Source organism: Euphorbia lathyris, chromosome 7, assembly GCF_963576675.1.
Source record: "Euphorbia lathyris chromosome 7, ddEupLath1.1, whole genome shotgun sequence".
Taxonomy (NCBI): Eukaryota; Viridiplantae; Streptophyta; class Magnoliopsida; order Malpighiales; family Euphorbiaceae; genus Euphorbia; species Euphorbia lathyris.
This window is the reverse complement of record NC_088916.1, coordinates 65723416-65795504: the sequence shown is the minus strand read 5'-3', so window position 1 is coordinate 65795504 and position 72089 is coordinate 65723416. Positions and strand designations below refer to the sequence as shown.

General features: G+C 35.3%; 1 protein-coding gene and 1 long non-coding RNA gene across 2 annotated transcripts; one reads left to right on the top strand and one right to left on the bottom strand.

The window, feature by feature from the left end:
• The first annotated feature begins 35317 nt into the window (after positions 1-35317).
• On the top strand, positions 35318-42720 carry LOC136200894 (uncharacterized). Its single transcript, XR_010673599.1, has 3 exons — positions 35318-35497; positions 40257-40629; positions 40735-42720. It is a non-coding gene; the product is annotated as an uncharacterized lncRNA (long non-coding RNA).
• A 929-nt stretch (positions 42721-43649) lies between these two features.
• LOC136201480 (alcohol dehydrogenase-like 7) lies at positions 43650-54854 on the bottom strand. Its single transcript, XM_065992157.1, has 10 exons — positions 54499-54854; positions 54226-54362; positions 54070-54116; positions 46160-46485; positions 45420-45502; positions 45257-45332; positions 45099-45163; positions 44589-44684; positions 44313-44477; positions 43650-43943 (listed from the first exon to the last, which is right to left on the bottom strand). The coding sequence occupies exons 1-10, from the start codon at positions 54545-54547 to the stop codon at positions 43827-43829; spliced, it is 1161 nt and encodes a 386-aa protein (XP_065848229.1). The 5' UTR covers positions 54548-54854; the 3' UTR covers positions 43650-43826.
• Between the last annotated feature and the right edge of the window lie 17235 nt (positions 54855-72089).

Genomic DNA, 72089 nt, shown 5'->3' with positions numbered 1-72089 from the left:
GTCACTACACCATAGAATGCCAATGGCAACGATACTTATTTGTTGCGTTGGCACCGAAAACTGTTGCATTATGGCTAAAAGGGGATAAGGCAACGATTTTGGTCAATTTATTTTCGTTGGTTAATTCACGGTTGCTTTTGCACTCAAAGGCAACGAAAATTCTCTCTAGTGCAACAATGAAGATATCGTTGCTTTTTTCAGCAATTGCAACGGTCGAAGGGTATAATATAATGGCACCGAAACATGAACCCTACAACAACGATTTTACATTTATTAACCTTTGCCTCAAATAAGAAAAGGCAACATTATTTCCAACTAAAGGCAACGTTTTATTTTAGAAGGCAACACTATTTCCGGTCCAAAAGCAACGATATTTTATAATAGAGGCAACAACTTTTTAATCTTTAGCAACACCTATTGTTATTTTAAGGCAACGACTTTATTTGACAAAGGCAACATTTATTTTTCTAAATCAACAATTTTTAGTTAGCTAAAGCAACACAGATTCATAGAAAAGGCAACGAATATAATTTTTAGCAACAATCTTTCTTTTACTAATGCAACACTTCATAAAACATTGCAACAATGTTTAAAACAAAGGCAACGATATTTGTAACATAAAGGTAACGATGATATTTATAATCCAAAGGGCAACACCAATTTAAATAAACATCCACCAGCAACAAAATCCAAAAGTACCTAAATAATAAAATCTCAAATCCTAAAGTATCATCGCAAGCATAAATCAGTCATCACGTTCATTTCAACGAACTGTAGAAAGAACACTATCCAAATCCAAATTTAGATTCAGTGATGGGTTTATAAGACAACTTTTTTGTACAAGAAATTCAAGATGAGCGGATAGTTCATTCTTCACTTCCTCTCTAAAATCTCATTCTTCACTTCATCTCTGATTTCCATTTTGAATTGCTCTTTTGCATCTTCAAACATGGGACTCTTACTCGTAGTAGTTGAAGGTTCATGTTTTTTTCATGGGACCTATCCTACCGATATTCACGATCATGAGATGAAGAGCCTCCGAGTATTTTATCAATTTGCTCAATGTTTTCCCCGGTAGATGACAACTCTTCAATCCACTGTAGAATTAAAACATGAAAACAAACAGAAGACAATCTACAAATATTATAGGCAGAAGAAAACAACAAAAAAAATTCTGATTTAGGTAAAGTGTAGACAGTAAGAGAAGCATCTAAGTTCTTATATGGATTCAACTTCTACCAATCAAAACGCATCTAACCAATTAAAATCCAACACATATCTTTATTTATGATTAACATTATTCTCTAAACAATATTGTACTATAGAATGCATACCCAAAGAAAGAAAGAGAAACCCTTTAAATTTCCATTAAACTTAAGACTATTTTGGCAATATAATAATTTCTATTATAGAAACATACACATTTGGTATGGATATTCATAATAAAACTAATATCATAAATGATTACATTAGTCCACTAGATAAACAATTTATATATATATGCCCTTGCGCCAAATAAAATTACACTACAAAAAAAACAGTCTATCCCAACACTTTAATAGCAGCACTTAATTTAAATGTAGCTACAAAATACTCTATTTTAATTGTTTTGGGCTAAATACTCTATTTTAATTGTTTTGGGCTAAATGTTATCAAGCCCAACCCACTTAGAAACTAACCCCAAACCTAATTCGCTGTCATCCCTCCCTCACCCCGCTTCTTCCTCTTTCTGCCGACTTGTCTTCTTCCCTCTTCGAATCCTTTTGCGATTCCGACTGGTAAGCTCCCTTTCGAGTTCTAATTTTCAGTATCTCCGAATTTCCTTAGATCTAAATTTGGTAATTTTGATTTATTCTCCACTGCCTTATCAGTTCTGCGTTTTTTGTTCTTTGCGTGGATCATTGGCGTCGGTCTCGAGCCCTAGAAATTTGGTATGTAAGAAATCTAGGGTTCCATTAGCAATGAGTTGTGATTCGATTTTTCCATTTTGTATTATCATCCGTGACCTTTTTCTCTTGCGATCTCTCCTCTTTTTCTTAGAGTTGGGCTTTAATGCCAAATGTTTCGAAGTTGATCTTAGATTCTTGTTTTTGCAATGTAGGTATTGCCCAAATATTTCAGCTCGGAGTGGTCGGTTGCTCAGTTCAGATTACCGGAAGGAGTGCAGCATTTTGTGGCATTTGGCCACCAAAAGAACACAGTTATATGATCTGAGGCATCCGATACTAGATGTTATCATTAGCTAAAGTTATATGTTGGAATCACATCAGGTATTCGTGGATTCTGTATTTGTGGCGCCTGCTTGTTTTATTTTTCTACACTTGGTTTAGGTCGGAGGTTAATCTTTTGTTCCTGAATTGATTTTCTGTGCTAATTTTAGATGAAATCTGCTTCAATGTTATGGGTTTTTATGTTGATTTTATTCTTTAGGTGCATGCCTGTTTTTCATGATTCAGTGAATCATTGATGCCGAATATGGTGGAAAGCTGATTTGGAGGATGCAGGGATTTGACTCCTCTGTTTTTAGGTATATCCACGTTTGATCATTATGCACTGTCAAGTTCTTATTTCCTAGGACAATGCGCCCGTTACACGTGTCACACTTCGATTAGCATCGAACGGAGTGCGCATTAATGCAGGTGCTCCTGACGGCGCGAAGAAGCTCAAAAGCCCTAAAGGACTTTAAGGGACTTTTGGAGGGGCTTCTGATAACATTGAGATATTATCCCAAGGACCAAAAGGGATATTCACCTTGAGAACGCCGCAAGGAGAACCGGATGGCGGATCTCCACGGTCCAATTCAGTGAGATCCGCTGGCGAACCTACGAGGCGAATCTCCTCCTTCACCTGATTCACCATAGTAACGGCTAACCGCCGACTCAGCCATAAAGACCATTAATGAGCTATCAATTAGCTAACCGCCAGGTTAAAGGTAACCTGTAACCGCCATTAATGGAGCGTTAATGGAGACCTTCTAGTTGCTGAAGGTTACGACTTCCTAGCTATATATAGCCTACATCCCTATGCTATCGAGGGACACATTCTTACATCCTTTGTCAATTCGGTTTGTTCCCTTGATTCATCTTACTGACTTTGGCATCGGAGCTTCCCCCGTCGAACCCAACGACGCCCCCACATGGACGGAAGTTGATCAGAATTACTCTGCTTGTTATCACATATCATCCACATAAAGACATACAATCACATAATTTGATCCAAATGATTTAGAATAAACGCATGTATCTGATCCATGAACTACGTACCCATCAGAGAGTAAAGTGGAGTTAAACTTTTCATACCATTGTTTGGGTGCCTGTTTCAGGCCGTACAATGACTTCCTCAGTTTGCATACCTTATCTTCCTGACCGGGTACAACATTTCCCTCAGGCTGTTGCACATAGATTTCTTCTTCTAAATCACCATTTAGAAAAGCTGTTTTTACATCCATCTGATGTACCACCAAATTATGTATTGCTGCAATTGCAATTAAGATTCTAATAGTAGAAATTTTAGTAACAGGAGAGTAAGTATCAAAATAGTCAATTCATTTCTTTTGACTATAGCCTACGGCAACTAATCTAGCTTTGAACTTTTCAATGGATCCATCAGGTCTTCTTTTCCTTTTGAAGATCCATTTAAGTTTTATAGTTTTGGACCCTTTAGGCAAGGAGACTAGATCCCAAGTGTGATTGACCATAATAGAGTCTAATTCATTTTTTATTGCCTCTTTCCAAAAATTAGCATCTACAGAGGTCATGGCCTCCTTATATGTCTTAGGATCTTCTTCTATTAGATAGGCAGACATAAAAACATCATCTATTCTATCTGATTTTTCTAGCAGAAAAGAGGAAACAAAGTCGGGTCCAAAACTATTAGCTATTTTCCTTCTTTTACTTCTTCTAGGTTCATGTTCACATTCATCATGTTTTTCCAAAGAACTAGAAGCAAGAGAATCACTAGCAGATACAGTATTAGAGGGACCAACATCATCACTCACAATATTTTTCTTTAAAGGAAAATCATTTTCGAAGAATTCTGCATCTCTAGATTCACATATGCTATAGTCATTTAGTGCCATGAATCTAAAGGCAGCACTATTAGAAGCATATCCAATAAAAACACAATCAAAGGTTTTTGGCCCTATGTTGGGTTTTCTAAAAGATGGAAAAGCAACTTTGGCAAGACAACCCCAAACCCTCAAGAAATTTAAATTAGGCGAATACCCCTTCCAAAGCTCATAGGGAGTTTTGTCTAATTTTTTTTATGAGGAACTCTATTTAAAATGTAGCATGCAGACAAAACAGCTTCCCCCCACATATTATCAGGCATACCAGAACTAATTAACATGGCATTCATCATTTCCTTAAACGTTCTATTTTTCCTTTCCGCTATACCGTTTTGTTGAGGTGTATATGGCGCACTAGTTTCATGTATAATGCCATTTTCCTCACAAAATGTTTTAAGGAAATTAGTTCCATATTCTCCACCTCTATCAGATCTAAGCCTTTTTGTTTTTCTATCTAGCTAATTTTCTACTTCCATTTTATATTTTAGAAACATACTTTCAGCCTCATCTTTTGATCTTAAAAGATATACTTTGGTGTATCTCGAAAAGTCATCAACAAAGGTCATATACCATCTTTTACCACCCCTACTTATGGAATTCTTAAAGTCAGTTAGATCATAATGAATTAATTCAAGCAATTCAGTACTTCTCTTAGTAACAGATGGAAAAGGCTTTTTGGCAAATTTAGCTTCTACACAAATAGAACATTTTCTTTCATGCTCAGAATTGACAATATCAATAACATGCATATTTTTCAACCTTTTAATAGAAGCATAATTCACATGTCCTAATCTACCATGCCAAACATCCAAAGACTCACATAAATAAGCAGAACCAGAAGAACTTGCATTAATTCCAACAGAGTTAACATCAACAGTGTTCATGATAAAAAGCCCATCACCTAGATACCCTTTCCTTACAAAGGTCCCATTTTTAGTAAGAATCACCTTATCAACCTCAAAAGTAATTTTTAAACCAGCCTTATTTAATAAACTACCAGAAATAAGATTCCTACGAAGTGAAGGCACATACAGAACATTATTCAATGATAAACTTTTTCCAGAAGTTAATTTGAGTAAGACTGTTCCTTTACCAACAACACCAGCAGTTGCGGCGTTACCCATGTAGACGCACTCTCCATCAGCAGCATCCTCAAAATGATGAAACAGCTCCCTGTTTGAACATAAGTGTCTGGTAGCTCCAGTATCCAGCACCCAGTCAGTTTTGTTTTCCACCAAGTTCGACTCTACCACCACAGCAGCAATGATTTCATCGTTCTCCACCAAATTGGATTGTCCGGTAGGCTTTGTGTGAGCATTTTGATTTGAATTCTGTTGGTTCTTCCTTTGGAAACATTGAAATGCTCTGTGCCCGGGTTTTCCACACACAAAGCATTCAAATTTCTGGTTAAGTCCAGGTTATCATCCACAGGATTTATTTCTGCAAGTATCGAGTTACTTGGTTTCAGGTGTTATCTAGGCTTAGGGGGTTTTGAGTTGGTTTTTCTAAGTTAATCTACTCCTAGGTTGAATTATACTATTCCTAACTAAGTTATCTGATTCTAACTAAGTTATTCTACGCCTAATTAAGTTACTCTACCCCTAATTAAGTTAAACTACTCCTAAGTGATCTTTTACCAATGCAATTATCCGAAGGAACATGAAGGGATACGATGATAATGAAAATAGATTGTTTAAGCAATTGAATTAAAACCTAAGTCACTTGTGTCCGAGGCGATTAACCCGACCTATCCTCCTAAAGTTCCTAGTTCGTGATTCCCTTGTAAGGCCGAAACTAGCTCTAAGGCTCAGCAATTTGGGCTTAATCTTCTATAGGGTCGTCAATCCTATAGGCACTGACTAGGTCAGATTCAGCTCGCAATATGTGCCAACTTGATTTTGGGATTATCGAATGAGTTAAACCAATCAGACAAAGCGTAAGACAAAGATTAAAGCATTAAAACAATTGACAAGAACTATAATATATATCAAAGATGAAAGTATTGTCACGAAGTTACAATGAGCCTAGGATTCATAACATGTATCAGAGGCTAGACAGAATATAAAAGAAGAAAAATCTCTTTCAGGGAACCTGTCTACCAATGCAGGCGTCTTCCTAGGACTTAAGGATGTAGCTTGAGCAATCCTCGGTGAACGGAGCTTCGGAGGTGTCTTCAATGGAGGTTTGAAGGATATGGAGGAGGTGGAGAGGATTTCTCAAGATGAAAAGCTAAGAAAATTACAAAGATAAAAGATGTCTAATTACATTGGAAAAATCCTATTTATAGGTGTGGCTCGGGCCCTTTTCTTGACCTATTTTCGTGTCATTATGCAGGTAGGAAGTCGTGGGGTCCATCGTGGCGTCGTGGGGGCGGAATTGGTCTTTTTGACCAATTCCCGCAGGTTTGCTCGCCGAGCAGGGCGAGCTGCTCGGCGAGCAGGCACTGCTCATCGCGAGCAGGCACAGTGCCTGGGCAGTGCCTGGGCGGTGCCTGGGCCGTGCATGGGCAGTGCCTGGGCGGTGCCTGGGCAGCGCCTGGGCTGCTCGCCGAGCAGCGCCCGGGCTGCGCGCCGAGCAGCGCCTGGGCTGCTCACCGATGCTCAATTCGCCGAGCGACTGCCGGGGGTCCCCGAGACACGATTTTTGCCTGAAATTGATCATGTTTTAACCTGCACACGCACATAAACTCTAAACAACATTAGTCCAAAGGCTAAATTGACCCGCCAATCGCTTATTTTGAGCAAACGCTTCGTTTGGTGCGACTTTTGACGGATCAATTAGCTTCAAAAGATAACGGAATTATAATATGCATGCCATTTTGGCCGTATTTGCCTAAATTGATCATAAAACGAGCCTGAACAACGAAAAGTAAATAAAACATTTCCAATTTCTAACTAACTCACACAAAAGCATTTAAATGCGAGAATTGCTCGCTTATTAACTAAATAACGCTAAAAACCGTTCTAAAACCGTACCCAAAGATAGGGGTTTTTGACCCCTATCAAACCTCCTCGCACTTAAAACTTTACTTATCCCCAAGTAAACTAAAAAACTAAACCCGCAATCACAAGCAAGCTAGAAAACCTCCCGGTTTGACTAGGTGCTTGACACAATTTCGAGCATCTGTAATTACATGCATTCGGAAATACAAAGTAGAGACACGATATCCAAAAGCCTCATTTCAATTATCATAGGTCATATGTTTTAAGAAAAAGGACACATGTTCAATTAAACGAGCTTGAGGGGATAGCTAAGTAAAACACCTCACCATAGGTAGTTCACTCATTTCACACAATTTTCGGTGGCTAAAGTGTTTACTCTCGGCTTATGTTCTTGCTTAGGATTACGTTGATTTTGCACGTTCATCCGAGTTCCTCTACTATGCTATATGACTCCGATGATATCAAAAACAGCCTCGAATTGGGGTTGTAATATGGTTAGAGGGTTAAAGGTACAACAAGGGTTAATAGTTCTAGCGCTAGAAAAACAAAGTTCAAATGGCTTTAGCAAATATGAAGTGACTGAGCTTTTTATTCATTCCTTATTCTCTTTTTAGGATGTTTTCTTGAGACGTTTTGGTTTTAAGAACTGGGGAATGAAGTTCTCCCCTTTTTGTTCGTCTCTTTTCTTTTCTTTTCTTTTTCTGTTTTTCTGTTTTTCTCTTTTCTTTTTCCCCCTCCTTTTTTTTCTTTTTGGGATAGCGATGCTCATTCACTTTTTAGCCTTTTGGCTTGCTACTATGATGCGATAAACAAAGATAAAGCGCTAGAAACGACAAAGGCTCGATATGAGCTTTGCAAAAACTTAGGGTTAAGTAGCAAAACCAAATGATGGTTTGCAAAAATTGGGTTAGAACGAAAGAAAAATCTATAAACTACAAAAATATGGGCTCAAAGGGGCTTCCTAGAGTGGATGAAAAAGAGAAAATAAGGTAAAGAAAAGGGTTAATTCTAATGAGGCTGATTCATCGTTTATCATCTCAAATCATTGCATGTAGGTTCAACAGAGTATTAGGTGCAAAATCTGTAATCTTTCCACAAGTCAAAGCATTCACACAAAAATGTCAAGAAAAAGAGCTTTTTGATGTTCGCTCTTGGGCTCAAATTCAACTCACAATTCTTTGGGTTTCAATTTTGTGTTTACTAGTTTTCCCCAAACTCAAGTTTAACATCACATGCCTTCAATTCTTAAGTTATCTACCTAAGTAATGATTTTAGCATTTCTTCAAAAGTAGGGTCTAAATGCAAACTTTAGCTCATGCTTTTACAGATACAAGGATTGTGTCCTACACCTAAACTAGTTGTCATGCAATCTTAGATTCGGTTCTCAGCCCTCAAGTACAAATAACGAAGTTTAGATTCGAAGGAGGTTCACGGTTTTAGGTCCTAAACATGCAAAACATAAATAAAACCCAAAAAACGAAAAACTAAACTAGACACGACGCAACAAAAATTTAAAAAAATTATACAATTTTTGTAAGTTTGTCTACCCCTCCTCCTCACACTAAAAATATGCAATAAGTTCCAACATTGCATCACAAACCATAAAGTACAAGTGCAAAAAGTTAGGGTGGAGAAGACAACTTACTGATTTTATCGCAATCGCCAAAAATTTGATGATTTGCGGTGCCTTTTTTTGTTTTATTTTATTATTTATTTATTTATTTATTTCAGCTCCGTTCGGGAAAAAATCCCGAACCGTTGCTTATCTCGGCAGAGCAGCGGGCTGGGCAGCAGTGCCCAACGACGGGCTGGGCGCAGTGCCTAGTCGCGGGCTGGGCGCCAGTTCCCAGCTCGCCCGAGCTGGAGTGCCCAGCTCGGCGAGCTGGCCTCTTGGGGCCAAATTTTTTTTTTTTTTTAAATTTTATTTTAAACCTGAACACTTAAAAAAAATAAAAATAAAAATAAAATAAAACTAAACAACTAAACTAAAATATCAATGTATAAAATAAAATAAACCTGAAAAGTTTTATTAAAACTTGGGTTGCCTCCCAAGAAGCGCTACGTTATAGTCGGTGAGCTCGACATAGAATTCCCTCCTAGGTGTATGCTTCTACTCGCGTTAGGAACTCGAACTCCTTAACAAATAACCCGTACCTACAAAACGGATTAAGAGCCTCAAATAAGTTTAATGAAAGTAGGAGGCCGAATTTAAACATATTATGAAAAAGTTTGGTTTGCTCCCTTTTGGATTCTCTTGGTAGGTCGAAGAGAATGAAAACTTCTGAACAAGGAGTAAATCCAAACTTTTCGAACTTTTGAGGAAAAGGTAGTTGATATACACAAGCTTCGATTTGATCATTTATTTCTATCACATGATTTAGAATTTCAGATTTTGAACCGGGGTTGCTTACCGCTTCCGGTTCTTCACTTACCTTGAGTGATGCATGTGACAGTGGACTTGGTTCTACCTTTTCGTCATTCCTCAAAGAGATGGCTTGAGCTGATTCCCTTTGTGGGATTTCTATGTTTTCCTTTATGCTTGGGAGGGCATCTCGGGAGTGCTCTTGCATCTCATGGTTTATTTGAGCCAATTGGTTGCTCAAGTCCTTGCAAACCTCCTCATTGATTGTAAGTCGGGCTGATATTCCTTTCAAAAGGGACAGCACCTCATCTCGTGAGCTAGAGGGTTGTGGAGGAACTTGGCTTGCTTGTTCGTAAGGGAACATTCCCAATTCATTTTCCCTGTGCTCATTAACAAACCTATTTGGAGGCCTCAACATGTTAGGGTTCCCGTAGGACAGATTTGAGTGTTGAGGTCTCCTCCAATCACTACCATAAAAGCTGTAAGAATTGGGGTTAGAATTATACCTTTGGTGATTACCCACAAAACTTACACTTTCATTGGTGTTGAGGCTCAGTTTCGCCATCAAGATATCCATTTTCTCATTTAAGTCGGCCATGGAGGGATTGGGAGCTTTATTCTCCAGGGCATGAATGTATTATCTTGATGGGATAGTAAACTTTTGAGCTTGCCACTCGACTTTTTCTTGCCAATTCATTGATCAGAGAATGCTGAGAAAAAGTGAAGTTCTAGCACAAAAGTTGCTAAGTAACAGTATACAAATATGAACAAGTATAGAAAAGTATAAAGAAATTATATATCAACAAGTATAGACGATATAAACAAAGATATTTACAATGAATGCTTAAACTAACAAATCGACCTTTGGTTCGATATTGCAGAAGAAATAAATCCCCGGCAATGGCGCCAAAAACTTGATGCGCCTCACGGCGTTCTTACCGCGAGACTCACTAAGGGATAAGTGTACCCCGTCGTTATCAAGTAATAAATTTCTGGTTAAGTCCAGGTTATCGTCCACAGGATTTATTTCTGCAAGTATCGAGTTACTTGGTTTCAGGTGTTATCTAGGCTTAGGGGGTTTTGAGTTGGTTTTTCTAAGTTAATCTACTCCTAGGTTGAATTATACTATTCCTAACTAAGTTATCTGATTCTAACTAAGTTATTCTACGCCTAATTAAGTTACTCTACCCCTAATTAAGTTAAACTACTCCTAAGTGATCTTTTACCAATGCAATTATCCGAAGGAACATGAAGGGATACGATGATAATGAAAATAGATTGTTTAAGCAATTGAATTAAAACCTAAGTCACTTGTGTCCGAGGCGATTAACCCGACCTATCCTCCTAAAGTCCCTAGTTCGTGATTCCCTTGTAAGGCCGAAACTAGCTCTAAGGCTCAGCAATTTGGGCTTAATCTTCTATAGGATCGTCAATCCTATTGGCACTGACTAGGTCAGATTCAGCTCGCAATATGTGCCAACTTGATTTTGGGATTATCGAATGAGTTAAACCAATCAGACAAAGCGTAAGACAAAGATTAAAGCATTAAAACAATTGAATGAACAAGAACTATAATATATATCAAAGATGAAAGTATTGTCACGAAGTTACAATGAGCCTAGGATTCATAACATGTATCAGAGGCTAGACAGAATATAAAAGAAGAAAAATCTCTTTCAGGGAACCTGTCTACCAATGCAGGCGTCTTCCTAGGACTTAAGGATGGAGCTTGAGCAATCCTCGGTGAACGGAGCTTCGGAGGTGTCTTCAATGGAGGTTTGAAGGATATGGAGGAGGTGGAGAGGATTTCTCAAGATGAAAAGCTAAGAAAATTACAAAGATAAAAGATGTCTAATTACATTGGAAAAATCCTATTTATAGGTGTGGCTCGGGCCCTTTTCTTGACCTATTTTCGTGTCCTTACGCAGGTAGGAAGTCATGGGGTCCATCGTGGCGTCGTGGGGGCGGAATTGGTCTTTTTGACCAATTCCCGCAGGTCTGCTCGCCGAGCAGGGCGAGCTGCTCGGCGAGCAGGCACTGCTCGTCGCGAGCAGGCACTGCCTGCTCGGCGAGCAGGCACAGTGCTTGGGCAGTGCCTGGGCGGTGCCTGGGCGGTGCCTGGGCAGCTCGCCGAGCAGCGCCTGGGCTGCTCGCCGAGCAGCGCCCGGGCTGCGCGCCGAGCAGCGCCTGGGCTGCTCACCGATGCTCAATTCGCCGAGCGACTGCTGGGGGTCCCCGAGACACGATTTTTGCCTGAAATTGATCATGTTTTAACCTGCACACGCACATAAACTCCAAACAACATTAGTCCAAAGGCTAAATTGACCCGCCAATCGCTTATTTTGAGCAAACGCTTCGTTTGGTGCGACTTTTGACGGATCAATTAGCTTCAAAAGATAACGGAATTATAATATGCATGCCATTTTGGCCGTATTTGCCTAAATTGATCATAAAACGAGCCTGAACAACGAAAAGTAAATAAAACATTTCCAATTTCTAACTAACTCACACAAAAGCATTTAAATGCGAGAATTGCTCGCTTATTAACTAAATAACGCTAAAAACCGTTCTAAAACCGTACCCAAAGATATGGGTTTTTGACCCCTATCAGGCACCAAGGTAGTGGTACAAAAAGTTCGAGTCAGTTATGGGGGAGCAAGGCTACAAGAAGACTACTTCAGATCACTGCGTCTTCGTTCAAAAATTCTCTGATGATGATTTTATTATTTTATTGCTCTATGTGGATGATATGTTGATTGTTGGTAGGAACATCTCCAGAATTAACAATCTGAAGAAACAGTTGAGCAAGTCTTTTGCCATGAAAGACTTGGGGCCAACAAAACAAATTCTTGGCATGAGAATCATTCGAGATAGAAGTGCCAAGAAGATATGGTTGTCGCGGGAGAAGTACATTGAGAAAGTACTTCAAAGGTTTAAGATGGATAAAGCTAAAATGGTTAGTTGTCCTCTTGCTAATCATTTTAAACTCAGTTCCAACAGAGCCCTTCTACTGAGAAAGAGAAGGAAGAAATGAGCAGAGTTCCATATGCTTCAGCAGTCGGAAGTCTAATGTATGCCATGGTATGCACACTGTTGGTCCTTAGTAATTAGTTCCAAGGGGGGGATAGGAACTAATGTAACTTTTTTTCGCTTTTAATTATGCTGACTTAATGTTATTTTAAGAGTTTATTAACTTAGCGTGTTGGTCAGCACAGCCGATTGATTAGTCAGACAGTTTTAGTTCTATGCTGACTAAGACTGCTTGACTTGTGAGTTGGGAATTGACACTTGAGAGGTCATCTTCCAACTCAGCACTCAGATTTACTCAGTTTCAGTTTTAACAATTTATAAGCTGAGTAAACACAACTAGCAACATATGCACATATATATATATATATATATATATATTGAGAGAAAGAGTTTAGAAGTTACTCAGCACGGCTTATCCTGGTTCGGCCTCTCTGCCTACGTCCAGTCCCCAGTTCCTCCTGGGATTTTCAATCCAATACTGAGCTCTTTCAAGGTAGAGCACAAACCCTTTACAAGGCAGTGAGTATGCAAGAGTACGTCCTCTATCCGTCTACTCAGCTCCTACTAAGTACTACAACCCAGCACTTAGATTTTTCTACCACTGAATACTTACAACCAAGTACTCAGCTCAACACTCTCAATATTGCTATTGATCACAAACTTGTTCTTTTTCAACTAAAGAACACCTTAGATGATTACAAAACAATCAATCTAGCATTTACACAGAGAATAGAAACGTTGGTGTAAGATCTTTTTGTATTTGAGTGCTTTCAAGATTTTCTCTCTTATATTTTTCTTTTGATACTTCGGCAATGATCCAAGGCTTTTGATTGTCCTTTTATAGATGGAAATCTGCAGATGGATCATTTGAATTGTTTTAGCCGTTAACACCAAAACGGCTCTTTTAGGGAACATCTTCTGGTCAGCTTCAGACTGTTCCGCCATTCCCTTCCTCTGTTTTCTTCAAGCGTCAGGTTTTGTCTTCTTGCATCAGACTTGTCTTTTTGTGCCAGTTGTCTTTTACCAATAATCCATTGACCCATGATTCTTGGAATTAGTCTTCTGTGTATTTTTGAGGCTTCAATTATTGGTGCAGAAGATTGGTAGACTTTGTCCTTTAGCGAACGGATCCTTCATGCTGTCCTGACTGTCACTCAGCTTCATTCGTTAACTTCGAATGTTCAACATTCATGCTGAGTTCCTTCTTAGTCAGCTCCGTTCTGTTTATTCAATTCTGAAAGAGTCTTCTAATTTAGTCAGCTTCGTTCTGGCAACTTTGAAGAAGACTTCTGAGACTGAGTTCCACTCCACTCATCTTCTATTCTTTCATGCTGAGTTCCATTCCACTCAGCTTGGCTTATGCTGACTTTTGTCCTGTCTAACTTTATATATATTTTTGCACTCAATATTGAACAAACACATTAGTACAATTAAATCAAAGCATTTAAATTTAATTGCCTCTTAATCATGGATGATTTTGTCAAATCAAAATCTTGTGGAAAGGTGTTTCAACAAACTCCCCCATTTTGATGTTGGCAAAATACATAATTATGGAACTCAGTTATAAGTTACCCCATGATTGATTTATTTTTGAAATGACTCCCCCGTAAGGGTTGCACATATTGTCTTTATCTTAATTCTAAACCTTTTAAGATTTAATTGAATTAACCTTAAGACATTTGTGTATACTGACTTAGTTTAACGTTTAGATTTTTCAAGATCTGAGCTAATTGTATTTTAAGTCAGCTTTCAAAAATATTAGAAGTATGTTGTTACTCAGTTTATTACCTAAGTATTTTAGTGTTAATGTATACTGAGTATGTTTTACTTCTTAATTTGTTTGTTCAATTTTATCGACCAGATTGAGGGAATAGTACTTGACATAGATTAAGCAAAAAAACAAAAACATATGAGCATATGAGGAAGGAAGAATTCTATGCTAAGTTCTAAACATAGACTAGACTATATCTAGTTCTAAACATCTCGAGCTACTCCTTTGCCCTTATCTTTACTTCCTGAGGCATCACCTACAAGCTGAGTTCCTTCTTAGCATCGGGTTTATAAAGGAAGGTATCGTTGCGAGCATGAGTGGAGAGGTGATTTGAGTAACGCTGGAGCCTCTTAGTACTTTTTCGCAAGCCATCAATTATGGGAACACTGTCATCTTGGACATGGGGATGAACCCGGAGAGAGCTGCTAATCATGCTGAGTAGGCATTCATGGGATTTGCTAAGCCAGGTGAGCGAGCTGGTGAGCTTACCAAAAGATTGATGGTACATCTTTAGCAAGACAGAGTCATAAAACATGCGCTGAGCATTGTTGATGCGCATTGCCTTCATAATTGCTTGGGAAAAGCTCAGGAGTTGACTGTTTGTGACTGGATCAACATCCATTTGTGCTTTGTTGATGTTGATCCAGATCAAAGCATATTGATGTCAGATATCATTGGATCAGGGATGTCTTAGAGATGAAATTATTACAGCTTGAAAAGATCCATACAGATGAAAATGGATCAGATATGTTAACGAAGATCTTACCAAGGGAGAAGTTCGAATACTATCGAATGGCTGCAGGGGTAACAAAAGCCCTCATATAATCGGGAGGGGGAGAATTGTTGTGAAGTCCCGATTAATGAGGAGCTATTTTCGTAATTTGTATTAATTAGGGAGTGATTTTATGTAATTTGTAAATAATAAAAAAAAATTAAAAGTTGGACCACCGAAATTGGTGGTCCAAGTAAGAGAAGTTGACCACCGAAATTTCGGTGGTCAACTAATGGGTAGGCAACAATTGTTGTTGGCCTAATTAATTGCCAGCAACAATTGCTGACTTTTCTTCCTCCTTGGTTTTTCCAAGGAGATGATGCTCCATATATATATATATTGAATGTGAGCATTTGTGGTGAGTGAGGGAATACAAAAGAAATCCAGAGAGTTGAGAGGTGAGCAAATTGAGAGTTCTCAATTTGAGTGAGGTACGGGTCTTTAATTTGAGAGTTAGTGATTTGAGGGTAGTCTAATTATTTTCGGAGAGAGATAAAATAGTAAGATAATTATTTTGGGTATTTTCGGGAAACACCTGAATGCTACTATTTTAGTTTTATCTCATTGTAACTCAAGAAAGTTTCTAGAGAACGCCCTCTTTGTACGCCTACTATTTTATAGTGGAAGAATTTACTCTCAAACTTGTTCGTGGACGTAGTCTGTTAAATTATCGGTGTCATTTTTATTGATTATTTTGCTCGTCAATATTTTTACGGAATAAATTTTCCGCGTTTATTCCCAACAAATTGTTGTCCACATCCTCTGAAGGATATTCCAGTTCATGATGCAAATAAACTTCTAGTTCCTTAAATAAGGTTGGACTAAGTGGTTGATCCAAGGAGTGCCAAGTCTCAAGGTACCCTTGTTGCATCAAGCCTGATACTTCAAGAACATCTTTCACGTAATTGAAGTCTTCATCATCTGCTTCTTCTATTTTAGAGTGGAGGAAATCATTCTGAATCATTGTATGTGTATTTTCATCATTTTCAAAGTCTGCACTGTTGCAATAATCTCTGCTGGACTTGTTTTGTTGACAAATTAGCAGAGTCCATTTTGCCTGTACATCACTTCTCTAGTGAAGAAGCTGTTTGACTCCGTTTTGTTACTTAAAGTGTGGTTAGGAGAATATTCCATTGCCAAATTTAGTTTGCCCTCTATAGTCACAATCTTGCATCTGTAAATTAACACTAAATTCACTGTGTGGGGGTATGCTTGAACTAGGAATCGAGTATAGTTTAGTCATGGAGTATTAGAGATTCGGACATGGTTCAGCTGGGCTGAACTTGTGCTTTGTTTTGCAAGTTACAATAATAAGCTGAAAACCTGCTCTCTATTTTTCAGTATATGGATTGTTTAACCATAGCATACTTATTCATGTAGTGAAAGTCTAATTCCATGTCTGTATGATATGGATATGCAAAATGTGATGCTAAATTTCCTAAAATTAGTTTTAATATTCAACTTTATCAGGATAGTGTGCATTGTTAAATGTAACCTATTGATTTGCTAAAGCATGATGGTTCATTTTCATTTATGATGAAATTATACAATAAAATTTACGATGAAATTATAAAATAGAATATATGTTCAGAGTTTTAATCCTTTTCCAAAGTAACAGCATCCAAGCAAATAAAAAGTAATCCTCGGGCTTATCAAATTTATGAAACTTTTCAAATCAGAAGAATGAGAGATTACCTTATTGATTCTGTTTGACTAGAATCTAGTGAGCCCCCATTAACCTGTCGATGACAATAATGTAACAAATTGGATTCTTTCGTAATTGTTATTGATAACAAAGTGTCTATTTATACATGAATACAGTTTGAGTTGTGTTCAATGACTTGTCTAAGATACAGGAATAGATATGAGGAACTAACTATAAGATGCAAGGTTATCTGTTTAATATATTCTCTAATACACCCCCTTAGTCGAGGGGTTCGGAGGCCGAACATTGAGACTAGTCCTGAAGTCTTCAAACAACGTTGACGGCAGACCTTTGGTGAAGATGTCTGCAATCTGATATCGAGATGGGACGTGTAGAACCCGGACGTCACCTTTTGCCACTTTTTCCCTAACAAAGTGAATGTCCATCTAGACATGTTTGGTGCGATGGTGCTGAACAGGATTGCCACTGAGGTATACTGCACTGACGTTGTCACCGTAAACTAAGGTGGATTTTGCAATTGGACAGCCAAGTTCCAGAAGGAGGTTACGGATCCAGCATGTTTCAGAGCTAAACTGATTCCTTTTTCTCCAACCCTAATTCTATCTTCTTCAAACTTACCCAGCCACCACCTCCGCCGCGGCTGCCATTGCCGCCGCCACCCATCAACCCTAAAACACCGATTTCCGATTACCCTAAAACACCGTCCTCCTCCCTCTCTTCATCGTGAAATTAAAATCCGATCCTTCCCCTACATACTTTACACCGATCGACTCTAACAACAGCCACCATGACAAACACATCCAACAATTCCTCCACCGGTCCAACCAACACAAACACTGTCAATTTCCACACCAACAATTCCGAAACCACAGTAACAACCCACCCCTCCCTTACCGTATCCAACATCTCTACATTCATCAAAATAACCCTTGACATCGAAAAAGGTCACTATCCCGCCTGGTCCGCCCTATTCAAACTCCACGCCAAAGCTTTCCAAGTCCTTGATCACATTATCCCTCCTCCCACTCCTACTGCCTTCCACCAATCCAATCCTGATCTCTGGTCCCGTATTGATGCTGTGGTCCTACAATGGATCTATAGCACCATTTCAATTGACCTCTTACACACAATCATTGAATCTGACTCCACTGCGGCTCAAGCCTGGACCCATCTACAAGAAATTTTCTCTGACAACAAGCATTCTCGGGCTCTATTCCTTCAACACGAGTTCTCCAAAATCAAACTCGACAACTTCTCCGACATCTCCTCATACTGCCAAAACCTCAAGTCCCTATCTGATCAACTGTGAAGTGTAGACTGTCCTGTAACAAATGATCAAATGGTCCTCCAACTTATTTCTGGACTGTCTGATGCTTATGATACTGTGGGTACCCAAATCAGACACGGCGATCCTCTTCCCTCATTTCAGAAAGCCCGCTCCATGCTTATCCTACAGGAAACGGCTCGTGCCCGGAAGACCGCCCCACCACAGGACACCGTCGCTCTCACTACTGCCACCGCCGACCATACCCCGACACAGTCCCCACCTGGCCGTTCGACCATTAATCGCCCTAACCAGTACAACCGCGACGGTAGGCATGACGGTCGCCATCATTACCGCGGCAGAAATAATTACCGTGGGAATCAGCGGTATCCCGGCTCCTCCTCTCGCGGCGGGTACTCTCAGCCGTGGGGTTACTCCATGCCATGGGGGCCGCAACAGCCATGGGCAGCACCTCCTTGTCTGTTCCCATCCAATAACTGGGTGAATCAGGGCCGCCCACAGCAGCAATCCGGCATTTTGGGTCCCCATCCACAAACGCAGCAGGCTCACTTGAATATGATCAGCCCATCTTATGCTCCAACCGACATTGCAGAGGCTATGCATACTATGTCTATTGCACCGCCATCGGATCAATGGCACATGGACACCAGAGCCACCTCACATATGACAGCTCACCAAGGTACACTCACCTCTTATTTTAATTCAAGCCTCAATGAACGTATTATTGTTGGTAATGGTCACTGTATTCCTGTTTGTGGATCTGGCACTGCATTGTTGAACACTGAAACCCAGCCCTTGAGACTAAATAATGTGTTGCATGCTCCTAATCTTATCAAAAATCTAATCTCTGTTCGTCAATTTACTAAAGATAATTGAGTCTCTGTTGAATTTGATCCTTTGGGTTTTTCTGTGAAGGATTTACAGACGGGTACCAATATCATGAGATGTAACAGTAGCGGGGATCTTTATCCAGTCGCGTCTAGCTCCCTTCTATCACCATCGTCAGCTTCCGTTTTTACTGCTTTGTCGTCTGATGTCTGGCATAATCGTCTAGGACATCTAGGGCTTCCTATTTTGAATGCCCTTTTCAATAAAAATTTGCTTTCATGTAATAAAGTTCCGAATGTTTCGGTTTGTCCGTCTTGCATCAATGGAAAACAAGTTAAATTGCCTTTTCAATCCTCATATAATTCTGCATGTATGCCATTTGATTTAATTCATAGTGACATTTGGACATCCCCAATTTTAAGCTCGAGTGGTCACCGTTACTATGTCTTATTTCTTGATTACTACACAAATTTTCTTTGGACATTTCCACTAGCTCATAAATCACAAGTTTTTAACGTGTTTCTTGCTTTCCGTTCACTCATTCGCGCACAATTTGAACGCGACATTAAAGTTTTTCAATGTGATAATGGGGGTGAATTCAATAATAATTCATTTCGTCAATTTTCTTCCACTCACGGATTGCAATTCCGATTCTCATGTCCCTATACTTCCTCCCAAAATGGTAAATCTGAGCGAACAATACGCACAGTAAATAACATAATTCCCTCTGATACCATGTAACAAATTGGATTCTTCCGTAATTGTTATTGATAACAAAGTGTCTATTTATACATGAATACAGTTTGAGTTGTGTTCAATGACTTGTCTAAGATACAGGAATAGATATGAGGAACTAACTATAAGCTGCAAGGTTATCTGTTTAATATATTCTCTAATAAATAAGATATTGACCTAAACTCAATTCTGACCTTAAAGGTTCTAGCCTTCCTCTTCTACTTACTTCTAGATTTCGCGAACAACGGTGAGAAAGGAGGATGAAACCCCGCCCCAAAAACTAGATTCCGACCATTGATAATGGGGAAATCGCATTGAGTTTTTTTTAAATGGGGAAATCACTTTGCTTTCTGAAAGAGAATAATGCAAGTCTGTTGAGAGAGAAAGGGAAAATGGCTTGAGAGAGACAAACTTCTTGAATTCTAAATATGAGAGAGAAAGCAAAATCGATAATGGCTGTGAGGAAGACTTCTCGAATTCTGAATGTGAGCCAGAGAAAGTAATGTTAAGTCGAGAGAATTGGGGGCAAGTGAAAAGCCCCCAAAATGAAAATAGGAGGGAAATGAAAGTTAAATGTGAAGAGTGAAAATCAGAGGGAAGTGAAAATTTTTGATAAAAATTAATGGTGGGAAATAAAAATGTTAATTTGATAGGATTTTTAGTGGGACAATAAACATCCAATATTATATGTTAATTTGATATGATTTTACGTATCATTTTTTTTACCAATTCTTAATTAATTGAAACAAATTCCTAATATATTAATTAATTGGTATATAATTTATTTATTTAGCTATTTATTTATATGACTATCTAAGATAATATTATTATAGGGATAAGGTGTAAAAATAACTTTAATATTAAAAAGGTGTAATTTTATCTCTAATGTTGACAGTTAAGAGCAATTTTACCCCTAATATTGTCAAGTTGGATCAATTTAATAAATAATTCATCAAACTGTGTTCTTGGTCATGAATTTTGTCATCTACACTTAACATGTGAGTCATTTTATCACTTATTAGTTATATATCATAAATATATGATTAGACGTGAATTTAACAAAATAAAATAAAAAATATATTATCTTTTTGTACGAGTTGGAAAAAAATTCAAAATATTTCAGTGAATTTATAAATATTAATTTCCAATTCTATTATTAAATTATAGAAAATATGAAATATTTTTTTAAACAAAATGATATGCAATTGGTACAGAATAAGGAATAAAATTTTGTGTTTTATAATAATATCTAAAATTGATCCAACTTGACACGTTAGTGGTAAAATTGCTCTTGGCTGCCAATGTTATGGGGTAAAATTGAACTATTTTAGACGTTAGGGGTAAAATTGCTCATAGCTATAAATGTTAGGGGTATTTTTACACCTTATCCTATTATTATATTATTTTACACTATTTTTAGCCAATAAATGCAATTATTTACAAACTATAGATAAAATCTTTAATTGACAAATGTTGAAATTAAATTTATCAAATTAATTAGATACAATGATTAGTTTTATTAAATGCAACGTTGGAATAGTATTTTTACATGGTACATCGTTGCTTTATCTAATTATCAATTTAAATAAGGCAACGACATGTCGTAAATATCATATTATTATATTATTGTTGCCTTAGTTCAAATTAAACAATTAACAATAAATCAAAGGCAACACTTCATATATAATCGTTGCAATCAACTCACATAAACATGAATAACAACAAAAGAAAAGATAGTGTAAGATAATGCAACGATTTACCATAACGATTTTTGAAAATTGGTTGCTATAGGCAATCTATGGTGTAGTGAGTGTTTGAAACTTTCAAGAAGTTTCATGTCATGGTAGAAAGGGAGACAGAAATAAAATTGAAGTGTCTTCAATCTGACAATGGTGGTGAGTACACTTCTAAAGAATTTCAGAATTATTGCTCACACCATGGAATTAGACATGTAAAAATTGTGCCCGGCACCCCTCAACATAATGGTGTAGCAGAGAGAATGAATAGAACAATTGTGGAGAAAGTGAGATGTATGCTTAGAATGTCTAATCTTCCAAAGACATTTTGGGCTGAAGCTGTTAATACTTCAGTGTATTTGATCAATCGTTCACCATCAATTCCTCTTGGCCTTGAGATACCCGAGAGAGCATGGAAGGGTAGAGATCCTACTTATTCACATTTGAGAGTCTTTGGATGCAAGGCATACATGCATGTGCCAAAAGAATAGAGATCAAAGCTTGGTTCCAAGACTAATCCTTGTGTATTTGTTGGCTATGGTGACGAGGAGTATGGTATTAGACTCTATGATCCTGAGAAGAAGAAGGTAGTGAGAAGCAAAGATGTAGTATTCTTTGAGCACGAGATGGGATCAGAACTTCTAAGTACAAGGTACAATTCTACTGCTACGTTGTCTTTTGATACTACTGATGTGTCTTCTGTTTCTATTCCCATTGAGCAGCCAACAAATGAGAATGTTGAAGCAACAATTGATGGTGTTGAGGAGATACAACCAAATGAAGATGGTGATAATAGTGTACCGGAATTTGATGATGTTCCACATGATGATCAGAATGATATAGAGGATGTTCATGGACAGGGGGAGCAGCCAGCTTCTTTGGTGGAAGAAGCATCGGTTCGAAGGTCAACTAGAGAAAGAAAACCTTCTACAAAATATCCAAACTCAGAGTTTATTCTTGTCACTAGTGAGGGGGAGCCAGAGAACTTTGAAGTAGTGTTGTCTAGTAAAGACAAAAATCTTTGGCTTGATGCTATGAAGGAAGAGATGGATTCCCTGAAAAAAAATGAGACATATATGCTTGTGAAGCCTCCTAAAGGCAAGAAGGTCTTGAAAAACAGATGGGTTTTCAAGAACAAGAAAGATGGTGACAAGATAGTGAAGCGCAAAGCCAGATTGGTGGTAAAGGATTGCAATCAGAAGAAGGGCATTGATTTTGATGAGATCTTCCCTCCTGTTGTCAAGATTACGTCTATAAGAACTGTTTTGGGTTTAGCTGCAAGTCTTGATTTGGAGTTGGAGCAGCTTGATGTGAAAACTGCTTTCTTACATGGTGATTTGTATGAGGAGATATATATGGAGCAACCTAAAGGGTCTGAAGAAGAGTCTTTGTGGGCTCAAACAGGCACCAAGGCAATGGTATCGGAAGTTTGATTCTTTTATGACAAAGAATGGTTATAATAGAACTTCAGCAGATCCTTGTGTGTATATCAGAAAGTTCCCTGGAGGTAACTTCATTATCCTTCTTTTATATGTGGATGATATGTTGATACACATATATGTGGATGATATGTTGATAGTTGGACAAGATGCAGAGATGATTTCCAACTTGAAGAAGGATTTGTCCAAGTCATTTGACATGAAAGACTTGGGTCCAGCTAAGCAAATCTTAGGAATGGAGATAGCTCATGATAGGAAAGCTGGAAAGTTGTGGTTATCTCAAGAAAAGTATATTGAACGTGTGCTTGAAAGGTTCAATATAAAGAATGTCAAGCCTGTTAATACACCTTTAGCAGCTCATTTCAAGTTGAGCAAAAGAACTTGTCCTAAAACAGATGAAGAAAAAGCAAGTATGTCTTCTGTTCCTTATTCATCTGTTGTTGGTTCTTTGATGTATGCTATGGTTTGTACTAGACCAGATATTGCACAGGCTATTGGTTTGGTGAGTAGATACTTATCCAATCCGGGTAAGGTTCATTGGGAAGTTGTTAATTGGATTTTCAGATATTTGAGTGGTACTTCCAAACAGAGTTTGTGTTATGGAGGTGGCAAACCGATTCTTGAGGGATATACAGATGCAGACATGGCTGGTGATCTTGATAATAGAAAGTCTACCTCAGGTTATGTGTTTACATTTTCAGGGGGAGCCATTTCATGGCAATCCAAGCTACAAAAGTGTGTAGCATTGTCTACTGCTGAGGCAGAGTATATTGTAGCTGTAGAAGCGTGTAAAGAGATGATTTAGTTGAAGAGGTTTCTTCAAGAGTTGGGTTTGAAGCAATGTGAGTATGTGACACTCTGTGATCGTCAGAGTGCTATGGACTTGAGCAAGAATGCCATGTATCATGCTCGTACTAAGCACATTGATATTAGATATCATTGGTTGCGAAATGTGATTGAAGAGAAAGAATTGTTGTTAAAGAAAGTCCACACAGATAAAAATGCAGCAGACATGTTAACCAAGGTGGTTCCCGGAAGCAAGCTTGAGCTTTGTAATAAGCTTTCCGGGATGAGATTCAAAAATTGAAGAATTTGAGTTTCCTCCTCTCCGTGATAGGCTGGAGGGGGAGATTGTTATGGGTCCAGCCCATATTTAAGGTCCATTTATTATTAATTTTGGCTTCTTTGAGAAGCTTAGGTTAATGTGTATTTAAGTGAATGAATTGTCATTATTGAGACAAGTGAAGGAAGAAGAAAAGACACACACAAAAGAGAAATTCGTTTTTGTTTCTCTACATCAGGTCAGTCCACGTTTTTGTGGATTCCCGGAGATTGAACCGTCGGATCGTCGCGTTTTTTAGACAGGAGCTTCTTGACATATTGTTCCTTGTTCTCACCGTTGCGATTGTCGTTCGGAGTTGGCGCAGATTGTAGACTGATTCTTCTCTTTTGTGGTTTTTGTTTACTTCTTGATCTCTTATTGTTTATGATGGTTGTTGGTGGGTTATAAATCTTTTGTAAGAACTTTGTTGGGTTTGTTTTGCCCTCAATTTTATCATAATAAGAGAAGAATGGTGGACTCCTCAAACGTCCCGTGGTTTTTACTCTTCACACCGAAGAGGTTTTCCATGTATAAATTTCGTGTTGTTGATTGTGATTTAGATTTCCATTCTTGAGGTTACATTTGCTGTTTTGATTTGGAACTTGGGTTGTGCTTTGGTTGATTGTTTGTGAGATAGATCCTTGTGGTGTTGTTATTGGTATTCCGCGTGTTATTGGTAATCCGTCTTTTGGGTCCTTCATTTTGGATCAGGAGCAATTTTATCTATAACATTTAAAATTGTGCAATTTTACCCCTAACGTTGATAATTTGGGTCAATTTTACCTCTAGTATAAAACAAAATATTTTTGTTCATCATTCTGCACCAATTGCATATCAATTCGTTCTAAAAAAAGGATTCCATGTTTTTTATAATTTAATAATAGAATTAGAAATTAATATTTATAAATTCGGTCAATTTTTTGAATTTTTTTGTCCAATTTGTACAAAAAAATATATTTTATTTTTTTTATTTTTTCACATCCCAACATATGTTTGTGATTTGTTACTGATAAATTGACGCATGTGTGAAGTGTAGATGACAAGATTCATGACCAATAAGACATTTTGATGAATTATTTCTCAAATTAACCCAATTTATCAACGTGAGGGATAAACTTGCTCTAGGCTTCCAATGTTAGGGATAAAATTGTACCATAAGAGTAAAATTGCTACTGACTCAAAATGTTAGGGGTATTTTTGTACCTTAACCCTTTTAATAATGTCTGAAATTGATGCAACTTCGCAATGTTAGGGGTAAAATTGGCCTTGGTTGCCAATGGTAGAGGTAAAATTATATTATTTTAGACGTTAGGTGTAAAATTATTCCTAGATATCAATAGTAGAGGTATTTTTGTACATTATCCATAATATTTGTAATATTGGATATTATAAATAAGGAAATAAAATTATATTTCAATTAGTTGAAATATAAATTAAATAATTATATTTATAATATTAAATATTATAAATAAGAAAATCAAACGCTATCTTTTCAGTTAAAAATAAATGTTTGATTTAACATGATAAGACAATACATTTATAAATCGTTATTACATTAGATATTATAACCACATAATTAATTAATTAATTAATTATTATTAGTTATTATTATCTATTCAGAGAAATGATAATAACCTAATTAAATTAATTAAAGGAAGAGATATTATCTGATTAGAATTCAGAGTTGTAAAAGTTCGAAAGACTCCGCTTTGTCCCACCAATGTGTATCACCCTTATTCTGATTTCTAATCTCTGTTTATAAGCTTTTACACTCGTTCTTCAGTCAAAGGTTTTTTTTTTTTGCCATTGTTTAATGCCTGAGATCCTAGGGATCAATTTTCTGTTGAATTTTTTTTATTTCGCACCATATTTGACACGTAAGAAAACCCAACAGAAATAGTTTGAGTAAATTAGATATATGGTGCACAACTTTGATCTCATATCACGCTTTGTTGTACAACCTTCATTTTTGCACACTAATATATGTCATTTTATAGATGACCTCCTACTTAAGTGTACATCCGTGAGAAATGGTCGGTCAACTCTGGTCAATGTGACACCTAAGCACTTTCAACAACTTAAAAGTAAAAAGTGGGACCCATTGAATATGTAATGATCTAAATACCCTTAAATTTTTCCCTTCGATCATCTTCTTCATAAGTTGGCTTCTCTCTCATCATTTAAAGACATTGTTTTCTCTCTCTAATTCCCCTCTTTCTATATTTGTAAATTTATGTCATAATTTTCTCTCTAACTCCTCTCGCTATCTCTAAATTTCTCTCTATATTCTAGATGCTCATGTCCTTGTGATGAAATTCAAATTTGATGGGATATTAATTGATCTTCTATATGCAAGTATCTCTCTCTTGGTGGTCCGAACAATGGTGCCTAAGAAAAGTTTCGACAATCAACATGAGGAAAAAGATAAAGTTAAGAATAAGATTTGAAATCTTACAAAAGTTAATGGGAAAAGTAACACGAGGGGTTCGGGAAAAACATTTGGTCAAAAGTTCTCTGACTTTGATAGAAGAGTTGATAGAAATGAAGCAACCATCAAGTTGGAGGAAAGGAAAAATGTTGAGAAGCAAATGGAGGGAAAAATATAGAAGAGCAAAATATGATGATAAGGGTGATAAACTCAGAGATAGAAAGCAAGAAAATAGTTGAAGATTGAAGGATATATATAGGGGTAAAGAAGAGAAAAAGAAGGCGAATGAGATAATTTAACCTAGTAAAGAGCATATAAAGCAAAATGAAAGTGTCTCAAGAGTACACGAGGGTAACAAGGACTCTTTAGACTTTCGAAATGTCAAATCACCAGGATCATTAAATTTAAGCACCATATAAGCATCTCCAATGGATTATACTACTAACCATTCAATATCCATGTCACACCATCAATGTGAGACCAATTTAATAAACTTCCATCTCCAATGGATTATACTACTAACTACTCAATCATGTAGGACCTACTAATTAATTTAATAATATACTGTATAACTTTTTAATTAAAAAACAAAAAAGATAAAAAAAACTCAAAGGCTGCCTTTGGCAGGCTTTAAGTCCATCATTCCATTTGGTATGTATCAAGCGGATGAGGATGAGGAGAGTTTAATAAACTCTCCTCAATGGTCTCATTCTTCAATAAGGAGTTAATGAGCTTTAAATTAACCCCCATTGGAGATTCTGTAAGTCATGTTGTTATGGGAAATCTTAGCAAACGTAAGGAGCTTGAGTGAAATGACTCATTAGACTTTCGAAATATCAAATCACTAAAATCGTTAAATTTAAGCACCACAAGTCATGCTGCTATGAGAATTTTTGATAAATGTAAGGAGCTTAAGAGAAATGGATATTTACTTCGTGAGTCTTTTTCTGTATTGTAATCCCCATCATAGAGGAATTAGAGAGAGAAATTTAGTGATGGAGAGGGGGAGGAAAATAAATGAAAGGATAGAAAATAATATCTTTAAATGATGAGATTGAAGCCAAGAGATGAAGGAGATGATGGAAAGGAAAAATATCAAGTGTATTTAGGTTATTATATATTCAATGGATCCACTTTTTACTTTTAAGTTGTTGAAAGTGATTAGGTGTCACATTGACCAGTGTTGACTGTTCATTTTTCCTAATTATACACTTTAGTATAAGGTCACCCATGAAGTTGTGTATATTAGTCATTCTTATCTTTTTGCAGCAACAATAGAAAATCGATTGGATAAGGATGTGATTTGCAGCAAATGAAACTTGAGTTTCAGCATGACGTTTCTTGGTGGTTCTCCTAAAACTGATGTCATTAGTTCATTCAGTAGTGGTAGTGGTAGTGTTAGTGGTAGTGGTATTTCTCTTGTTGCTTCACATATTTCTTGTTGGGTAGGGTTCAAAAATTAACTAGTAATGAGAGAAACAATATAGACGATTAAGCCAAAAATCAGAAGAAAATCTAGGGGGAATGAGAAATTGATAGGCATTTTGATAGCAAGTATGATTAATTATTGAATTTTCGATTGTAATTGATATTTATACTTTGCAATTGCAGTCCATGGGTTTATAGCTCATTCGTGCACTCCAACAAAAAAATACAATTATAATATGTTTGCCTTTTTTATTTTCTAAACTTATGTTGGTGTTTGTGATCCATGAAATTTTATAAAATCTCATTATAATCCCTTAATTAGGTTATTTTTTAGAATGTTGAAGGTTGAATTGAGGGTTTATGGTTTGAATGAACAAGTGAAATTACATTTCTACAACTGATTAGACCTTGAAGTTACTATCTTTGCTCGTTATTCCTTATATAGTTAGGTTTTTGTTTAGGATTTTAGGAGATGACATTAAGAAATTTATATTTATCATAAGTTTAGGCCTCAAGAATATATTAGTAGTTGTAACATAACTAATGCACGAGTTTCTGAGTTTATAATCAATGTTTGTGACATGCAATTTGACTTTTCTTGACGAAATTTGACCAATTCGGTCAAAAAAGGTCAACAGTTTGGTCTAGTTCTAAATATTTTCTCGAATATTTGGTCCAATCCATTATCTTTGGAATCATCGTCCAATCCTACTAATGAAACATCATCAAAGTTTATACGATGAATAAGTTTCTTAAGCCACATTCCTGAGGTCATTATGTATTTAGCCTATGATATTATTATCTATTGAAATATATTAATGAATGTTGTATATATTCATGAGTGTGGATTTTATCAATTAGATCTAGTTTAATTACTACATTTTTGCAAAGTAGATATTCGAATTTATCATTTGGTTAGAATAAAAAAGAAGATAAAAATAGAATTCAACTAAAGTTCAATATCAATATATTGAGAGTATGCAATCGAACAACTAGATATTGTTTACTAATATACATTTTATTGGTCATTCTCTAACAGATTCATCTACCAGCTAAATAAGAAAGTATGTATTTGATTGACACGAAATTAATAGATCTTATTCCTTTGCTCTAAAAAATCCAAACTAACAATAGAAAAATTAACAGCTCTACTTTCTAATTAATCAATTAATTCCTCTCGGTCCAGCTTCTTTGAAAGTTGAGATGTCGTCATTGGAAGTTGAATCTGAGCAGACTTGATGGTGGTTTAATAGGTAATAGCACTTAATGCTTTCTTATTTCTTTTTTTAGCTTAATGTTTCTAGTTCTTTCTGACTACAGTTTTGAATGCATGTTTTATTTGTGCAATGCAATAATTTTTCCTTCATAGTGAATGGAGAAATGTAAAGTTTATTTCTTTTTATCTATCTTATTCAAACTTTTCTCTTTTGTTCTTGGGTTGTTTTCATGCGTTGTAAAGCAATTATGGGTTATCCTTCACATTTTGTTTTTGTTATCAATTTTGTGGTTTATAAATACTTTGGGGTGTTTTTTTTAGTTCATGGAAATTTGTCAGCTTGAAGCTCAATTTAATTGTGATACAATGTTTAATTGAAGAGTTCTTTTACATCATACATGTACTTATATATGTTACCAATTAGTTATTCATTAGATAGTATGCTTCAGTTCCATATTATGAAAAAAACTTGATTTCTAAAATTTTGCACTTCTGTGTTTATTTGGCACAAATTAATCAGAAGGGTTATTTTGTTGTCTCTTTGCTTGCAATATATAGATAATCATGTTTTTAGGTATTGCAAAAGTTTTATAATGCTAATTTTGCTTAAATAACAAACTCTTAATTTCACCATTTCGATCGCTTCAAAGTCATTACTACAAGTGTATTCAATGATTGACTTTACAGGCTACTGGAAGTATATGATCCATCATCATTATTTTTTATCATTCTTGATGTCTGATTCAGTATGGAGGTCTGAAAAAGTGACAGCCATTGTTAACAAGAGGATTAAGAATGATGAAAGTCAGTTAACGATGATAGTGGGAGGGAGGAAGCAGCAGAGCTAAAGAAGGAAGAAGAAAAGTAGAGGTGTGATATTTATATACTCTCGAAAAAAAAACCCTAGAATTGGAATTAACTTGGGATAGTTAAGGCACAATCGTAGTTCTTATATTAATCTCTGACAACAATGTTTATGGTCTCATACTAATTTGTTCCTTTATTACTTATTGTTTTATGTTCATTTCGATGTTTATTTATTTTGAGTTAATTACTTTTTGGCATCAATTTTTTTTCTTTATATGAATATGTATGTTCACTTTGTAGAAAGGACCTACATGTGTCCAGGGGCGTCTCTAGCATTTTTGAGGCCCTAGGCAATTTCATATATTCTGTTCTAAAAAAATTAATATTATTTTATAAATAATAAATATGAAATAATAAAATGAATATATTATTAACTATAATTCAAATAATATACTATTCTTGATATAACAACCAAAATCAAGTAATAATAACATAAAGCTAAGAAATTAGTATTCTTCTTACTTTTGTATGTGCAAAATCTCTAATTAAATCATTGTAATCTAGTTCAGCTAAAATTTTCTCCTTGGTAGATAATAGGGCCAGATCGTTCAATATCTCTTGTGACATAGTTGATCGAAGATAATTTCTTATTAACTTCAGCTTGGAGAAACTTCTTTCGGCAGTAGCTACTGTAACCGATATAGTCAATATAATCTTGTAAGCAACCCAAGTATTAGGAAAAGCAAGATGCAAATTCTTGATGTATTCTAATACTTCAACTGGTTTGGTTAAGTTATCTGGTAATGATTTTCTCAACAATTGCAATTCTGAAAATAAGTCAATGCCATCAATATCTGAATCATCTCCATCTTTAAGAAAAATCTCAAGTGTAGCACATGTATGCTTCATTCTCTCATCCTCCATAGCTTTCAACTTGCTCAAGTTAAATAAGAACCCAAAAATATTTTCATATTTTTTAAATTGCTCAAATCTTGTAGTGAGCGAAGAAAGAGCATTATCAATTATATTTAAGAAATAATTGACTCAAAAAGATTTTTCAGCCACTTGGATTGGTTCATCCATATATTCTCATAAAAAATCTTTTTTAAGACGAACACAAGTTTCACGAAAAGTGGGTTCAACCTCCATTTTTAAAAGCAATCCTTTCAGCTACACTTTTTGCAATTTCCAATCCATTATTTTTGTACTCTTCAAAAAAAAAAAATGAGACATTGCAAGAGATTAACACATGCCTCAATATTCATATCCTTACTTTGGAGAATCTTGCTAACTTTATTCATTTTTTGTAGAATTTTAAACCAAATAACCATGCCAACAAGGAAATTAAAATTTTGAAGTTCATAATTTGCTAAAGAACTTGCATCACTTGTTGTGGTTGTGTCAGCACTATGTTCTACTAGATGAAGTAATGCATCTCTTATTTGAGGAGCTTGATACCTTATTTCCCTTACACTAGCAACATGACTTTCCCAACGTGTATCCGATTAGGACTTTAATCTAAGCACTTTCCCATTCTAATCTTTCACATAAGATTTAAGGACCTCCCATCGTTTTGTTGATCCAGAGAATAATTTATAAGTCCTTTGTACCACTCCAAAAAATGATTTAGCTTGACAACCACCCGGGGAGTAAAATGCTCTAGGATACTCTTTTAGTACCCTACTATTTACACCTTTGCATTGCCCCTTCATATTAGAACCATTGTCGTAACCTTATCCTCTTATGTCACTAAAATCAAGTTTTAAATTTCCAATAACATCTTTAAGTTCAAGGAAAAATGCACCCCCTGTTGTTTCAACAATTTTAAAAAATCCAATGAAAAACTCTTCCACTGTTATGGGACTCGTAGAAACATTTACACACCTCAGAATGAGAATCATTTGTTCTTCATGACTAACATCGTAAGTACAATCAAGAATAATAGAAAAATATTTTGCCTCTTTAACAATATGAAGAATTTTGCTTTTAACCTCACTCTCTAACAAAAGTATTAGCTCATTCTAAATATTATGACCAAGATAATGGACATTACGAATCTCTTTTTTTTCCAAATATGCCTAAGGTGCTCTTCCATTATCGGATCAAAATCAGCATTCATTCGAATTATACTCAAAAAATTTCCACTATTATCATCATCAAGTCTCTCCTTACCCCCACGAAATACCAAATTACTACTAGCAAGAGTTTTTACAATATATATAATTCTTTTCAAAACTTCTCCGCAAAAAAAATTGTCTTTCTCAATGGTTTTTTTATTAGAAGAATCAATTGTTAATTTTTTTTTCTCAATCTTGTTTCTATCTCCATCGAGTCTATTATACTATTAGAGTGATCACTTCTCTTTTCATACTCATTAAGTCTAGAATGAATATTTTTAGTCATTATATCCAATAGTTCCTGTTGTTGAGGGACTTGACACAACTCTTTCTCTTTTGAACAAGGCACAACAAAAGCAAAACACCGTATCTATCTTTCGAGAGTATACTAGACATGACCTATTAAGTTTTTCTCCATTTCGTAAAAATCGAGTGTAGTGTTTATTACTAAAACTTCTATTTTTTCCATTAGGAGGATATATTACATCTACAACTCTTATGGGTCATTTCTCTATTAAAAAATCAATTTTTCTTTGAGACATATTTATCTCCCAATTTCCCAGATCAAATAAATCATTTAAATTTTCTTCATTCATATCCGCATTTTCATTTAAAGGTTCATCATCTATAGTTACATTATTAAGATTATTATCAATTAAATCTTCATCAGTAACATCCACATGATTCAAATTCTCATCATTAACAATCACTTTCTCAGTCAAAATTTCATCAACGTGTGAGGGGTTCAAATTGTCATGACCGATAGATATATTCTCAACCAAATTTCAATCAATAACGACAGTCTCTATTAAATTTGGCAATATATCAGTAGGTTTTAAATACATATTCATGGATTCAATGAGAGATTGAGTGAGTTTATCTTCTTATCCTTTTTTCTTTCTCCTCGAACTTCCGGATTCAAATTTTCTTTTACCCGTCATAATATTGACAACGAGTTACACCTACAAAATAATGATAATTATGATAATTAGAACACGAGGATACCAATAATAATTAAAAATTATAAAATAAATAAATAGGTTTTTTATTATAAGAAAAACTAATAATCAAAAGAAAATTATAGCACATAATAATACCTAATAATAAATAATAAGAATTTAATTGATAAATAAATAAATAAAAAGTTCAATAGAATTGTTGAATTGATAGCATACCTGATAAATAGTAAAGAGAGGAGCCGCAAACACGGTTTGCTAGACAGAAAATAAAAACAATTAGAAATTGACAATTCATGCTTTTATAGATAAAATTTAAAATTACTAATACTAATATAAAAACATAAAAACATAAAAAAAGCTAACAATAGGACTAAAAGTCTAATACATAATTAAAAGTTGTGTGCATGTTAGCTAGCTCTAGCCTACAACTTTTTATTAAAAAAACACAAAACACCTAAATTGTACTATTATTATTTAAATATTTTGACACATGTCGGCGCCTAAGGAAACTCCCCTAAGGTCGGCCCTAGATGTGTCAAATGGTCGCAATTGAGTTATCTATATCACTAATGTAAATGTATTTGATTTGTTTCCTTGAGAGAAATTGTGAGATATATCAACCTAATGAAGCAATAAGTGATCCATATATCTATATAAACAACAATATTGTTGCTTTCTCGAATTTCTTATGATATTGGTTTTGCAGTGTTCATTTAATTGTGGTTTCTAATTAAATTAATTATGGTTTCTTTTAAATTACTGGCATATTAACATGGATGCTCATATAAATGACATGGAGGGCTCACAACAGGGTGAGCCAAATTCTCATAAGAAGAGAAGAAAGCCATGAGGTACTTCAAAAGGATTAAAATTCAAGACGGGAGTTAAGAGAGTAATTGAATTGGATGCATGGACCCGAGTTGGTGAATGCGTAAAATATTTTGGGATTCACATAGGCAGTATAAGTCATGCAAAAGTCTCGATGTTTTATGAAACTTGGTAAGACATCTTTCCAAGGAATCAAGGATACCTTGGTGGGTAATTGTCTAATTAAAAAAAAATTATTTTATTATTATATGTATGAGTTGTTATTAATAATGTATTGAAACTGATTTTCATGTTATCTTATTTTATTCGGGGAGAGTTTCACTTTCAAGAAGTAAAGGATCTTAAGAAATGATGGATCTTACACAAATGTAACAAACAATGGAGGGATTTCAAATATAAATTGAAGAGTGGTTGAGTCACAACTGCAAGGGTCATGTCCAACAAGGCGGTTATCCCATATATGCAATATAACTTCATGGCTAAAGAGATATGAGATGAGTTTGTGAGGATAAGTTCCACGCATAAAGCTGAGATATAATATATTAGTTGTCTATGATTATCTTTATATTATCATTTTGATTATGTCAATTATATTTTAAAATAATTAGAAAATAAGTGAGAAAGAAAAAGAAAAAGCCAAGCTTACAATGTGCATCCTCATCTTATAGGGTACTTATCATATGCTCAAAACAAACATGTTCGGTAGAGAAAATGGTAGTATCTCACACCCTCTATATTTGTGAGTTCATCTTCTAATGCGACGGATTCTTGTTTGCCGAATAAGGATGTTTCGTGGATTCTTGCAAGGTAAAAAAAAAAGATGAGAGAGGACATACATATGTAAGTAGTAAGGGTACACAATTAGTTTAAAAATATGATCCGCCAAAAGTCTTACAAGAATACGAAAAGGTTTCACTCTAAACAGTTGGCCTATATGATCCTTTACCACTATGTAATCGCCAACAAGTTAAAAACAATGGCTATTAACTCTCCACATATGCAAATGGATACCAATGGCGCCTATAATCGGACAACATGCATTAAAACATTGTATCACGTATCTTCATTCGAAATGAACCATTTGGGGGGAGGGACATCTGTTTCGAACCCAATATATTAAAAGTCTAGCGCAAACGGGCACATGACTCTCAAAAGCCCATCCGACAAACATGTTCAAGTGCTTCACGGACCTTCACATCATCGCCTCACTCAGGGGTAACAAGGTAATTACATCCTCCCATACCTCTCATAAAAAAAATTAACTTTCTCACTTTTTAGGACAAATTCACATTATGTTACTAACTTTGACATCGAGGTGTATCCCGGAGGACTACCTCAGCGTAGGTCAACTTCTGAAGATCAACTCAACGATTGAGCTCTTGTTCCAAATCCAACAATTAATAATATCTAAAGAAACAATATTTAATAAAAATATGATAGAATTAAGGTTAGTTGATAAATTAAAATAAATAAATATTAGATTGAAAAAATCAAAATAATCATGCTCTTAAATTGTAGATTGGAGTAAATTATACTAATGGTACTTGAACTATACCCTTGTTCACACTTTGGTACCTGAATTACATTGTTCCAAAAATATACCTCAAATAATGGTAATCGAATAATTAACTATCTTTGACCGGTAAGTGACCGGTTAACGTGAATTTGACCATTTTTTACATAAATAATTGGGACCCACCAAACACTAACTAACCTAAAATATACTACTCTACTCTTTAATAATTCCAAAAATGTTCCATTTCTCCCCCTTCTCTCTCTCTCAAAATGTTCAATTTCACTCATTCTTCCATTTCTCACTCTCTTCCCCCCTCTCTCTTCATGTTCTAATTTCTTTTCTATTGTTGTAATTTATTTTCTCTTTCATTCTCACTCCCACTCTCCCCTCTTTCTAGTTAGGCTACTTAAATCCTTATTCTTTCCAGCGCATTAAAGTAGCCAGAGAACAAGTATCTTACACAGGTTTGTGAAGCAATCTTTGTTATTTAATTTACTTGTTTATTGTTTCGCATGTTAGATTGCTATGTTGTGCTTAGTAGTTAATGACATAATATAATCATATGGGTAGTTAGCCGACTAATTAATAGATAGGTGTAAGCAAGTCGACATTTCCGTCGATGGTTACTCTTGTGTCAGACCATGATGTATTTTTTTTACAATATTGTTGTTGTTACTGACCCAGTTGAAGAAGAAAGCTCTAACGTTTGATTGAGGGAAGTGCCAGATTCAAGTCCTAGTGTAGATTTAAATTCAATTTGTTGTGGCTACTTTCCAATTTGGAGGTGAAAAGGTTCGATTTATTAGAGAGAAAAAGGAAATGGAAGAAAGAAACATTGAATTTTCATTTTTAGAGTGAGAAAGGAAACGGACAAAGAGAGAAACAAAGGAAAGTAAGAAAAAAGAAGAAGGAATATTCCTATTGAAGAGAGAGTGATAATGGAAGAGAGAGAAAGAAATTAGTCAAAATTTTAATTAAAAATGGTCAAAACTCATATTTACTGGTTAGTGACTGGCTAAACGTTCTTAATTGTTCGGTTACTATTACCTGAGATATATTTTTAGGACAAAATATAATCCAAGTACCAAATTGTGAACTAGAGTATAGTTTAAGTACCATTGGTGTAATTTACTCTCGTAGATAATATTAGAACGTGTGAGTTTTAGTGTAATTTGGTCTTAATTTTTGTTTTATACAGGGATAAAGGATAATATTGCCTCTAAGATTATTGGAATATCAATTTCAGTTTGGCCTTTTCTCTAAGTAATTTCATTGGTATGTAAACTCAATCACAGTTGACACCATAAGATTAACAATGCATTATTTTGCCTCTTCCTAAAATTTTCTTCCTTTCTTTCTCTTTAAGAAAATGGGGAAAACAACAAATAATCCTAATCGCTCTTATTTTTTAGAAAGAATAAGAAATTTTTTCTTTCTGATAGTTAAGGCTCAATCATAAATCTTAAATTAGTCTTTGACTCAGGATTCGAACACTCGACTGTTTGGTCTGAAGCTTAGATGTCATGTTATGGAACCAATTGAACTAAAAGCTCAACTTGATAACTAAGACTCAATCATAGATCTTATATTAATCTCTAGATGGGAGAGTTGTTCAGGTCGCGGATTGCTTCCGGTATTTAGGATCTATTATCCAAACGGATGGAGAAGTAGATGGAGATGTTGCTCATAGGATTAAAGCTGGTTGGTCGAAGTGGAAGAGTGTTACGGGTTTCCTTTGTGACCCCGGCATGCCTAATAGATTGAAGGGGAAATTCTACCGGACGGCAATTAGACCAGCATTGTTATATGGTACGGAGTGTTGGGCAGTGAAACACTGCCACTTCCATAAGATGTCGGTGGCGGAGATGCGTATGTTGAGATGGATGTGTGGTCATACGAGAAAGGATCGGGTGAGTAATGAAATAATTAGGACAAAAGTAGGGGTCACGTATATTGAGAATAAAATGAGAGAAAACCGACTAAGGTGGTTTGGCCATGTGAGACGTAGAGCGCTTGATGCGCCGGTTAGGAGAACTGAAGAGTGGCAAAGGGATGTAGTGGTGAGGGGTAAGGGAAGACCTAAGCAAACTTGGAGGAGGGTGATCGAGAGTGATATCAGTTTACTGGGAATTGAGGAAAATATGGTAGTGGATAGGACGGAATGGAGGGAGCGAATTTGTGTCGCTGACACGACTTGATTTCACGGTTTTATATGATGGTTCATGTTAGCCGACCCCGAATCATTTCGGGACTAAGGCTTTGTTGTTGTTGCTGTTGTTGTTTTTCCTTCAGCATGAACAAAATTGTTTCAATAGTGAAATGTAGATTAGATCCACATGATTTCAATAGGATAAAGACAAATCCATTTATTTGGAAATGTTTCAATATTGAATTGCAGTTGTCGATATATCATTCAATGTAATTCATTTTTTTCTTTTATTTCACTTTATCTTTCTGCGGTATTTTTTTTATTTAATAGAATAATATATGTTATTACTAAAAAACATTGCACTATTTTATAGAATAAAGAAAAAAATTAATTATTCACAGTAACCTTTCTATAGATATGGAAGAGGTTAATTATGAAATGGCCGAATTGAGAAGCCCGTTTATTTTTTAAACCCCTTACAACATATTTTTATCAAATTAGACACTTTCATTGTCTACTTTTCCAAAATACACTTATTTTGAAAAACCCACCAAGTCATTGTGTACAAGGAGAGATGCGAATCAACTACGAAGGAATTTAAGGTGATTTTGGCAGCACTTTTTGGGGATTTTTGACGTATTTTTGCATCAAATTCGATGGCAAAGGGTGGAAAAAAATGTAAATTTCAATCCCCTTGCATCTAACATGAAATCGTGATTTTTGTATGATTTTTTGGATTTGTTAAGGTATTACGAGTTTAAGGTATAGTTTTTCGTATGATATATTTAAGGCTTTATTAGGCTTAGAGTTATGTTTATTAGCATGTTTATATATTGAAAACTTATTTGGGATATATTTGTGTGATTGAATATGTTAGAAATACCTTGATTTCAGCAGCTCGATAGTTTCAGTCATGAATTTCCTTCGCATTTTAAGCAACTGCAGAGGAAATTCATATCAGTGAGTTGAATTTCCTCCGTAGTTGCTTCCACTAGGGAAGGTTTTTCTTGACTGTAAACTTGCATATCTTTATAAATTTTAATGATTTTTTAAAAGCTTTTAATATAAGAATGGAAATAACATCTATAGGATAAGCTGAAAAGCAATTTGACAATCTTGTAAAGGAATTGCACTTGGTAAGAAACTTAACACTTGAAAAACTAGATTGAAAGCTTGAAATTAGTGAAAAGACCGTTAGAAACTTATAGGAGATTGTTGGAACCTTGGATTGAAACTTGCGTTAACATGTTGGAAACTTATGGTAAATATGAGAAAACAATTTAATAGAATTTACTTTCAAAGTCTCATACACTGCGAAGGGCTTGCATGAACTGTGGAAACAATTATTTTCACAGATTTTTCATTTGTTGTTTGTTTTGCTATGAAATATCTGTTGCTTGTTTTGTTTTCGCATCTGGGTTAACTGCGAAGTAGTTTTGTTTTTCTTGTTTTCCTTACATTAAATGCCAAATTTGTTTATAATATTAAGGTTTCAACCAATGATTCCAAGGATGATTCTTCTAAGAAGGATTCCAATAAGAGAAAGATAGAAGTGCCTCTAGATAGTCTGAAAGGCATCAAATTCAAGTATCCCTTTAGTTTGAATACAAAAGGTATCAAATTCAAGTATCCTTTTAGTTTGAATATAAATGAATCAATCACAATGAGGGCTGACTTCAATGTAATGAAGAAAGTGAAGAATAGTTTGTCAAAAAAGCAGATGGAAATGTTTAAGAGGAGTTGTTTCGGACATTTGGTGGAATGGAACTATGCACATTATCTACTCCCATATGTCATGATGTATTAACTGAAGAGATTACTCCACTTAAACCAAAACACAGAGAGATGCGGTTCAACGTTAAAGGAGTTGAACTCAAATTTGGAGATTTGGAGTTCAGACTTATCATTGGGTTGAGATTTGGCAATATAAAACCAATTTTTTCAAAGGATGGGTAATTGAAAGAAACATAATAGATTGAGAGATATGTACTTTGGAGGAAGTCTGAGCTTAACTCATAAACAAATATATGAAGCTTTCGAGAACACAAATTAGCATGATGAAGAAGACTATGATACAGTATTCATGGCGATGTTATGTTATACATCGCATCTTCTTCACTACCGATCCAACTCATTCGATTGATAACAATATCATTGACCTCATTGACTTTCTTAAGCTGTTTGATGAGTTTCGATGGGGGGTAGTGACTTGGGAGCATGAGAGGCTCCATGGGGAGCCGACATAGGCGTCCGGCTAGGGCCTCCTATTTAGGGAGGCCTCTGGTCCAATTTGTTTTTTATTTTTTTAATTATAAAATAATAATTATTAAAATCTTAATTGTCAAAAATTGTTTTCATAAATAATTTTGTCTCATATTTAAATTTAATAGTAATCATATATATTAAATAAGAATACAACTTGGTAAAATAAAATCGAAAGTCGAATACAACCTCTTAAAATAAAATCGAAAATCAACAACAACAACACACATTATCTATTTTTTCTTTTCAAGCACCACTGCTTAACAATAATAGCATGATAGGGGCCTTCAAAATTTTATTTCTTTAATAATAATAGAAATAAATTAAAATTTTATCAATGTGGTTATTGAGGGATATCGAATTTGGCATTTACGTAAAAAAAAGTACAATTTTAAGCCTAAAATTTATGAGAGATTTAAATTTCAACCTTCATTTACGAAAGATGAGTTTTTTTCATTAATAGAAGATGTGAAATTTCAAACTTTATTGAGTGGTTAGAACGTTAGAGACTGAAAGTTAGCTAGAACATGAAATTGCATAAGAAAAAAAACTCATATTTCATTAATTAAGCCTTAACAGTGAACCGTCTGGCAAACATCGGGATTAAGAATGCAATGTTTTGTACGTGGAGACTATATTTGTTTTTTCCTAATAACCATATAGCTAAACTTGTACCTTATCTCATAATCATATAGTTGTTAACTGCTTTGTTCTTTTTAAATTGCCTTAAAAATTTATCTTTATTTGGGTTTTTTTATGACACGGTTAAATTAATTAAAAAAATATATTTGTAAAAAAAATTGAAACACTAGAGGTGCCTAAGGTCTCTAAAATACTGGAGCTGGTCCTGCTTAGGAGGAGACGTATAAGACCATGGAAATGGCTATAACTGGTTCGTCGAGAACAGAAAAGTTTGAAGATTTCAATAACCGGAAGATTGATAACGTCATTACGTATTAACTAATTAGGTTAACACACGTATTCCAGGTATGATTCATATATATATTGTTGAATTTAGATTTGTATCAACATAGTTTAATTGATTTGAACTTTTGTACAAGTTTGGATACTCGAGATATGGAAGGCACCACGTAAATTTTATATCAATAGAGCAAGTTTCGTCCTCCCATGCCTGAGTAGATGGATAACGGTAAAAAACCAAATATTCAAAGGGAAGTGTTCAATGTAAGTAAATAGAATGTTGTGTGTATATGCAGACCTTTAATATATGTGTTTTGTCTAGTTTGTGCTTTTGTTTACAATTTGATCTTCGGATATTTTGTTTTCTAGTCATCTGAAACTCCAAAATCTCAACTTGTTATGGAAGATGCCGAGAAAGCGTGTGTGTGGTCTAAGAAACTCCAGGACTATATCGACGGTTGTGCAGTAGTTTCAGGAACAGCTTGACAATGAGGTTGTTTCTGCCGAGTAGGTTGTTCATCATCATCATCGAGGTTATAAGGACCCCAAATATCTTCTTCATATATTGTTTCTTCAGAATCATAAAATGGATTCTCGGTTATATAATCTAAAGCGAGGTTGGATGTGAGGTTGAAATCCGTGTCTTTTCTTTGTCTGGCTGATGCGTGTCAACTTCGATGATGGAATCACAACTTGATTGAACTAGCAGATGGTTTGGACGTGTAATGTCTTCTGGGAGGTTACTCATCCCGAAATTCTCCTTCTTCATAACTCGCGATAATTGTACATCTATTGTTCGTGGTTCAAAAGTAGTGGGATCACATCACTTGAATGCATTCTGCAATACTCTATGAAGCACTGAACATCACTAGAATCAACAATAGGTACTACTAAGCCAAGAATTTTGTTTGCCATATGTTGTTTGCATGGCCATACGTAGGTCAAATGAGGTTGAATCAACACCTATAGAAGTGTAGACTCTCTCGAAGTTGATTTTTGTTGAAACCCGAAGCAACTTCGATTCACCATCCACGTATGTCATGACTTCTCCTTCTGTTTTCCACTGACCGTTCCACGTGATGACACACAAAATATGATTGTTGACATGCTCCAAAATGATTGAGAAAAAACACATTGTCAAAACAAACTAAAGAAAAAGAGTCAAAAGTATCCTATCATTTTCGCAATTCAAACAACTGCAGAACATGGTAAAAAACTTCGAAAACAATTTGCTTCGCAGTTAAATTAACTATGAATCTTTTTCCATAATCCCAAAACCTCTGCACTACGGAGGCTTTTGCTTCACAATTTATGATTATGTGGAGGCTTTTGCTTCGCTATTTACGATTCTACAGAACAAAATCGCCAACTGCGAACCCATCGGGTTGGACCTCCAAATTTGAATCTCCCAAAGTGCAAACTAACTTAAAATACACACAACTAAACTATATAAACGAATTTATGTATGTAAAATCAACAAAATACTCACATGGAGTTTGAATCATGAATTGATGTATGAAATTGAAATTGGTTTGCATAAAAGATTAGAAATGAAGTATAAGTGGTGTTAAGTGATAATATATATACTAAAACTATTTTAGAAAAATAGACAATGAAAATGTCTAGTTTGGTAGCATGTGTTGTAATAGGTCTAAAATTATAAACAAGCTTCTCAATTGGTCAAGTTTTGTAATTAACCCATACAAAAGTGAGATAAGGTGCAAAAACACTCCTCAATATTGGCAATAAAGAGCAATTTTATCTCGAACATCATAAATGGTACAATTATACTCCTAACTTTTGCAAGTTGGGCTAATTTTACCATAACGTTTACAAGTTATACCATTTTTCGGTTATTATTACTGAAGCACTCTATACCATTTCACTTGTGCGTCATTCTATAACTTACAACTTACAAGTAATATATCAAAGACATGTGATAAGTCTCCAATTCAACGTTCAAATGTCCATTTTAGTGCTAGGTTATTTAATTAATTTGGTGTTATTTTGGGTATTATTGCTTGTTTTGGTTTGATTTGCCTCCACTGGACTCAAATGATTAAAAGGAGCAGAATTGGACTTAATTGAAGAAACTTTGGTCCAGAAAGGAATTTGGTGCTGAATTAAAGGAGCTGAAACGAGAATGGAGTTAGTCTTGCCCAAGACTAAGGACCTCCGAATCTGCTGATGTTCAGATTTACCAGGACCTTTTCCTACTCGAAAAAGAAGGCATAAAATGAGGGATTTGAAATTTATAAAAGAGGTTGCTGATTTAGATAGATATTATTTGGTTACCTAACTTTTAGGAGGAGATTTTCTCTATAAATATCAGAACTTACGCTTTGGAGAAGATAAGTTCTTTTTAGGTTTTATTTTTCAGTAATCATTTATTCTCTCTTGAAAATAGATACAGATTGTTCTTCATGGCTATTCATAGCTAAATCCTTATTTTTGGTTAAGGGTTAATTCAAAGGCAGGATTCTTCAAGTTTTGTGAGATTGTTTTACTTCTATCATTCTTCTTTATTTGTATCATTTACTTATTCACTATGCTTAGCGATTTCATCCCAATTGTTAATTTACATTTGAATGATAACGATCGATTGTTCATTGAATAAATTGACATACAGCTATTTGGTTAAACTATATAATCAACGAGTCATTATTTAGTTAAATCAAAACAAGTGGTAATTGATAACATAAAATCGAATCTTGGAATGTATTCGGAGACAAAATCAGATTGACAATATGAAATTCCTCCACGTGACATTAATACATCAAGGTTCAATTTTATCACATCAAGTGAATAATTAATTAGGTTTCTGAATCGATATCGCTGAGAATCGGTTGGCTTAGATTAGGTTCTTCTATTTCATAATGCTGTTAACGGGTTAAATCTTAGCCGCTGAGGTGAGATTATTCGTTAATTAGGGATTAGTTATAGTCTTACTTAGCTAATTCAGTAATACGGAAGAATATCCCAAACTAATCTGATACTTGATTTGGATGAATAATCTTTTCCATCAATGATCAAGACTAATTGAAATCTTTGCCTGAGAATCCCTTAACTGAAATTCCAACATATAATTTTACATTCAATTTCAATTCAAATCTACAATTTTTATTTATTCATTAATCAACAATTTCAATCCCCCCTATTTACTTTTTGTTAATTGTTTGATTACATTTGTGATTAGATCAGTATTAATCCCTTGGGTATGACCTCTACTTGCTCTATCTACTAATTATCTTTGGTAGATTCGACACCCATCAACATGTACACACTGGAAAAAAAAAATTTATATCATATTCTGCATCTTATCAAACACTGTACACAACATAGTGCATCTAGTTCATTTACAGTCTCTTAAATGTTCGTTATAGTGAAAATAATATACAATTTCAACTTTCTTCTATATGTTGTTTCATAAATTTAGAAACAGAACTGAGAAGGTACATTACTTATTTTCCCATCCAAATAACACAGCGAAGAGACTTTCCTTCGATCAGTAAATCAAAGGCTTTGTTGATCTCTTCAAAATTTATCTCATGAGTCACAAACTCATCCAACTGCAGCTCCTGGAAACAAAAATAAGCAAATGTAAGTAAAAATTAGTAAAGCTGCTGACATTAAAGAAGAAAAACATTTAAGCACCGGGAAATTGTCTAGAAAACGTCCTCTTTGTACATCTACTAATTTATAGTGGAAGAATTAATTATAGAGCTTGATCATGGACTTAACTCAAAATTAAAGGTGAATCATGTAAGTTATTGGTGTCAATTTTACTTTTATGGCATATTTCATTTCCCAACAATCAAATGTACTAATATATTCTAGGGCCTGTGAGCCTAAACATAGGTAAGTTAGAATGGCCTTTTGTTGAAAAGGGACTAAACCAGGAAGAAATATAAAAGAGAGAGAGTTTAGTAAGTGATTAATTAATTCACCTTTTCCATGTAGTGTTTTAGAAGAATTGGAATGTCATGTTTAGGTTTAAGACCTCCAAACAATGCTCCTGTGAGGATTTTACCACCATGAAGTACTTCAAAAGAGCTAAGGCTTATTTCTGCCCCTGGTTTGTCCACTCCTAAGACAATTGTCTTTCCCCAACCCTGAATCCACAAGTTATTTCACAACATAAGACCATAGTATAGAAACCAAAAATAATAGCAAAACATGTGTTTATTGTTTTGCTTTAGTCTTCAGAAGAGTTAGTAAGTAACCTTTCGGCAGCACGAAAATGCTTCCCGCACCAAGGATGCCATACCAACGCATTCAAAACAGTAGTCGGCCCCTCCACCAGTCATCTCATTAATCACCTACGACAGCCGGAGAGAAATTGGACAACAAGAAAACCAAACTGAATAATTGCAGAATTAAACAAAGCTTCATCTAACATTTTTCCTTCACAATCTAAGATCTAAACGAATTGTATATAGAGCTGCAAATGAGTTTTGTGAAAGGACAGCACGAAAATCCATCTCTATGCTTCAAACGCTCATATCCTATCACAGTTTGAAAGGAGCAACCCCTTCAAGCATAGTTTTTGCATCAAGCAAAATATCCTATCACTGCATCTTCATTCTAGCCTAGAAAAGGCAATCTGATGCCCATTCTTATGTATTCGGAAAGCGAAAAGCCGTCAAAGCACAAACTTCAACTGCTCATAATGTTCCAGCTCAAGATTTATGAATAGACAAGTATAATTGTAAGATGATGAATTGACAACAGACCTGGCTCACTGGTTTATCTCCAGTCTCTCCGGCACTGACAAATTCTGATACGCCAAACTTTTTTGCTGTATGAAACAAAGCAAGAATGCTCATTAAAACAACTGATTTCGATTGCTTTATGCCGCATATACTGAAACTAGTAATTTGCTGCTACTCACCTATTTCAAACTTGTCTGGATTCAAATCAACACCTATAATTCTAGTAGCACCACATAGCCTCGCACCTTCTGCAACCTGTAGCAAAAACAAGTAGCCATGAGGCTTCATATGCTACTTGGCATGATAAGTAATGGTAGACAGAGGAGCAAGATAAATACTTACTGCTAAACCAATTGACCCCAACCCAAAAATTACAACAGTTGAACCTGCCTCCACTTTTGCAGTCTTCCAGGCAGCACCAAAACCTAAAATTTCAAACCGTATGCAATAAACTCCCCATCCCAAAACACATAGAAACAACACCAATAACTTGGCTGTAAACTTCAACCAAGTGCACAAAATTACAAAGCATGAAAAGGATGCAGATATAGACACAGAAATGGACATCAGAAACGTTATTTCTAAAACATAACTTTCATAGAATAGCCTTCAAACAAAAACGGACATGAAACTCAGAATCACTACTAAAGAGATTCATAGATGCAATATAGGCACAAAATAGTCCATTTTACAAAATAGAAACTTGACTTATTTCTATTAGTAGTGAAGAAAAGGACGGTTTTCTGCTCGGAGAGAAACTATTACTAGCACAAAACTCCAACTTCAGTACATGCCTCAGATAATTTTCATCTATAACTAATGATGAAATCTGTTATTCATAAGCTAGAATTAGGCATAACTACAGTGGTTCGAATTTTCTAATAGATTAATGTAACTAAAATGACCACAATACAGACTGCACAAAAGCAATGTAGAGTTTAAAAATTGTATCAATGTTTCAAATATAATTACTGATGGAAAAATTCATATCCGTCATTTGAAAGTTATTCTAAAAACAATGTGAATTGCCAATAGTTAGTGAAGCATATTCGATTGAAAAAAAAAATTGAAATGTTCTTTACCAGTTGATACTCCGCAACTCAGAAGGCATGCTCTGCTTGGAGGAACGGACGGGTCAATCTTGGTTAGATGGGCAGTATCTATGACAGTATATTCACTAAAACTGGAGACGGAGAGGAAATGATATATAACATCTCCATTTAAGTCAGTGAATCTACTAGCTTCATCTCTTGGCATCCAAGGAGAGCCCGTGAAGGGCACTTTTGAACAACTATTGCTCTTGTTTGATCTGCAATCTATGCAATCTGCACAGTCTGGAATAAATGTGGGAATCACTATATCCCCCTCTTTCAGCTCATGTACATCTTCCCCTACACTCTCTACTGCCCTGTAACATGCCAAAAAAAATTCAAATTGGGAGATTGAGAAAAGAGATAGAAAATGACAATGAAATCAGATTTCATTCTGATGCGAATCCCTAATTCCAATATTTTTTGAAACTCCCTAATTCCAATTTATTTATTACTCCCTCCATTCCATTAAAGTCATTCTAACAAATTAGTTTTTTTCTCTAAATATAAATCATTTTAAGATTCTAAGAACTTTTAGTTTAATTTTTTGATCTAAATATTAAATTTTTTATATTGGTACATGCGGTTTTTAATATTCCAATGCGTGATACGAGAAAGAATTTTTTTAGTTAACCAATATATTTCTTAATTTATGTGAAATACCCTGAAATGATTTATATAGGAGTATTATTTTTTAATTTTTCTTTTTAAACCGTTCGGGAGGAGGTTAATGGAGTAATATAACTTTTCAATTTTTATTTCCATCACTTTTCATTTCGTCCCATTGCATTACCTCATTTAACTTTCACTCTTATTAACCTTCCAATTCCCAAACAATTTAGGTTTTCCTCATTTTGGTAATGTAGTGTGAAATACTTCCGTGTTGTTTGTTGTTGATGTTATCTATTTGATGTTTGGTAATGGTGATAGTCAGTAGATATGAGTTGTTTTAACTATTTCAAAATTTTACCAAACCCTTTTTTATCTATTATTTAGAATTAAAAACAAAAAGTAATTCCGAAAAATGGAAACAAACGTATATTAACTTTTTTGTTTAGCTGATTTGACTTGTTGTTTATATAAAAGTATTGAGTAAAACTTACAGTTGTTTGTATAAAATGACAATTAAGGCTTTGATTGGATGAGAGGTTTTGAAGGGTAATTAAAAGGAGGGTAGCGAAGGGTAGGGAAGGGGAAGGAAGGGGAGAGAGGGTATTACCCTTACCCTTATTTGGGAGAAAGGGAAGGGTTCATCAAAATCCTTCAAAACCCACCGATTTGGTAGGTTGAAAATCTATTAAAAACTTATTGATTTTGAACCCTTCAAAACCCTTCAAAACCCTTACCCTCATATTTTTTAATCTCCCAAACAAGGGTTTCCACTAACCCTTTCCTACCCTTCCTTTAATTACCCTTCAAAACCTCTCATCCAATCAAAGCCTAAAACATTGTTATATTATAGTTATTATTTTCTTTTTTTAATAATATATATTTTTTTAAGTAATAAATATTCTTATCCAACTTCTAGAAAAACATCATATACACATGTTATAATTTAATCTTTATTAATAAATAAAAATATATTTAAAAGATAAAAATCATTCTTAGATTTTTAATAATACATAAAAAAATTAAAGAAAAAATAGTAAATAAAAATTTATTTATAGAAGTAAAATAACTATATTAATATGCATGTTGTCACCGTTTACTCTCATCAAAATATTAGTAATGTCACTATGGAATTTTGTCATTTCATTAGTATGCATGCTAAACCCACATTACTAATATCTATTAATTGTTAAATTAAAATAAATAAGTTTAATAAATAAAGATAATTAGCATGAAAAGATTTTGAAAAATTTAAAGTTGCATGGCAAATAGTATCTTGGATATTTTATAATGATTTTATTTGGTAAAGAGTTTTTTGGAGTAGAATTAGAGGTTTGAGCCATTTTAAAGATTTTGACTAGTCAAATCTCTAATAGTGGTGTTTGGTGAAAAGATGTTTAAAAGAGCTTATTGGGTCTAAAAATCTAATTTCGAAAAAACTCATTTTATGAGCTTTTTAATTTGCTTATTACTCAATCTCTTTTTAATGATATTTTTACCTCTAATTACTAGCACCATTTAATCTCAAATAAATGTTTTATCATGTCTTTATTTGTCATTTACACAAACAATTATTAACAATCAGCTAAATTTTAGCAAACAAGTTTACACAAACATCTAGTTAAATCAGCTAGTAAAAAAAGAACAATATATTTTCTAATATATATCAATTAATTTATAATTTAACATTTTACTAAAATAAAAACCTAATATTTTTATATTCTTCTTAAATTTCTAATAATATTCATGAGTTTAATTGTTAATTGTTAATTATATATTTTTGAATTGAAATATGATTTTCCAACAATATAATATTAAATTTAAATTTATTAATTCACGTTTATCATTAAAATGTAGCTAGGTAAGCATATTTATCTTATTATTAGTTGATTTCTAGTAAAAGAACAAAACTAATGTTTACTTGGATAAAAGGTAGTAATTAAAGATAAAAAAAAAATCATTTAAAATAGAAAGAACTCAGATTTGAAAGTCGTAAATGATAAAGACTAGATTGCAACTGTTTTCTAGCGGGTGTAAATTTATGAGAAATATGTGATTTATAGGATTTTTAGTTGTTTTTTTTATGTTTGTACTTATTTTATTTTGTATTTGTGTGAAGTTGTATGGTTCATTTTCATGTTGTATTCTATTCTTGGTTAAACCACAATTTCACTTTTTGGTGTACCCAAAATTTATCATTTGATCCATTACTCATTATTTGATCATATTTGATCCAATTTGGATGGAGATTTAGAGGGTGTTTGTTTTAACTTTTCGGAGGAGCGTTTAGCGTTTCGCTCCAAACCGCAGGAAAAATAGCGTTTGGTTAGGTTTATATAACCGCAGCGTTTAGCATTTTTTCTGAAATCTGCAGCGTTTTGGAGCGTTTCACGAAAAGCTCATATTTGGAGCTTTTCATAAACAGCTGTTTGTAGTTATTTGTTATTGACAAAATTATCCTTTTTATTTCCAAAAAATATGTTTATTCTTTAATATTATTTATATTTTTACAAAATAATTACCGGAAGAATAATGTTTTGTTGCGTTCAATAATTTTTTTATTTTTTATATAATTATTTTTATTAATTTGTGTAACAAATTTTTTATTTTAGGGTAATTAATTTATTAGTCCTTATATTTTAACAAAACACACTGTTTAGTCCTTATATTTTTAAAAACACACGGTAAAGTCCCTAACTTTTTCTTAGTGAACTGTTTAGTCCCTAACGTTTTTCTCAGTGAATTGTTTAGTCCCTGCCGTTAGACTCTCATGAAGATTTTGTTAGTCAATTTGGATTTACGTTCTTCTTTTTCTTTATTTTCCTTTTCTTTAAACTCTAATGCATCTGAAATCAACTTTGAGTGTTCTTTTTCTTGATTTTCTTCTTAATCGTTCAAATTCGTAAGCATTGGGTCTGTTCTTTTTCTTGTTCTCCATACAAATAGCTTTTTCTTCTAAATTGGATTTACTCTTCTGAAGTTTGAAGGTAAATAGTAAAGGGTCATTTCGTCATTTCCGAAGTCATAAACGGTAAAAAATCTAACAAACAGACGGAAGGACTAAACAGTTCATTGAGAAAAAGGTTAGGGACCTTATCATGTGTTTTTAAAAATATAGGGACTAATAAATTAATTACCCTTTATTTTATAATAGGATAAGATGTAAAAATACCTCTAACATTTATAGCTAGGAGCAATTTTACCTTTAACATCTAAAATGGTACAATTATATTCCTATTGTTGGCAGCCAAAATTAATTTTACTCTTGACATTGACAAGTTGGGTCAATTTGAGAAATAATTTATCAAATTGCCTTCTTGGTCATGAATATTGTCAACTACACTTCACATAACATTTTATCATCGTTAGTAACAGATCACAAAACATATGATTAGACATGAATTTTTTTTAAGAAAATAAAAAAATATTGTCTTTTATACGAGTTGGACAAAAAAAATTCAAATATTTCACCGAATTTATAAATATTAATTTTTATTATTAAATCACAAAAAATATGAAATCTCTTTTTTAAAACTAGTGATATGTGCAATTGGTGTAGAATAAGAAATACAATATCTATATTTTCTAATAATATTTGAAATCGACCCAACTTGTCAATGTTAGGGGTAAAATTGCTCTTAGCTGCTAGCGTTATGGGTAAAATTACACCATTTTATACGTTAAGAGTAAATTATTCGTAGTTGTAAACATTATAGGTATTTTTTCACATTTTTCCTTTTATAATTTCATCGTTGATTAATTTAAAACATGTCCATTTTAGACATTTTAAATCCGAACAGCAGCAGTTTTTTTTTTTGACAACAAACAGCAGCAGTTTAATATAATTTTACCAAACACTAGTAATTAAACAGCTAACAGCTTACTGCAACTGCAAACAGCTAACAACTTACTGCAACTGCAAACAGCTAACAGCAACCGCAACCGCAACAGCTATTAGCTAACCGCTGAACCAAACGGCCCTTAATGTTTATTTGTTTCAGCTGCTCCTGTTTGTTGTTTGTTGTTGCTATTAGCTGATTGATGTTTGTGGTTATGGATAGGCAACAAATATTAGTTGATTTTTTTTATATAAAAAGCAGTAGTTTCGAATTTTTATCAAACGTTTTTTTTGTCTTCCGTTTAGACTTAAAAGTAAAAAAAAACAGTTCAAAAAAAATGGAAACAAACGGATATTTAATAGAATCTATATATAATATACAACAGTAACGATGGAGCTGATGTGTCACTTCCTCCTTTTTTACTGATAAAAAAATATAATATAAAATATAATATATTAACTTTAGTTATATTATTATATTTATTTATAAAAAGATTATTTTATCCGTACTATATCTAAGAGTTCTATAGAATTTCTTACAGAAAAAAAGAGTTCTATAGAATTTAAGTAATCCCTAAAATCTCTCTAATTCTTTGCATATCTATATCTAAAAGTTCTACAGAATCTAAATTAATACTTGAAATCTCTCTAATTCTTTGCATATCTATATATCTATATATATATATATAATATAAAATAGTAACGATGGAACTGAGGTGTCACTTCCTCCTTTTTTACTGATATAAAATATAAGATTCAAAATATATATATATATATATATATATAATATAAAATATAATATATTAACTTTTTTTATATTATTATATTTATTTATAAAAAAATTATTTAAATTAAATGTGAAAATAAAATAATAATATTTAATTTATATAGCACCTTTATATCATTAATTATAATTATTAAATTATATTTTTATTAATATTTATATATTAAGATGAATCCGTGCATCGCACGGGTCAAAAACTAGTTGTTATCCTATATTGACACATGCCAATGTTTTGACATTTAGACTTTAGAGATTTGTTTTTTTATTTTTTTAATTTAATTAATTATAATAGAGGTGGAAAATAAACTTTAAAACATACTATGTGTTAAATCTAAATGTCAAAATAATGAGAAGGATAACCGAATAATAAAATTTAGGCCTAATGCTTCTCCAGCCCCCTTAACTTGTCCAAATTGGTCATTTTACCCCCTCAACTCATCGAATGTCTTATTTACCCCTTTAACTCCATAAAAGTGGTATTTCTCACCCCCTCAACTTGTCCATTTATCCCCCCAACTTATAGAATGTTCTATTTACCCCCTTAACTCCATAAAAGTGGTATTTTTCACCCCTTACAATCCGTTATCGAAGCCTAAATTGATAACTTTTTTTAAACGTTAAACCTGTATTTATGTTATTTTGTAAGTGGAACCTAAATTGATACTTTCCTAAAAATCATAGGCCTATTTTGGTACATTATCCCTACATATAATGTATTTAACTTGTTTATATTAACGTTCTTGTTATTTGTATTTTTTATTCGTTCTTTCTCTTTTCAACTTTTTTGACTACTATAAAAGGATAAGAAATACCATTTTTATGGAGTTAAGAGGGTAAATAAGATCATAAGTGGTGAAAAATACCACTTTTATAGAGTTAATGGGGTAAATAGGATATTCGATGAGTTGAGAATGGGTAAAATGACAAATTTGGACAAGTTAAGGGGGTAAGAAATACCATTTTTATGGAGTTAAGAGGGTAAATAGGACATTCGATGAGTTGGAGGGGTAAAATGACCAATTTGGACAAGTTGAGGGGGTTGGAGAAGCATTAAGCCTAAAATTTAAATAGATCCGAAATTAGATACTAACATTTTAACCTTTTTTCTTTAATAGAGATACATGCTTTTCTATAAAATAAAAAAGAAATTGACAAATAAGACAAGTAGGGCCAAACATTAAGAACAATGAAAGAACGCAAATAGAGGAGAACTATGCGGCCAAGAAACAACCACATTTAATTTCATATCAAGGTTTGATGTTTATTGGTCTGTCAACGTCGTTTGCCGGTTCAGAAATTAAAATAATAATAAATGAGTAAATTACATCTATGGTCAGTGAACTTTACTTATTTCCACGATAAGGGCATTCAACTTTAAAACGTAATAAAAGTCATTCAATTTTACATTTTTTAATATTATATCCACTAAACTTTAACTAACGTTTCAAAATAATCATTACCGATCTTAAAATAAAAATATTCAAAAATTAAAGTTGTTTAGAACGATATTTACTATAAAATCGTTGATATGTTATCTTTAACGTATGAGATAACATACAAAACGAACTAATAAAGCTTTTCTTTTTCTATAGCACGCTCAGCGATCTCGTCTTTCAAAGATAACACAGATCAACGATTTTGTGTGTAAGAGGTCCGAATGAACCAATTTTAGGTGTGTGATAGGTTTTTAAAACCAACTATAGGTGTGTAATAGGTTTTTAATGTCAACTATAAGTGTGTAATAGGTTATTTAAAAAGTTCAGAGTGTCAATAGGCAAAACTTGTCAAGTTTAAGAGTGTAAATATGCATTAAGCCTGCAAAATAACATCAATATAAATTGGGTAATTAATTTATTAGTCCCTATATTTTGACAAAACACACTGTTTAGTCCCTGTATTTTCAAAAACACACACTAAAGTCCCTAACGTTTTTCTCGGTGAACTGTTTAGTCCCTAATGTTTTTCTTGGTGAACTGTTTAGTCCCTGCCGTTAGACTCTCATGAAGATTCTGTTAGTCAATTTGGATTTGTGTTCTTCTTTTCCTTTATTTTGCTTTCCTTTAAACTCTAATGCATCTGAAATCAACTTTGAGTGTTCTTGTTCTTAATTTTCTTCTTAATCGTTCAATTTCGTAAGCGTTGAGTCTGTTCTTTTTATTGTTCTCCATGCAAATAGCTTCTTCTTCTAAATTGGATTACTCTTCTGAAGTTTGAAGGTAAATAGTAAAGGGTAATTTAGTCATTTCCGAAGTCATAAACGGTAAAAAAAATGTAACAAACAGACGGAAGGACTAAACAGTTCACTGAGAAAAAGGTTAGGGACCTTACCATGTGTTTTTGAAAATACAGGGACTAAACAGTGTGTTTTGTCAAAATATAGGGACTAATAAATTAATTACCCATATAAATTTAACGTTTAGAAAATAATATTAATTTAGGTCTCGATAACGGAATGTGACACGTTATTCATATTATTACATTAAATTCTGATTTTTCTCTCCACGTACAATTCACAAAATTTAACAGGATAATGTGTCACGTCACGTTATCGAAAACCAAATTGATACCAATTTAAAATGTTAAACCAAGTGTTATTTTCTACGTTGATATTTAGGAAATGTCATGCTATTTTATTAGCTTATCTCAATAATAAATCATAAATTAACATACCCTATAGCCTCGTGACCCAAAATTCTAGGAAAAACACCAGGAAAAACCTTCAAGAAAAAAAAAAAAAAAAAGTTGATGCTGTTACTGTAGAACTCCAATCAAAGGCAAATAGAAACTGAGATTGAGATTGAGTCGAAGAAGATAAAGAGTTAAGACCTTCAATTTCCAGAAGGTAATGTCGCTTTGACAGAGAGAAGTGCAGATAATCCTAATCCGAGCTTCGTGACGATTCGGCGGCGCCACCATTATCTCCTCCATTATCAGCGGCTCTCCCGGATGACGACTCACCGCCGCTAATTATTAAAAGAATTCGCATATATAAATAATCAACCAGTACAGTAAAACATATACCAGTCATCGGCCGATGATGATCAAACGAGATCCATTAATTTATATCTTGAAGCTACGTATAGAGTTTAATAAGTTCACCTTTGCATCGAATTGGATTTCCAATCGTCGGAGATTTCTCGGTGTCCATCGCCTGATCTGTTTGTTGACTATCTTAGAGCTAGAGAGAGGCGTATATATGGTGTTGGGAGCATTTTCAAATGGCTTAATCTATCAATTTAAAGAAATTAAAGTAATCAGCAAATCACTTTCAAAAAATTCAGGCCCCAACCACACATAAATTCAGATACTCGTTGATCTTGTGAATAAAAACAAATGTAAAAAATGGCAATTGGTTATTGCGATTTGTGTGGGCCAGTGAGTTATCAGAGTGCACATTTCGCACGGACACCAAACCATGGAGGCGCCCTGCCAAGTCTGCAGGCGGAGCAGCAGATTGCTTGCGGCTCTTTGACACACAGTAATTTTAATTCATGGCTTTATGCATTTATTTATGGGATAAGCTTAAAATATAAATGATGCGGTTGGAATCTTTTAACCTGTAAATCTGCGATAAGATGGGGGAAACTAGATTAAAGATGGTCCGGAATGTGGCTAAATTTGTGGGAAATTTGAGAATGCAAGTTTAATGAATAAACGAGTGTTTTATTCTATTTATACTGTGATCTCGAACTATGGGATGCGGTTATAAACTTTGGAGTAGCGTGTGTTACATATTACATGTTGATAGATGAACATGTGTTCGCAGATCAGAGTTCACTAACCCTCAATCTCACTTGGTCCATGATTCACGAGATTGAGCGTGATTATTGTAACAGGTCGATGCTTGATGGGATCAATGGAGACTGCCCGAGCCGAGACCGTAAGACTGAGTCGTATTGAGGGAAGATTCTCTATGATGATTCTACGTGTTCTCTTTTCCCAGTGGTGGTTCAGACTTCTTAATATCATGTGGTGTGTTTATATTCAACTGATATCAGATATCCTCCGGGATCAATTTTATCATTCTTTAGGATGAAAAAGCTCTGGCATCGGGAGGTGTTCTACTTGTTGATTCTTGATGGATCAAAAGGGTGCCCGACTTTGATATGTGGGGGCTTTTCGAGAATTAGGGGACTGATAATAAGATTATGTGGGCTCATGTCGATTAATTTGTCCGCCGTTTGGTATGCTCTTACCTGCAGCTGTTGTTGAAACACCTTTCCACAAGATTTTGATTTGACAAAATTATTTAAGTTAATCTCATGATTAAGACAATTAAATTTAAATGCTTTGGTTTAATTGTACTAATGTGTTTGTTCAATATTGAGTATATTAATAAATGAGAACAAGAATAAAAAGTAAGACAGAACGAAGTCAGCATGAGCCACAGAAGCTGAGTAGAACACAACTCAGTATCATAAAAGAAAAGTCTTCTTCAGAACAGACGCTTGAAGGCGAAGCCGACCGAAGAAGCTGAGTAGAACGTAACTCAGCCCCGTTAAAGAAAATCTCCAAGGCAAAGCCGAACAATCAAGCTGAGTATTTTGTCAGGACAGCACCAATGATCCGTTGACTAGAAGACAAACGCCCGACACAGGTCTGCATCAATTCAGAAGCCTCGGAATTACACCAAGAGACCTTCTCGAGACGCATGGATCAACTGACGATTGGCAAGAAGACAAACCTGGCGCTAGAAGACGAAACCTGACGCTAGAAGATGAAACCGACAAGCCTGACGCCTGCTAAATTCAGACGATAGGATTGGCCTGCAAACTCTGAATGCTGACCTATCAATGACGAAAGAAGACCGTTTGAATTCAACGGATATGTCCGAATTCAAATCATTGAAGCTTCAGACTTTGCTATAAAAGGACAAGTTCATCACTTGGATCCTTTGCCGAAATACAAGAAAGCACAGACAGAAAAGCAAATCTTCACAAGAGTGAAAATCCAAAATAGAAACTGTCTAAATAGAAAAAGTAAGTTCTTACACCCAAATCCAATCTCTGTGTAAAAGTCTAGAGTGAATTTGTATTCATCTAAAGTGTTCTTCGTTTAGAGAGAACAAATCTTGTATCAATTGTAAAGGTTGAGATAGTGAAGCTGAGTACTCGGTTTTAGTACTCAGCGGTAGAGAAAATCTGAGTGTTCGGTTATAGCGCTCAGTGGGGTTGAGTAGACGAATAGAGAATGGTACTCTTACATACTCAATTACTTTGTAAATGGTTTGTACTCTACCTTTAAAGAGCTCAGTAGTGGATTGAAAAAGCCCGGAGGGATTCTGGTGATTGGACGTAGGCGGTGAGGCCGAACCAGGATAAGACTGCTGAGTAATCTCTAACCCTTCTCTTGATATATATGTATGTGTTGCTTGTTTAAATTACTTAGTATATAATTTGTATAAGCCGATGCTGAGTAATCAGAGTGCTGAGTTGGAAGCTGACCTTAAGTGTTATTTCCCAACTCACAAGTGAAACAGTTCTAGTCAGTCTCTGACTAAAGTTGTCTTACATCACGCTCAGCCTTGCTGACCAAAACTGAGTGAAGTTATTTAAAGAGTTAAATTAAGTCAGCATAATTAAGCGAAAAATTTACATTAGTTCCTAACCCCCCCCCCCCCTTGGAACTAATCCTATTACATTACACGGGACCAACAGCTGTGACATAGCGTGTTTATCTATGTTTAAGTGTCTTTCAGGTTGGTGGCAGTTTGTCTCTACTCGCCACGTGTTGTGTTTCACGTTCTTTGAGGGGGTGTGTCAAGAGCACGGGCCGTTTCTGACAATTTGTAGGCCCTAGGCGAAATAAAAGATAAAGGCCCTTAATAAAAAAAATTATACATAAAAATTTAAAATATATGGAAATAAATGATAAACAGAAATATATTTCATTAATAATTATACGGTACTTATTATTACGTTCACTGTACACATTTGTTTACCAAAAACCAAAAATATATTTCACAATTTCTTTAAATTAACCGTCGAACTACATTCAAAAAAATGGGTAAATTACACCAATGCAACTGAAATTTACCCATTTTAACATTGTGGCCATTGAACTTCAATTCTTAATGGTATGATCACTGAACTTTACACTTTTTAATATCGGTGGCCACTCAACGTCTCAAAACGACCATTGACGGCCTCAAATTAAAAAATTCGAAGAGTTGAAAATTTTCGTTTTTAGGTCATTTATATGTTGTTTGGTTAGGAGAGAGAGTGAATTTTTAGAGAGATAAAGATCCAAAAAAGATGGTTTGGGAAAATAAATAATGTGGTTTCATGGTAAATGTCATTGTGAACAACTTTAATTCTTGAATATTTTTATTTTGAGGTCGTTAACGATCATTTTGAGGAGTCGGATAAAGTTGAGTGGCCACCGGTGTTAAAAAGTGTAAAGTTCAGTAGCTCATATAGTTAAGAATTGAAGTTCAATAAACACAATGTTAAAATTGGTAAATTTCAGTTGCCATGGGTGTAATTTATCCTTAAAAAATCAGTTGAGCCTCAAAATATCAATTATCTCGACCCTTTAAAGCCTAAATGATATTAATCTATGTATATATTATTGAGACCTATTAAAAAAAATTGCCCCCTCTAGCCTTGGGCCCTAGGTCGGCGCACTCCCGGCCTAGGCTTAGGGCCGGCCCTGCAAGAGCAGTTAATTCTCTTTGATCATTATTATTAGTAATGATGATGGCCCTCACTTCGTTTTCTTCTTGGATAGTATAAGGGGGAGAATAGATTTTGTGAGTTTTCTTTTACGTTTTACTCATCGTTTTTTATTGCTTTTTGCTCTTCTTTTTCTGGCGATTTTCTTCTTTAAACGTAAGTATTTTTTTATCTTTTCCAATTTTTCTTTTTCGATTGTGGCTCCCATGAAATAAAACCCAAAGAAGCCTTTAGAGACCTAGAAATATTTTAGGAAGAATGTAGCCGACAAGACGTTAGGGAAGAAGGTTTACCCACAGACTGAAGAGCATCCCTCTTTGCTGATTATAGAAAAATTATAGTCTTTATTTCTGGTTGTCCTGATTTGTGAAGGATGAATGTCCATCTTCCTTCCCCTTCCTGCAAGTTGAACACCACTTTCGCCGCATCTAGAAGCCTAGGTTGAGGTCTACATATGACCTTATTATTTAGAAGATGCACAAAGAATATACCACTTTCTTGGCAAAGAATAAAGACAGTTTAAAGGCTTCAAGATGAAGTGGTTCTTTTATCGCTTTGAATAAGAATAATGTGGATAGCCCGTATTCCAGTTGTTTCCCTCTCCATGTGGATTGGAACTCGTCTCCTGAAGATCCTTTTAGGTGGAATGAGGATAGGGAGTTTACGGAAGCAGAGAATGAGACCATGGAAAAGCTTATCGACTTTGGTCTTGAATGGTATTGTGTGAACATGGTTGAGATGATTAAGAGAGACATGTCTTGTGTTCTGATAGGCTCAGATGGGGTATTTTATGCTACTGGAACGGATGACTATGTTGATCTTCTCCGAGGTGAATTTCTTGTTTTGATTCTTTTGTTTCGTGTTGTGGGTCTTTTAAAAAAAATTCACGTGTGTACCCGTTTATTTGATTTGTTACTGATGAATGATAATATGACGTATATGTGGAGTGGTGATAACGAGATTCATGACTGCGTAAAGTGCTTGGTTAATAATGATTGAAAATTGAGGCAACTTTCAAATGTTAGGAATAATAGCCAACTTACAAATGTAGAGGTATAATTGTGTCATTTATGACATTAAAACCAAAATGTTGGAGATAATTTTTACAATTTTATTTTTATTTGTTGATTATATATATATATATAATTTAAGTCGTAAGAGTTATCAATAAGAGGTAATAAGGCGATTTCATTTTCAACAAGAAATCCAAATCAATAAGGATGAACAATTTTCAAAATAATTGTGTGATACCTTTTTCACGAGGAACAGATTCAAAATTTTCTATTAGTAAAGGCAAACTATTTATATATAAAATAATAAAAAGCACAAAAAAATCAATCATAACAATATAAATAAACTATCTCAATTGCAATATATTATTATTTTTTGTATTGTTCTCGTCGATATTTCATATTATGAAGGTCTTGGATAAAAAAAAACATTATTAGTGGTGTAAAATCTTGTACTTTCTATAATTAGATTTAGTATTAAGATTTTTAATATATTATTTTTTATTGAAGGCCGGTTAGCGAGAGAGTGTAAAAAATAGACATCCCAGCTATGCTGGCACCTCTAACAATCACAGCAAAAAATTTTAATATATTATAAATAAAATAACAATGAAATTATAATTTAAATATGGGGCAATGATTAGAATATTTAAATATATAACATTAAAATTACATACCAATTGGCCCATTCAACTTATACAGGATCTCATTAGCTTATAGCCTATAAACTTGTTTAAAGTGATATGGGCAGGCAAGAGAGTATTTAAACAAATCAAAATGTACATCTCTTAAACTAAACTAGTTTTTGACCCGTGCGATGCACGGATTCATCTTAATATATAAATATTAACAAAAAATATAATTAATAATTACAATTAATGATATAAAAAAGGAGGAATTGACACCTCAGCTCCATCGTTACTGTTTTATATTATATATAGATATAGATATGCAAAGAAATAGAGAGATTTTAGGGACTAATTTAAATTACGTAGAACTTTTAGATATAGATATGCAGAGAATTAGAGAGATTTTAGAGATTAATTTAAATTCTGTAGAACTCTTAGATATAGTACGGATAAAATAATCTTTTTATAAATAAATATAATAATATAACTAAAGTTAATATATTATATTTTTTATTATATTTTTATTAGTAAAAAAGGAGGAAGTGACACCTCAGCTCCATCGTTACTGTTTTATATTATATATAGATAGATATGCAGAGAATTAGAGAGATTTTAGGAACTAATTTAAATTATGTAGAACTTTTAGATATAGATATGCAGAGAATTAGAGAGATTTTAGGGATTAATTTAAATTATGTAGAACTCTTAGATATAGTACGGATAAAATAAACTTTTTTTATAAATAAATATAATAATATAACTAAAGTTAATATATTATATTTTTTATTATATTTTTTATCAGTAAAAAATGAGGAAGTGACACCTCAGCTCCATCGTTACTGTTTTATATTATATATAGATATAGATATGGAGAGAATTAGAGAGATTTTAGGGACTAATTTAAATTATGTAGAACTTTTAGATATAGATATGCAGAGAATTAGAGAGATTTTAGGGATTAATTTAAATTATGTAGAACTCTTAGATATAGTACGGATAAAATAATCTTTTTATAAATAAATATAATAATATAACTAAAGTTAATATATTATATTTTTTATTATATTTTTTATCAGTAAAAAAGGAGGAAGTGACACCTCAGCTCCGTCGTTACTATTTTATATTATATATAAATATGCAGAGAATTGGAGAGATTTTAGGGACTAATTTAAATTATGTAGAACTTTTAGATATAGATATACAGAGAATTAGCGATATTTTAGGGATTAATTTAAATTATGTATAACTTTTAGATATAGATATGCAGAGAATTAGAGAGATTTTAGGGATTAATTTAAATTATGTAGAACTCTTAGATATAGTACGGATAAAATAATCTTTTTATAAATAAATATAATAATATAATTAAAGTTAATATATTATATTTTTTATTATATTTTTTATCAGTAAAAAAGGAGGAAGTGACACCTCGGCTCCATCGTTACTGTTTTATATTATATATAGATATGTAGAGAATTAGAGGGATTTTAGGGACTAATTTAAATTATGTGGAACTTTTAGATATAGATGTGCAGAGAATTAGAGAGATTTTAGGGACTAATTTAAATTATATAGAACTTTTAGATATAGATATGCAGAGAATTAGAGAGATTTTAGGGATTAATTTAAATTATGTAGAACTCTTAGATATAGTACGGATAAAATAATCTTTTTATAAATAAATATAATAATATAACTAAAGTTAATATATTATATTTTTTATTATATTTTTTATCAGTAAAAAAGGAGGAAGTGACATCTCAGCTCCATCGTTAATGTTTTATATTATATATAGATATGCAGAGAATTAGAGAGATTTTAGGGACTAATTTAAATTATGTAGAACTTTTAGATATAGATATACAGGGAATTAGAGATATTTTAGGGACTAATTTAAATTATGTAGAACTTTTAGATATAGATATGCAGAGAATTAGAGAGATTTTAGGGATTAATTTAAATTATGTAGAACTCTTAGATATAGTACGGATAAAATAATCTTTTTATAAATAAATATAATAATATAACTAAAGTTAATATATTATATTTTATATTATATTTTTTATCAGTAAAAAAGGAGGAATTGACACCTCAGCTCCATCGTTACTGTTTTATATTATATATTTTTTTTGATAGAAATTGAGACGAGACAGAACTTGGACGGGGTGAGCACCCATGGCCCAAGAACTGACAAACCCGCAATATATAAATAAAAGAAAAAAATGAGTGTTTGAACAAGAGAAGAGGAAGGAGAACAAACAAAAGAAAGGGGGAGGAGAAAAGATAGGAAAAGTCAAGAAAAACGCAATTGTGAAATATTACAAAGATCATCATTGATAAACCTGTGGCAAAAAGCAGGAGCTGAAGGCCACCAATTGATCACGGAGGAAGAGACTCCAAACTTTGCCAGTGCATCAGCAACTCTATTTCCTTCTCTAAAGATGTGTGAAAAGATAATGTTCATTCTAGAGCAAATGCTGAGACAATGCAACCATTCTTGCCGAATACTCCAAGGAACATCCATGGAGCGGTGTCTAAGCAGATTAACTACGTACATTGAGTCTGACTCAACCCAAAGCTGATGCCAATTTTTCTCCCAAGCAAGTTCAATTGCGAAAATAGCGGCTCTTAATTCAGCCATATAAGCAAAAGAAGGAGGGGTAGAAAAAGCAAAACAACCTTTGGGAAAACCACGATAGTTGCGAAAAATGCCACCCGCTCCTGCCTCGCCAGGAGTGCCAAAAGCAGAGCCGTCCACATTGACTTTAACCCAGCCCGGAGGAGGTTTAAGCCAATGGACCGGAATAATATTGGGAGCAGGAGGCGGCCTAGGAGAAGCTAGAAGGCGGGATAAGATAGCAGCATCTCTCCGAGAAGAGCAAAAACCTTTAGAAGTGGCCAAAGACTCCCGAATCATTCGAAAGAGGGTGATCTTCGAGTGCTGAATAGAAGGAGAAACTTCCTTAAAGATTGCTTCATTCCTGCAATGCCAGATTAACCAGATGCAAGTGACAGCGGCAACACGCCAGATCATCGAGACCTGAGAGCTAAAATGGATGCTACGAAGAGAGCTGAAGAAGTGGATGAATTGGGAATGACGAGGTAAAGAGCAGTCAAAATGAATCTCAATGGCCCTCCAAAGAGAATCTGCAAAAGAACAACTAATGAATAGGTGGTTAATGGACTCAGCATCCCTACCACATAGAGCACAACGAGAGGCAATGGAGAATCCTAGACGCTGCAGGAGGTCATGAGTTGGAACTCGTCCATGCAAAACTCTCCAGAAAGTGAAGGAACGAGAAGGGGGAGTGTGAGCATTCCAAACAAATTTATACCAGTCCATCGAGGAAGAACTAGGACTGAGAACTGAATAGTACTCTTTAGCAGAGAAAATACCCTTCGTAGAAGGTTGCCAAGCGTAAAAATCAATATCCTCTCTACCCCGGTGAATAGAACGAATAATGTCTTGAACAACCGAAGGTAGAGTACCTAAGCCAAGCCACTCCGAATTTACCAAAAAATCATCAACAGAATTATAGCGAGAACGCTTATCCTGATGATCAAGACCCAGTCTGTCTGCCACCGATGGTACGATCCACCTATCTGTCCAGAAATTGAGCGATGAAGATTGGCCAATCCACCAAAACGTCTGGTCCCAAATGGAAGAATAAACAAACTTACAAGAGGACCAAATCGAGGAAGGAGCAATGGTAGCTTTAGGCAAACCAGAGACAGCCATAAATCTAGACTTCATCAGAGAAAGAGCAAGACTGGTGCCTTGAATCAATTCCCAACACATCTTACCCAAGAGAGCCTGGTTAAAGATCCTAAAGTCCTTAATGCCCAAACCTCCACCTTCCAAACTTTTGCAACACGTCTTCCAGGGAACCGTGATTAGCTTTCTCTGATCAATACAACCCGTCCAAAGGAAGTTCCTAACGCTTCTATTGAGCTTATTCAACAATCCCACTGGCCACTTATAGATCAAGAATGAGTGAACCAGAGAACCAGTAATAGCAGACTTAATAAGAGTTAAACGCCCTGCAAAGGAGAGAGAGCTACCTTTCCACTTGCTAAATTGAGAGAGAAATTTATCAGTAAGACTGCTGAGATGACGAGCCCTTGGAGCTCCTTTGAATAGAGGGACTCCTAAGTAATTGAAAGGGAGAGACTCCAAACGGATGCCGAGACAGTGAGCAAGACGAACCCTCCTCGGAGAACTCACCTGAGAACCAAAAAAGATAGCAGATTTATCCCAACTAACCTGCTGACCGGAGATCTGTCCATAGAGTAGGAAGAAATCCTTGAGTGCATGCAAGTTGCTCAAGGATGCCACTCCAAAAATGAGCATGTCATCAGCAAAAAGAAGATGAGAGGGAAAAGAATTTCCTCCAGAATAATACATGGGAGAATAAGTACCCTCCCTTACCATCTTAGCAAGCCAACGAGAGAAAAAATCCTCAGAAATGTCAAACAGAAGAGGAGAGAGGGGGTCCCCTTGTCGAACCCCTCTAGAACAAGAAAAGTAACCCTTTGGAGAACCATTAATCATCACAGAAATGCGAGAAGATGCCAGAATGTTTAGGATCCAATCCCTGAAAGTGAGAGAAAAACCAAAGGAATCCAACACAGCTAAGAGAAAGTTCCAATCTAAAGTATCAAAAGCCTTACGAATATCAATTTTTAAGGCCATGTGTCCACCAAAACGTTTTCTGTCAAGCATATTAACTCCCTCAGAAGCTAAGGCAATGCACTGATGAATGCTTCTACCTTTAAGGAAACCATACTGGGTTGGAGAGACAATTCTTGCAGCAATAACTGTGAGGCGATCTGCAAGAATTTTTGAGATGATTTTAAAACCAAAGTTACTCATTACAATTGGGCGAAAGTTCTCAATTCTGTCAGCTTCAGCAACTTTAGGAATTAGAGCCATAATACTAGAGTTTAAACCAGGCAGGATGCCCCCATGATCAAAGAAAGCCTGGACCATATTGCAAACATCATTCCCTACAATATCCCAAAAGAAACAATAAAAAATTCCCCCAAAACCATCAGGGCCAGGGGCACTGTCAGGATCCATGGAAAAGACCGTGTCTTTAATAGTTTCAATGGAAGGTTTAGAAGTCAATTCCTCATTTTCCAAAGAAGTTATTAGGTTGGGAATTACCTCATTAATTGGAGAAAAATCAATATGTTCTCTAGAACTACGAAAGAGATTAGAGAAATACTCAATTACATGATCAGATAGTCTAACCGTGTCAGAAGTGGGACCCTCATCTCCGATCCTCAAATGATGAATGCCGGCCCATGTCTTTCTAACTCTAGCAAACCTTTGGAAAAAACTAGTGTTCTGATCCCCCTCTTTAAGCCACTTAACACGGCTTTGCTCTTTGTACATCATCTCCTGCCGAAGAAGTTGTAAATCAAGGTTGGAGCAGGCAGCAGAAGCAGCACTGCTCAGCTCTAGAGAATCTCCTTGTTCTGAAATTTGCTTTTGAATATCTGCAAGATGAACTTCAGCTAGGTGGATATTAGAATCAATTCTGCCAAACACGTTTTTATTCCAATCCCTGAGAATAGGCCTAAGAGTGCGAAGTTTATGACATAATAGTTGTGCAGGAGGGAGAGAGATGTGGGATGTTGTCCAGTGGTTAGCAATTACCCCCTTTAAAGAATCATTAGTGGTCCACATAGCATGGAATCTGAATCTAGCCATCCTCGGTTCCCCAATTCTGCAATGAAGGAGCAACGGGCAATGATCCGAACTATACCTTGCCAAAGCTGTGCAAGAGATAGAGTCCCAAGAATCTAAAAAGCCCTCAGACACCAAAGCTCTATCCAGACGACATTCAACATGAGCCACCCCATGCCGACCATTGGACCAAGTAAACCTCTGACCCAAAGTATCAATATCAATAAGATCACAATCATCAATAAAATTCCTGAATTCCCTACAAGATCTAGCAACGGGAGGGGAACCAAGCTTCTCATGAGAGCCCGTAATAGCATTAAAATCCCCAAACACCAACCAATTATTATGAGGAAAGGCACAACTATAGAGAGAAGACCACAACTCCCTTCTTTCCGAAGCCAGGTTACTACCATAGACAAAAGAAAGGAGAAAAGACTTACCACCATCTGGTGTTGAACAGTAACATGTTGGACATGAGAAGAATGAAGAGAAAGAGAAGAAGCATCCCTAGAAAGAAGCCAAAGAGTCGGCGAATCCTTGTCATTCCAGGCAAAGAGAGAAAGACCCAAAGATCTCCAAAACCGATCAGAAGTGTCACTAAAACAAACAAGAGGTTCTGCAAGACACAAAAAATCAGGACGATGTTGTTGGCACAGAAGCTTAAGGGCTCGTTGAGTGCGATCATTACCGATGCCCCTACAATTCCAAAATAACACAATCATTGAAACCGCACAGGCGGCTTGCTATGCCGTTTACCACTGACCTTAAAGGGAATGATGTTATCTTTGTGTTTCTTCCTTTTCTGGACTTTAGACCAAGCCTTTTCCTCAGAATCATTCACCACCTGCAAACTGTCACAGTTTTCTGAATGCTCAATGATTTGCAAATTAGGAATTTCAGAAACCGGAGGATTGGGGTGAGAGGTTTGCCAACCCAAGATTCCCAACTCTTTATCAAGTTGATAAGAAGGAAAGCCAAGAGAAGGAGAAGCAGGTGCCGTTCCAGAATCAGAGTCAAGAACCAACTCACTAATCTTGACTGAACTGTGAAGAACCATCTGCAAGTCACAGTTATTAGGTTTGTCAGACTCTCCTTTGGCAGGAGCTCCTTTAGAGGATTCACCAATATCAATGTGAACTCCTGGCTTTTGTTTCCAAATCCGAGTAACAGACCTACCTCGGGGCTCGGGAGATCCCATCTTTTGCTTCCCATTTCTTTGCTTTATGTCAACATGATCTTCACGGTGAAGGTTCCTCCTACAAGTTCCAGCTGAATGACCAACAGAATGGCAAATAGAGCATAAGTCGGGAAGCCTTTCATATTCAAGGGAAATCCAATGCATTGAGGTGTCAGTATCCACCCTTAGTTTGTATTGAATTTCCTTAGAAAGCTCCACATCAATCAAGATACGAGCATAATGGCCCATTTCACCCTCCACGGTATTCTTGTCAAAATGAAGGGGCACCCCAATCGCCCTTGCAATGCTTGCCATGATCCGTTTATCCCAGAATTCCCAAGGAAGATTATAGAATCGGACCCAGACTTGAGCAGATGTGGATTTGTGAGAGTCTGGATTAAATCCCGGGCTCCAAGGAATGAAACGCATAATCCCAGGTCTAAGAGCAATGGCACCACGACTCCAAATAGATTGGAGAGCCTCTGCGGACGAAAGAATGATGTGGTAAAAACCTCTACCCAAAGAAATCAATTTCCAATCAGGAGAACAACCCCAAATAGATGAAAGTTTGGCCTTCAAGTCTGGCTGCTTCCAAGGAGATTTCCCTTTAGCAAGAGTGATGCGGCCGATAATAGAATGCTTACAAAGATTGAGCCTTTCATTGTAAATATCCTGTTGTATTTTGACGGCTTTAAAACCGCCTTCTTCAGATATAAGAGATCGATCCACAGGGGAAGGAACTTCAGGAGAAATAGCCGCAGAAGGAGCAGCACCAACAAGAGTAGCCGCATAGGATCTAGGCCCGACAGAGGGTCCGGGTCGCGAAGGAGGACAAATCGCAGCATCCCGAGATCCAGGCAAGGCATGCTTCAAGAAAGAGGATCTAGAAAAAAGGTGAGCAATGGAGCAATCCATCTCCATCAAATCTGCGAGCACCAAAAAACCGAACGATCACAGTGGACCGCGGCAACCAGAATCGCGAGTTCAATCGACAAAAAAACAATCAACCAAATAATTGTTTACAAAGTTATTAATAATAACTACATAAACCACAACCCAAGGATTAAGGTTTGGTATTTATTTTTCAAAATAATCAGTATTTTCAATTAAGCTTTGGTATGTAGGTGGTATGTAGGTTTCAAAATAATTATTAATTTATTGTTCCGTTCTTCCAATTAAGGCTTGGTATGTATTTTTCAAAATAATAATTATTGTTCAGTAACAAATATCAGCAACAGACGAAGGAGAACCACGGCTGCGGAAACCAGATCCACGAACGGACCGACGACGGACAGGCGATCACCCTCGCACCGAAGGAGAACCGCAGCGGCGAGAAATCGGCGGTGAGGAAGTCTGCGGTGGTGAGAAACCAAGGCAGAGCAGAGAACCACGAGATCGAGAGCGGAGATCCGCGAGTTCCCAAGAGCAGGCGGCGGCGGATCGACGGAAGAAGAGAGGCGGGAGCGGCGGTGGACGAGAGCGGACACGACCGGGATCCGCGAAATCCGGCAGACAGCAGCAGATCGTCGGCAGGCAGAGCGGCGGCGGCGATCTCCAAACCCTAGTATATATAGATATATAGATATGCAGTGAATTAGAGAGATTTTAGGGACTAATTTAAATTATGTAGAACTTTTAGATATAGATATGCAGAGAATTAGAGAGATTTTAGGGACTAATTTAAATTATGTAGAACTTTTAGATATAGATATGCAGAGAATTAGAGAGATTTTAGGGATTAATTTAAATTATGTAGAACTCTTAGATATAGTACGGATAAAATAATCTTTTTATAAATAAATATAATAATATAACTAAAGGTAATATATTATATTTTTTATTATATTTTTTATCAGTAAAAAAGGAGGAAGTGACACCTCAGCTCCGTCGTTACTGTTTTATATTATATATAAATATGCAGAGAATTGTGGAGATTTTAGGGACTAATTTAAATTATGTAGAACTTTTAGATATAGATATGCAGAGAATTAGAGATATTTTAGGGATTAATTTAAATTATGTATAACTTTTAGATATAGATATGCAGAGAATTAGAGAGATTTTAGGGATTAATTTAAATTATGTAGAACTCTTAGATATAGTACTGCTAACTTGCTGGATCCGATTAGATGATCTCCACCGTAGTTACCTGCAAAACAGAACCGGAGACAGGATCTCCGGAAAAACTCTCCGACGATCAAGTCAGTTTTTGTAGGAGGGTTGGTAAATTGATAATAGTATTGCTGGAAAAAAAAATATGAATGTACCTCCCCCTCTGGCCTTATGGCTTTTTATAAGTGTTCTGAAGTAACCGCCGAGGGCGGTTACTCCTTCTAGGCCACGTCCCTTACGTGGCAACAAACGTGTTTGAGTGGGAGTTTTAATGCTCCGTTTAGGATGTCGGGGTGGTTATTCGCTTTACCCGCTTCCTTTATTCGGAGCCCGTTTGATCTTGGACCATGGGTCTAAGTGTAGATTGGGCCCGTGTTTATGATTCGGCCCGTTTTGGCTTCGCGGATCATCACATGCCTCTTCTTTAGTTCGGCAAGAGCCCTTTAGGGTCTTTTCACATGTTATAGGGGACTCTTCGTCTTTGTCTGGATATTCGAAAGTTGTTCTTTCAAAATTCGAAAGTTGTTCTTTCCTTCTCCTGTCATTTCTTCTCCGGCGTCAACCCCTTAGTGTTCGTTCTTCTCTGTATTCTTTCCCACATGTAAGTTTTCCTTTCCGTTACTTGTAATCCGTTCGGCTCTTTACTTCTGTTCATTTTTCTTCATCAATATGTCGAACCTTGACCTCGATTTCGCACCGTTCGACGAAAATTACGTCCGCGAGGTGTCTCATGAAGTCGATGAGATGGTTGATGAAGCTTCAACCAGCTCTCCTGGGTCTGATTCCCATCCCGCCGACTTCCTCCACCTAGCGAATACAACCGATGAGGGTCTAGGTTTTGACCCTAAGAAGTTGATTCCGCCACCTGTCCCAACCCCCCGTTTATTACCGAAGAAGGACCGGTCAGGAAGCCTAGTTTGTCGCGAGACAATTGATGATTTGCGGGAGCAGTATCCTTGGCTTCAAGGTCTCGAGACCATCATTCCCGAGGAGGATAGAGGACCGGGCGACTACCCAAAGGGGTATTTCACCATTTTCGTCGCCCAGATTATCTGCGGTTTCACGTATCCGCTGGCGGATGAGATTGCTTCCGTCCTGGGCGGTTACGGAATCGCACCCGGTCAATTGCATCCCAATGGATGGGCCGACTTAACTCTGGATAAATTTCTGGCGGATTGTTTGGAGGTTCCCTTCTCGCTCAAAATTTTCTCCAAGCTTCATCATTTCAAGAGTTCGGCGGGGTATTTCACTTTCATCCGTCAGAGCGGTTACTATGGTTTCGATGAGAAGCTGAACAAGATCCGCGAGTGGGACCGATCTTACTTCTTTATCAAGTTTAATGAAGGGAATCCAAACTTCCTTCGCTGATGGGGCCGGCCCAATGTAAAGAGTTTGAACTTCGGTTACCCCAGTGAGGAAGAATCCGTTGTTATAAAGTTCTTGAAGAGTACGCCTCCTTTTGTATGGACGTATGATCAGGCCTTCCACATGCTAAGAAGTCGAGTGGCGATTGCCTACCGCGAGGGAGATCGCGTTGTCTATATCCCTTATCGCGTTTTTGTTCAAGGTACTTTTATTTTTTTTCATTTCCAAGTTGATGATTTCTTTTAACCCTTTGCAGGGGTGATCCTTTATCTCAACTCACTGCAGATCGGGAGGCGAAAGCTCTAGCAAGAAGGAAGAAGCGAATGGAGGGAACAACTTCTATTGCAGGGGCGAATTCTCCTGTGGGGGCGGCTCCTTCTGTTGAGGAGGCTTCCCTTCCAATCGCTTCCATTTCACAAGGTCCCACTTCTGTTTCTGAGGACCTTCCTTTAACTAGGAAGCGAAAGAATAATGCAGATGCGGAGTCTTCTCGTCCCAGGAAGAAAAACACATCTGTATCTCCTACTGTTGCCGGTACACCCATATCTGCTTCATCAAAAGGAAAGAGCAGTACACCAATTCACGAGGTATCTTGATTTATTGTAATGTTTATTGTTCTTTATAAGCTATCTGCTGTTCTTCTGATCTCTTTCCTTATGCGTTCGCAGCCTATTCCCGATATTAGCGGGTGGTGGACTAGAACCTTTGGCATGGCCGTGAGTTTCTCCTGTAAGGACATTGTTTCTTCCATATGCAATGTCCTTGGGCGACTCCCCTCTGCTTCCCGCGTGCGAGAACAAGTACCGCTTCCTACTGCTATGGAGGGGATCGAGAAGCGCGCCATAGAGGTATATTGTTGTTTTGGGGGTAGAAGCTTGTCATTCCCTTCCAAGGATTTTGTGTCCATAGTAATCGCATGTTTTTATTCGCCCTTTTTATTCGCGAGCCGTCTTATATGCAGATTATCAATTTCGCGGAGGGCGCTCTCCGAAGGGATGCTGAACGAGCCAAAGAGTTGGAGAACCTTGGTACTGAATTGGCGACTCAGAAGTCGCTTTATGATGATGTCCAAGGGAAGGTAAAGGCTCTTGAAGGCGCTTGTCAAAAGGCTATGAGCGAGAAGGAGGAAGCTCTCAAATCCCTCCAGGCTAAGTCCGACGAGCTGCAAAAGGTCCTTGATGATCTAAATTCATCCAAGGAGGCTCTAGAGATGCAAAAGAAGAGGGCTGAGGAGATTCTAGCTGAAGATAGTGCTCACATCTATTGGTATGGGGAGCGAATTCATGCCGCTTATGAGCATGGACATCCAGATCGAATACTTAACCGCCCCAAGGTTCCCATCCCTGAAAAGGATTTAACTGAGAAGTGGGACAAGCTGGAAGCCGAGGATGCTGATATGGATGAGGTACTCCTCTTAGATTGGCAGAGTTTTCAGGCCTCTCCAATTAGCTGCGAGATCCCTAATCAGAACGCGGAAGAAGAGGTACCACAAGGCGTTTCTCAGTCTGAGCAAGAGGTACCTCTCTCTGAAGCGGTTACTGATTCGAGGGTTGAGGATTCGCTTGAAGCAAATCCGCCCACTGGAGGAGATGAGGGAGCCGCTGAAGGCGAGGAGGGCAATAGGGGTGAAGGAGAGGAAGCTGTAGTGTAGTTTGATTTATATTTTGAACTGTTGTATGTAACAAACTGCCTGTATATATTAATTTTCTTTTACTTGCTGCTTTACCTACATGTGCGATTGTCGTTTTATTCCTTGTTGCCCTTTATTTTCATATGTTACCCTTGTCTTTTGCCGACTTCATCCTTGTAATTCTTTGTAGTTAGTTTCGTTTTCGCTAGGGTGGCCAGACCCTTTTTGCAATTTTTTTAGTACTCGTTTATTCGCTTAATTTTATGCCTTATCTTATGATTTTTCTTTCGAAAATAATCATAAGGTTAATCATAAGGTTTTGCGAGTGATGCGTAATCATGCATCCGCCTTTCTTTAATATGCAACACATTTATGTGTTTTTAAGATTAACCATAAGGTTT

What these genes read in the sequence shown, in the direction of transcription:
- LOC136201480 (XM_065992157.1), bottom strand. Translation starts at nt 54,547, where the DNA reads ATGGACACCGAGAAATCTCCGACGATTGGAAATCCAATTCGATGCAAA. An exon ending in TTGGGTCACGAGGCTATAGG is followed by an intron (nt 46,486 to 54,069) that starts GTATGTTAATTT and finishes GGCATGTTACAG; the next exon opens with GGCAGTAGAGAGTGTAGGGG. An exon ending in TAAAACACTACATGGAAAAG is followed by an intron (nt 43,944 to 44,312) that starts GTGAATTAATTA and finishes TTTTGTTTCCAG; the next exon opens with GAGCTGCAGTTGGATGAGTT.